The sequence below is a fragment of the Magnolia sinica genome, chromosome 9, assembly GCF_029962835.1.
Source record: "Magnolia sinica isolate HGM2019 chromosome 9, MsV1, whole genome shotgun sequence".
Classification (NCBI taxonomy): Eukaryota; Viridiplantae; Streptophyta; class Magnoliopsida; order Magnoliales; family Magnoliaceae; genus Magnolia; species Magnolia sinica.
Genome location: NC_080581.1, coordinates 64,155,446 through 64,227,534, shown reverse-complemented (window position 1 = coordinate 64,227,534; position 72,089 = coordinate 64,155,446). Strand labels below are relative to the sequence as shown.

The window sequence follows — 72,089 nt, the reverse complement described above, 5'->3', positions numbered from 1 at the left end:
AGGGAAACCCCAAGAAGAACCAGTTCAAAATTCCACACAAGAGCTGGCTCAGGTAGTACGAGAACTTACAAATTTTATGCAAAAGATGGATCCACGTATGACAGTTATAGAAAATGGGATGCTTCCTGCACAACCTCTCCCCATTCCTAAAACGTAGTATGAGATAAGTGATCCAAGCTCTTCAAATCAGATGGAGCACGCTAAATCCATCACTACTCTCAGGAGTGGGAAGATTATTGATAAAACCCTTCCAGTTAGGCCTGAAAAGCCTAAAGAACCAGAAGAGGGCAACAATGATGGATCTAGCGATGCCCCACAAGAATTAGAACTGGGACTTCGAGAGAAGCCAGTTGCTCCATTTCCCCAACGGTTGGTTGCACCAAAACTTTTCTCTAATTCTCACGATATTTTAAAAGTGTTGAAACAAATGAAAGTCAACATTCCTCTACTTGATGCCGTAAAAGAAATACCTTCATATGCCAAATTCTTGAAAGAACTATGCACGACCAAAAGATGGCAAAGTATTCAAAAGAAAATCCTCTTGACTAAGAAAATGAGTGCTATCCTAAAGCAAGATGTGTCGTAAAAAATTAAAGATCCTGATAGCCGAACCATATCATGTATAATCGGTAACTACCACATTGAGCACACACTTCTTGACTTAGGAGCGAGCGTAAATTTGATTCCCTACTCGGTGTACAAACAGTTAGGGTCAAGTGAATTAAAAGCCACCTTAACCACATTACAACTTGCTGATCGTTCTGTTTGTATACCAAGAGGGATAATTGAGGATGTGTTGGTCTAGGTTGATAGATTCTACTACCATGTAGATTTTATCGTCTTAGATACTAAACCCGTCAATCAAATAAGCACTCAGATTCTCGTCATTCTTGGTCGCCCATTCCTTGCCACTTCAAACGCAATTATCAATTGCAGGAATGGGGTCATGAGTATGTCTTTTAGGAATATGACATTGGAGTAAAACATCTTTTTCAATAACGGCAGAAAGTTTGAGAATGATGACGATTTTCATGACATTAACATGATTGATTCTTTCATGGAAAATAGAACACCTCTAACCTTATCCTCTGACCCTTTAGAGATGTGCCTGGCCCACTCCCATGACTTTGATGATGACATAATTAGGGAGACGTATGCCTTGCTTGATACTACGCTGGTACTTGAAGTTAACCGGTGGAGGCCGTAATTTGAAGAATTGCCCTAAACCGATATAGTGCCTTTACCGTCTAACCTCAAGCCACCGAAGCTTGACCTAAAACCTTTGCCCTCTGATTTGAAATATGTCTATTTAGGTCAAGATGAGATATATCCGGTGGTAACCTCCTCCCACTTGGAGAAAGAACAGGAGAGTATGCTCATATCTACTCTCATGGAGCATAAGGGAGCCCTTGGATGGAGGATAGCGGACCTCAAGGGAATCGACCCCTTGATTTGTACTCACCACATATATCTTGAGGATAATACAAATACCTCACGGCAATTATAACAAAGACTCAATCCAAACATGAAAGAAGTGGTTAAGGCCGAGGTTCTGAAACTATTGGATGTGGGTATCATATACCTTATATTCGATAGTCAATGGGTGAGTCCAACTCAGGCGGTTCCTAAGAAGTCCGAAATCACTATCGTAGCCAATGCCAATAATGAACTCCTGCCAACCAGAGTTACTACTATTTGAAGAATGTGCATTGACTACAGGAAGTTGAATATCGTCACAAGAAAGGACCACTTTCCTTTGCCCTTCATTGATAAAATTTTGGAAAGGTTAGCTGGTCATTCCTATTATTGTTTCCTTGACGGGTATTTGGGCTACAATTAAATAGAGATCGCCCCAGAAGATCAGGGAAAGACCACATTTACATGTTCCTAAGACACCTTTGTTTACCGAAGGATGCCATTCGGACTATATAATGCCCCTGCCACCTTTCAGCGATGTATGATGAGTATCTTTTCTGACATGGTGGAAAAATATCTAGAGGTCTTTATGAACGATTTCTTTATTTTCGGTCCATCTTTCAGCGAGTGCTTAGAGAGTTTTAAACGTGTACTGAAAAGATGTGAAGAGAAGAATTTGGTACTTAATTGGGAGAAGTGCCGCTTCATGGTTCAAAAGGGAATTATCCTTGGGCATATCATCTCGTCCAAGGGAATCGAGGTAGAGAAGGCAAAAATCGATCTTATCTCTAACCTACCTCCACTCAAGAACATCAGAGACATGCGATTCTTCTTAGGATACACAGAATTTTACAGGTGATTCATAAAGGACTTTAGTCTCCTCTCTCGTCCTTTATGTAATCTTCTACAAAAGGATGCACTATATGAGTAGACTGAGCAATGCAAGTAAGCTTTCATTAAGCTTAAGGGCATGTTGACCACTGCACCTATCATGCAGCCACTCAACTAAGGCCTTCCTTTTGAGCTTATGTACGACGCTTCTAATTATGCTCTTGGGGCAGTTTTAGGTCAGAGAAAAGATAAGATGCCCTATGTTATTCATTACATAAGTAGAACTCTAAATCCTGCCCAAGTGAACTACTCGACTATGGAAAAGGAACTCTTAGCCGTAGTGTTCTTTTTGGACAAATTTAGGTCCTACCTAATTGGATCCAAGATCATTCTTTGCACAGATCATGCGGCACTCAAGTATCTTCTTTATAAGAATGATTTTAAGCCCCACCTAATAAGATGGATCCTTCTACTCCAAGAATTTGATTTAGAAATTAAAGATAAAAAGGAAGTAGAGAACGTAGTGGTTAACCATCTTTCTCACCTTAATACCTCTGATTCTCTTAGGATGACACATATCAATGACATGTTTCCTGATGAACAACTTTTTAGAGTCTCCCATTCACCTTAGTTCGCTGACATTGCTAATTATCTTGCCACAGTTTTCATACCGACACATTGAACTGCGCAAGATAAGAAGAAATTTTTCACCGAGGTGCTCAAATTTTTCTGGTATGATCCATATTTATTTAAATATTGCCCAGACTAAATCTTAAGGAGATGTGTGCCTGACGATGAGCATCAGACTGTCATCTCCTTCTGTCACTCACAGGCTTGTGGTGGTCACTTTTCTGCTAAAAAGGTCACGGCCAAGATTCTGCAGTGTGGCTTTAATTGGCCCATTATATTCAGGGACATGCATGAGTTTTGCAAGGCCTATAAGCATTGTTAAGAATTGGGAGCATTATCCCATCGAAATATGATGCCCTTCAATTCCATCCTTATCATTGAAGCATTTGATTGCTGGGGCATCGATTTCATGGGACCAATGTCGAGGGTCAAATATTGCATATCAGACCCCAGTTACTTCCTAGATTTATATACATGGTACTGTTTAACGGCCCAATTTAATTATGTTTTTGTTGTTAGGTGTATTTAGGAGCTTGGACTAAAATAGGGTACTAAAAGCATGGATTTAATGCTAAGATTCACCAAGGTAAGGGATGGACCGCAAGGGATCAAGATCAATGGATTTACACGCTAGAGATCCGAGAAAATAGAGAAACTAAAGCTCAAGTGGCCTGAAAGTCAGCCAGAATGCAAGATCACAGGGTTTCCACCATCCGTTCAGCTTGAAACTCCATACGTGGTCTGAGGACCATAAATGAACCGTATACGTCAAATTTGAGCCATTAGATCCTTGCAGCAGTGGCCCAACGGACACATCAGCCCCTAAAACCCTGATTTGGGGCCCACCTGCTATCCGGATACGCTTCAACTTCGGTCCCCACGGTTAAAATGAGATGGGGAACAAGATGGATGGTGTGGATTTCATAAATACACCAAGTTGGGACTCACTTCATGAGAGAGGGAGTGCATAGAATTGGTGCACTACCATAAAGTCGGTCAGCGACTCAAATCCTTCCTGCGCGAAACGACCAGCGGACAGACAACGTCCGTCCAGTTTTTTATTGTGGGCCTCACCCACCATGTATGTTGATGATTTGGACCGTCCATCCACTCTAAAGGTGGGGCGTGACCCTCGCCTAGGTGGTCGTTTGGCCCGTTGTACACGTATACAGGTGGATCGTCGAAAAACGTAGGATGAACGGCGAGTTGGTTTGATACATTAGACTGCACCAAACCCGATAAAAATCACACCTTCATAACTGATTTTTTGCCAGGAATCCAATGTGAAAAGGCCAAGCTATATGTCCTAGAGGGGGGGTGAATAGGACAATGCCAAATAAAAACTTATAACAGCGGAATAATAAAGAAAATGATAGCCAACTTAAATAATAATGCAGGAAAGAAAAACAACCTCAAAATTCAGATCTTGAGAGGTTGATACAAACGTTATTCTAAGGACAACCTTACACCAAAAACAGAGTTTATGGTAGGACAACCTTATTTCTAGAAAGGTCTTTGTATCAAGTCTCAAATCGAAGAGGAATACAAAAACAAATATGAACTGAATTGAAATAACTTGTAATTAAAGATGTATTGTTCTAGGGACAGCCATACACCATAAAAATGGCAGGGCAACCTTGTTGGAACAACTTTCAAAATGAAATTGAAAAACAAGCTTATAAAGGAATAGCAGAAAGTAAATTCTAAGCTATTACAACATTCTCACAAAGCTTGAAATAATTACAACATTCACCACCATACATACATCCCACAAAAAGAATAAAAACAATTAAAAGAATAAATCAATCAACCACAACTCAAAGGATTTATAGTGGTTCGCCTGTGTGTTCACCAACTGTTATCCAACAGCCACACAAAAAGCTACTCCACTCCTAATATCCTCACACAGGGGATATTAGCGTTCACTAAAGATAGGTTTTCCCAGGTTCACCCAAAACCCTTACAATTGTGTCTTTGTATGTGGGCTTACACAATTAAAAAACCCCACTTCTGAGTTTTCCTGGCTTTCCTCAGATAACCAAAATAACAAGATTTTTTCGGCAAATCTTGAAAGAAACCAAAATAATAGAAAGGAATTTACAATATGTAAAATACCTGAATATCTTCTTCGTTGTAGCAGCCCGGTAGAACCAAATCAAAGTAGATGATTGAATGTCCAAGTTCAATGTCCAGTACTCGATTACAATGGTTCTAGATCTAATTGATTTTAAATTAAACCAAACAGGGCTTGCCTTAATTGATTTTGATTCCAAAGAAAGGGAATAACAATTCCTCTTTTCAAATCAGATTGGAATAGCAGAAACAAAATCAATTAAAATAAAGCTAAGGAAAGAAGATATTAAATAAGCACACTTAGCTTAAATGGAGCACAAAATTATCTCTCAGAAGTTCGACGAAGATTGGCGTGAATACTTTAATTAAATCGATGATTTCTTGAGATTCGTGCACTATTTATAAGTGAAAAGATCAGGTCTTCGACTGGTCTAGAGTGCTCTTCGACTAGTCGAAGCTCTAACAGATATTTGAAAAATTCAGCGGGATATGCTCAGACCGTTCGACTGGTCGTAGCTCTCCTACGACGGTCGTAGGTTTCCTTCGATCGGTCGAAGAATCAAAGTTGCTGGACTTTGAGTCGTAGATTCTACGACGGGTCGAAGATCAGTCGACACTGCTCCTACGACTCGAACAGATTTCTGGACTAGTCGAAGGCTAGCAGATTTTATCCTAATATGTAACAAACTTACGATTGGTCGAGGATTTTCTTAGACTGGTCGAAGCAAGTCTAGGACTAGTCGAAGAAGCCCTAGGACTAGTCGAAGAACAGACCAATCACATGTAAAATAACATTCGGTTTATGTATCCGAAATGACCTACTTCTAAGGTCATCCTATGGTCAAACAAACCTCAATCATGAAGTATGGACATTGAAACAAGAGACCATGAAGAATGAGCCTTGAAGTCTTGATGAAGATTAAACCTTGAAGTAGCTCAATCTTGAAAGTGGCTTGAGTTTCAGCTTGAGTCTTGAGTTCAGCTTGACTTTCAACTTGAGTCTTGAGTTCAGCTTGAGTCTTGCCTTGTACTTTCTTTTTCTTTTCAGCTTGAGTCTTGTGAGCAGTTCTTGCATTCAAGAGTCTTGTCTTGTGATCAGTTCTTTCATTCAAGATCCTGAGTCTTGTACTTGAGAGCTTTGCTTGATGTGAGCTTAGTTTGTTTATGAAGTCATGAATGTTGATCCTTGAGAGAGCTTCACTTAAGCAGGTTATATATAACATAACAGTGATTTTGGCACCACAAATTTGACAACAAACAGGGATATAAACTATAGCACTTACAATCTCCCCCTTTGTCAAATTAGTGACAAAACACATAACCAAGATAAACATAAAACAACTGGATAATACATGCAAATCAATAATCAACATACATTCTTCTTGACACCCCACTCCCCCTGAGTAACATAACCAATGCTACTCCTCTCACAATCACATTAACAACAAACCATTCTCCCCCTTTTTGTCACAAGATGACAAAGGAGAACTAAATAAAGGAATGAGAGTAAACATGAGGAGGAAATAGAGTATAGCAAAAGAGTCATAGAGATACTCAAGATAGCATCACAGATATCCAGCATAAATTTTACATGAAAAACAAATATCCAGCATAGAATCCAACTCAAACTCAATCAAACAAGAGCAAAGTAAGAAAGTTATTACATACCAAAAGTCTCATAGAAACTAGTCAGAATTAGAACTTGAAGATGGAGCAGGAATAGAAGGATCAAGTTGGTGCATGCCTTTGTTCAAGCGCCTAAGATATTTGCGCATATACTTGAATTGCAAATCATGAGCAACAGACATGTTCTCCAACTTAACATTAATATTCTCAACTTTATCTTCAAATGCACTCAGATGTGCATCAACATCAGATGGTACAAAATCTGGATCATTAGCTGAGTTAGAATCCAGTTCCTCAAAAATATCATCCATATTAATATCAACACCAGCTTCTTCAGGACCACCACCACCACCACCTTGTTCAGGAAGCAGATCCAACTTCATCTTATTAATATTTGTATTGTTGAAGATTAAATGATGGATTGGTGCTTCATCAACAGGCATATCGACTAATATATGAGTAGCCAATACAGTCATAAAGTATGCAAATGGAATGTCACTATGACCAGGATGGAGTCGAAACAGAAGAATGAAATGACAGATTAAGGATGGCAAACAAATTTGAGTACCATTTGAGATAGCATGAATTATCTTGCAATTTAAACAAAAATTGAAATACACTCTAGCAAATATATACAATATTATACAAGAAGGCATAAATTATCAATTTAAAATGCACATGCCAAGATCAAATTTCATCTTTTTGAACCTGCTTTTATCAAGAGGTTTTGTGAAAATATCAGCACGTTGATTTTCAGTAGGAATATATTCCAGAGATATAACTTTTTCTTCTACTAATTCCCTTATATAATGAAATCTAATGTCAATATGCTTAGTACGAGAATGCTGAATAGGATTTTTTGAAATATTTATCGCACTGGAATTATCACAATGTAATAACATAGAATCCTGTTTAATTCCATAATCACTTAGCATTCTTTGCATCCAAACAAGCTGTGTACATGCATTACCAGCTGCAATATACTCAGCTTCAGCTGTTGAAAGTGAAATAGAATTTTGTTTCTTACTAAACCAAGAAACTAGACAATTTCCAATAAAAAAACAACCACCACTGGTTGATTTTCTATCATCTAGATTACCAGCCCAGTCAGCGAGTACCCAACTAATTGAACATTGGTTTCATGAGGATACCAGAGACCGAGATTTACGATTTGCAACATATCTAATAATTCGCTTGACAGCAATCAAGTGAGATTCTTTTGGATCAGATTGATATCTTGCGCAAATACCAACACTTAGAGAAATATCAGGTCTACTAGCAGTTAGATATAACAAACTACCAATCATACTCCGATAAAGTTTTGAGTCAACATTTTTACCATTAGAGTCTTTTGATAGTTTCAGGGTAGTACTCATAGGAGTATCGAAATTCTTGCCATTCTCAAATCCAAATCTCTTGATTAGATTCAAGGCATACTTAGATTGAGAAATGAATATTCCTTCAGATTGTTGCTTTACTTGCAATCCAAGGAAATAAGTCAATTCCCCAACCATGCTCATTTCAAACTGTGATTTCATCAAATCTGCAAACTCAGTAGTCAAGTCAGTACAAGTTGATCCATAAATGATATCATCAACATAAATCTGTACTATTAAGATATGATCATTATGTTTTTTAACAAACAGAGTTTTATCAACAGATCCCATTTGAAATTTATGACATAAAAGAAATTTTGTTAGTTTCTCATACCATGCCCTAGGTGCTTGTTTTAATCCATAAAGTGCCTTTTTAAGCCGATATACATGATCAATATTTTTGGAATCTTCAAATCCCATTGGCTGTTCAACATAGACTTCTTCATGTAAATCGCCATTTAGAAAAGCACTTTTCACATCCATCTGATAGATCTTTATCTTTTTAAAACATGCAATGGATATAAATAGTCTGATAGATTCAAGACGTGCTACTGGCGCAAAGGTTTCATCGAAATCAATCCCTTCAATTTGAGTATAACCTTGTACCACCAGTCTAGCCTTGTTTCTAATTATATTTCCACATTCGTCAGACTTATTTTTGAAAATCCATTTTGTTCCGATGATGTGTTTATTTTTAGGTCTTGGTACGAGATACCAAACATCATTTCTTATGAATTGGTTGAGTTCATCTTGCATCGCAACAATCCAGTTCTCATCAGTAAGCGCTTCTTTTACGTTAGATGGTTCAATTTGGGATGTAAAACATACATAATTACATATATCCTCAAGTTGTCTACGGGTGCGAACACCAGTGAGAGGGTTTCCAAGAATTTGTGTGGTTGGATGATCTTTAACAGTCCTCAACTCAGAATCAGTTTGATTTGATGAAGTATCAGGTTTATCAATGATTAGTACTTCATCATTATCTGAATTAGAAGTTGGTGTGTTTAAATGATCATCAATGACAACATTAATGGATTCTTGAATCACACCAGTCCTTTTGTTCAGGACTCTATAAGCTCGACTGTTTAAAGAGTATCCTAGAAAAATACCTTCATCACTCTTTGTATCGAACTTTCCCAAATTTTCACGATCACGTAAAATATAGCACTTGCTGCCAAAAACTCGAAAGTATTTAACAGTAGGCTTTTTATTGAACCACAATTCGTAAGCCGTTTTATTATTATCTTTTTTAGTGTAGACTCGGTTAATAATATAGCAAGCTGTGTTGACTGCTTCAACCCAAAGATTTTTAGAGAGCTTCATGCTATTCAACATGACATTAGCCATTTCTTGAAGCACCCTATTCTTCCTTTCTACAATTCCATTTTGTTGTGGAGTTTTGGGAGCAGAGAATTCATGTAATATTCCTTGGTCGGCAGAACTTCTTAAAATTACTATTCTCAAATTCAGATCCATGATCACTACGAATTTTACTGATTTGAGAAGATTTTTCAGTTTGAATCCTTTTGAAAACTTTTCTTACTTCTTCAAGGGTTTCAGATTTATCCCTTAAGAAGACTATCCAAGTGAATCTGGTAAAGTCATCAACTATTACCAGGATATACTTTTTCCCACCATGACTTTTTGTTCTGGTAGGTCTTATCAGATCCATGTGGAGAAGTTCGAGTGGTGTTGATGTGGTATTTGAATTTACCTTTTTGTGTGAGTTCTTTGTTTGTTTGCCTATCTGGCATTCACCACATATTTTATCTAATTTCTGAAGTTTGGGTAAACCTCTTACAAGTTCTCGTTTGCTCAATCGATATAAATTTCGATAATGTACATGTCCAAGACGTTTGTGCCATAAATCAGTCTCGTCTGTATGGACCATGTAACATGTTTGATTAGATGAGCTGGATTCACTAATAATATAGCAATTTTCAGACGTTCTACGTCCAGTTAATATTACAGAACCCTTATTATTTAATATCTCACAGCTTTGATTAGAAAACCGAACATTATGGTTATTATCACATATTTGTGATATACTAAGCAAGTTGTGCTTTAGGCCTTCAACATATAAAACATTTTTAAACACAGGAAGATTAAAAAGTTGAACCGTACCTTGGCCTATTATCTTGCAGTTGCTACCATCACCAAATGTGACTGACCCATCAGTCATATCTTTCAGATCGGTGAATAAAGCTTTGTCACCTGTCATATGCCTGGAGCATCCACTGTCTAGGTACCGCTTTGAGTGACTTGTTGCTTTGAAAGCGGTGTGAGCAACCAAGCAGGTGACTTTAGGAATTCATTTCATAATTGTTTTGGGTTTAGGAACATAGTTGGTCTTCTTTTGTGTATACTTGTAGGAATGACCTATAGAGTTAGATTTTAATAGCTCCTTGAGTAAATCAACTATCTTTTCAGCTAGTGGATTTCGATTCTGATTAAAGTTGACATGGCTATTTCTAGGTTTTTGAAAAGTTTTTGAATTTTTAGAAAAATCTTGATAAGTACTTTTCCCTTTTGAGTTTGAGGACTCTCCTTTAACAAACATAGGAGGAGTATACTTTTGTTTAGGAGGTTGATTTTTATCATAGCCCAACCCTGATCGATCGCCACATTTTCTTGATCCGGATAACAATTTTTCTAACTTTGGATCACCTTGGGCATATTTCCATGTGTCCTTTAAACTCAGAAGAGAGGAAACTTCAGTTTTAAGTTTCTCAATTTCAGATTTTAAATCAACAATTTGAGAGTTTTTAAATTCCAAATCGCATTTTGATTTTTCAAAATTATCTGAAATTTGTGATTTTTCTAAGACAAGCGATTCAAAACAATTTTTGAGTTTAGAAAACTTTTCTTTTTGAAGTTTAAGTTTGTGAATTTTACAACTTTCCTTATATAGGGCATTGTAAGCGTCTTGAAGATCATCTTCAATTTCACATTCACTATTCAGATTTTCTTCACTTGTAGAGTCATTATCTGAAAATGTGAATTTGGTTAGAGTCATAAGAGCTTTGACCTCATTGCCCGACTCAGTTTCAGAATCTTCTGATTCAGAAGAACCTTCAGAATCAGATGATTCATCCCATGTAGCCAACATACCCTTCTTCTTGGGTTTGTCCCTTTTAGGACATCTATTTGCTAAGTGCCCATATTCTAGACGGTTGTAACATTGACTATCTTTCAAAGATTTTCGAGATTTGGGTCTAAACTTCTTTTGTCATTTGATTTTTGAAAATCAACTCTTTTCTTGCTTTTGAAAATTTTGTAAAATTTTTTAGCTAAAAGAGCCATGTCATCTTCTGAATCAAAATTTTTCTGAACTACATTTAGAAGATTTTAGAGCGATAGATTTATCTTTAGGAGCTTTAAAGTTTAACTCGTAGGTTTGTAGAGAACCAACTAGTTCTTCAACCTTCATATTATCCGTATCACGAAGTTCCTGGATTGCGGTTACTTTAGAATTGAACCGTTCAGGAAGTGAGCGTAATATTTTTGCACATACTTTACTTTCCGGGATTTTATCGCCAAGACCCCACATTGAGTTTACAATGTCATTCAATCTAGTGTAAAAGTCCATAAACATCTCATTTTCCTCCATATGAATTTCTTCAAATCTGGTTGTGAGGAGTTGGACTTTAGATTTTTGACAATTGTAGTACCCTCGTGTGTCATTTCTAATGTATCCCAAGCTTGCTTTGCGGTATCACAAGAAATGATTCTTTTGAACTCATCCGGTGATAGTGCGCAAGTAATTGCATTTAGTGCTTTAGCATTTGCACTACTCTCACTTTTCGAAGGGTGGTCCATTGGTAATATGGTGTGGTTTTCATAGACTTTGAACCATCAACCCCAGAACTTCCATGATAGGAGGATTCCATTCGGTTCACCGTGGCTTGCCACACATTTTCATACATTGATTTGAGGAAGATCCTCATTCGGCTTTCCAATAAGCATAGTTGGAGCCATCAAAGGGTGGAGGCCTAGTAATCGAAAGGCTATCAAAATTTGACATCCGAATAGCTTAAATCGTTAGCTCAGAATTAAATCCAAGAATTAAAAGGAGCTATTAAGCTCGATACCACTTGAAAAGGCCAAGCTATATGTCCTAGAGGGGGTGAATAGGACAATGCCAAATAAAAACTTATAACAGCGGAATAATAACGAAAATGATAGCCAAATTAAATAATAATGCAAGAAAGAAAAACAACCTCAAAATTCAGATCTTGAGAGGTTGATACAAACGTTATTCTAAGGACAACCTTACACCAAAACAGAGTTTATGGTAGGACAACCTTATTTCTAGAAAGGTCTTTGTATCAAGTCTCAAATCGAAGAGGAATACAAAAACAAATATGAACTGAATTGAAATAACTTGTAATTAAAGATGTATTGTTCTAGGGACAGCCATACACCATAAAAATGGCAGGGCAACCTTGCTGGAACAACTTTCAAAATGAAATTGAAAAACAAGCTTATAAAGGAATAGCAGAAAGTAAATTCTAAGCTATTACAACATTCTCACAAAGCTTGAAATAATTACAACATTCACCACCATACATACATCCCACAAAAAGAATAAAAACAATTAAAAGAATAAATCAATCAACCACAACTCAAAGGATTTATAGTGGTTCGCCTGTGTGTTCACCAACTGTTATCCAACAGCCACACAAAAAGCTACTCCACTCCTAATATCCTCACACGGGATATTAGCGTTCACTAAAGATAGGTTTTCCCAGGTTCACCCAAAACCCTTACAATTTTGTCTTTGTATGTGGGCTTACACAATTAAAAAACCCCCACTTCTGAGTTTTCCTGGCTTTCCTCAGATAACCAATATAACAAGATTTTTCTGGCAAATCTTGAAAGAAACCAAAATAATAGAAAGGAATTTACAATATGTAAAATACCTGAATATCTTCTTCGTTGTAGCAGCCCGGTAGAACCAAATCAAAGTAGATGATTGAATGTCCAAGTTCAATGTCCAGTACTCGATTACAATGGTTCTAGATCTAATTGATTTTAAATTAAACCAAACAGGGCTTGCCTTAATTGATTTTGATTCCAAAGAAAGGGAATAACAATTCCTCTTTTCAAATCAGATTGGAATAGCAGAAACAAAATCAATTAAAATAAAGCTAAGGAAAGAAGATATTAAATAAGCACACTTAGCTTAAATGGAGCACAAAATTATCTCTCAGAAGTTCGACGAAGATTGGCGTGAATACTTTAATTAAATCGATGATTTCTTCTGAGATTCGTGCACTATTTATAAGTGAAAAGATCAGGTCTTCGACTGGTCTAGAGTGCTCTTCGACTAGTCGAAGCTCTAACAGATATTTGAAAAATTCAGCGGGATATGCTCAGACCGTTCTACGACTGGTCGTAGCTCTCCTACGACCGGTCGTAGGTTTCCTTCGACTGGTCGTAGGTCCTGCAAAAGTTCGCTGGACTTCGAGTCGTAGATTCTACGACTGGTCGAAGATCGACTGGTCGACGACTGGTCGAACAGATTCCTGGACTAGTCGAAGGCTAACAGATTTTATCCGGAATATGTAACAAACTTACGACTGGTCGAGGATTTTCTTAGACTGGTCGAAGCAAGTCTAGGACTAGTCGAAGAAGCCCTAGGACTAGTCGAAGAACAGACCAATCACATGTAAAATAACATTCGGTTTATGTATCCGAAATGACCTACTTCTAAGGTCATCCTATGGTCAAACAAACCTCAATCATGAAGTATGGACATTGAAACAAGAGACCATGAAGAATGAGCCTTGAAGTCTTGATGAAGATTAAACCTTGAAGTAGCTCAATCTTGAAAGTGGCTTGAGTTTCAGCTTGAGTCTTGATTTCAGCTTGACTTTCAACTTGAGTCTTGAGTTCAGCTTGAGTCTTGCCTTGTACTTTCTTTTTCTTTTCAGCTTGAGTCTTGTGAGCAGTTCTTGCATTCAAGAGTCTTGTCTTGTGATCAGTTCTTTCATTCAAGATCCTGAGTCTTGTACTTGAGAGCTTTGCTTGATGTGAGCTTAGTTTGTTTATGAAGTCATGAATGTTGATCCTTGAGAGAGCTTCACTTAAGCAGGTTATATAAAACATAACAGAGATTTTGGCACCACAAATTTGACAACAAACAGAGATATAAACTATAGCACTTACACAATGAACAGGTCGGATTTCTCCAAAAACATCAATGTGGGGCCATCGAGCTTCTCAGCATACGAATTCGCCTATTTCGCACGTCCACACGATCCGGGATTTTCGTGTCATATTATAATCATGATCTTGGTCGGATCCACAATCTGGACCGTCCAAGAAGAGCTCAGGATAGCCACGACTGTCATAGAGAAGATTTTTCAGAAAAATTCCAAGTAAAGACCGCTCACCACCACTGCAAACGCAAGAAGTTTCTTACGCATGCCACCTTGCTACTTAAAAATGTCTGTATGAAGCGTTCCACGCACAGACCCTTGCTACATATAAAAAGGAGAGAAGCAACGACGTTGAGGGCATTCAAGTTGGGACATCTGGAATGAGAGAGAGAAGCGGGTGGAGACATTTTCAATTCTTCTTCTTCGTCTTTATTTCCTTTCTTTCTTTTCCTATTAATTTTTTTAGATATATTTTCTTGATCATGTCAAGCTAAACCTCTTAGCTAGGGCTAAGAGGTGAAGCTTGTAGTGAGATGGGAGATTTTTCTTTATGCCTTTGATTTAAGTTTAAGTTGAACTGATTTTATTTTAGTTTAATTATGGGGAATGTTTTTAGTTTTTAATGGTCTGTTGTGATTGAAATTACATTGGGTCTGCGATAGCTTTGACCATGTTCCTTTCCTTATTTGATTATGACGTCAGGAAGCCCTATTGTTCACCATCGTCTCCTGGGCATGGTCGGATGATGGAACCCTTCCTAGCCTTCATATATTTTGTTGATTGGTTACCAATTGGTTTAATTCTGTTGTTTACTTTGTCTCCTGGGCATGGTTTGGTGACGGAATCCATTCTAATTCTTATACCTTTCATCTTTTGAAAACTAGATCAAAGGAAGTTCATATTTGATATTCATGGTTGCTCCCTCCAACTGCATAAAGATGGGACTCTAAGTCCAGTTGAGTTCTTGAATCAAGCATAAAGATCTCCCTGATCTCTACAAGTGGATCCTCTGAATCCCTAGTTTCCTACATCTGATTTCTCTAAGTTTTAGATAAATATTTCACCATTATTCCCTTTGTCACGCCCCAAACCCAGAAATCGGATTCACAAAATTTTCGATTGCCGAATCCGGTGCCGACAGCCTCCGTAGTACCCCATTCTTAGCTCCCAGCGTCCATACGCCAGATTTCGATCCTGGGATCCTACAAGGAGGAATAATTTTTTTATATACATTTAACTCGTAATAAGCACAACCACAAGATTACCCAATTCACAAAAGCAACATCAACATCACATATCCACTAATATAATCAGTTGAGTACAATGCTATAAGGAAAGACATAAATCAAAAATCAAGCTCCAGAAGACCGCTGCACGCTCCAAGCTTAACAATACTGCAACCTAACATCTTCTGCATGCATCTATCATGCATAAGCTTATAGAAAGCTTAGAGGGTGGTGTAAGTGTGTGCACAAGATAAGTGTCAAGTATTCAACACAATGCCATCATCATACAAGACCGAAAATACTAGTGATCCATAAATCGTGCAATATCAGAATAAACGGATATACGAACAAGATCATGAATTATCAGAGTAAGCAGAAATACTGACAAGAGCAGGAATTATCAGAGTAAACAGAAATACTGACAAAGTCATAAATCACACGATAACAGAGTAAGCGAAAATATTGGTAAGTGCATAAATCATACAATATTAAAATACACAATACAAATCAGTATAAAAATGAAGAGTCGTAGAGAGCCAAATATCAGATGCAGAGGATGCAATGCAATATACATTCCTGATAAGTAAAATGAATAGCGTCAACCATACCATATGCTGCGGATGTAATGCAACATGCAGTGAAAATGGAATGACCATGCTGGAGTGTGAAGTCGATATGGTAGTACGTAGTATCACAGGCTATGGGGTCCATCACAATGGACTTATATCCAAACTAGTCCCATACCTAATTTGGATGGTCAGACCCAATGTGGTAAACTCCTGATCTCAGGTTAGTCGTGCGCCCCAACCGAAATCCTAGCCATTGTGAAGGTACATGTAATAAATAGTTGCGCACTACCAGCCCGAGTGGATAGTGAATGATGAATGAATGAATGAGTATGCAACTCCTACTCACTAAGTCCACATATCAGTACGGTTCATCTCTGGGATCATCACCGGGTTTAGTACACTCCAAATGGCACTGTCGCTCTCCCAGCCGCACAGTCCAAGTGAGCGTAAGAAACCTCACTATCCGCCTAGCCAATATTCTGCCAATACCTATCCAGCATGTCGATAGTGGACCCATTCATGAGCTGGTCAAACTCAGCCTAGTATTGCTCCCTACCCTCGGGCGGGTAAGGCCACACCCCCTCCCAACCGACCACGACACAGTGGGAGACGTGGCCTCCTGGTATTCGGCACTCGGGCGCTCATGTATCCACTTGGTCTCGACGTTGGGGCGTCTTCTGGCCACAGAGGTTTAGGGATTTTCACTCAGGGACATCTATGGCACCCGTATACTAGAACCAAACATTTCTGGTGTCCCATTTGGCCATCCACGATATGCCTGTAGAGGCTACGACCCTGATGTCACTAGGGCGTACAGTAATCATAATGCGAGATGCATGAGTCATACAATCCAGTCATGCATCAATCCTGCGCACACCACGTACTCATGTGAGATAACCTCTGCCTATCAGGGAGTCTCATAACAACATGCTCAATGGCATATGCAATGATCAACCACATCTCATAACAAACATGCAGATGATGCGTATGGGCATGTATCATGATGCTATGTTGTCACATACTCATAATCGGTATCAACAACCGGCATCGACAATCGACCTCGACAATGTGGACATTTAACCAACATTGCCCCCAAGGAATGGCCCTCATGGACCCTAACATATAGTGGACCCATGACCTCACACAAGGGCCAAATATAGAACACCATGGCCCTTACTCAAGAGCTTAATACATATCACGATAGGCCTCTCACATGGGCCTCATATACATCACAATGGACTCCATCGCCTGAACCTCAAATGCATCACAATGGACTTCAACTAAGGATTGCATATACATCTATAGGTCTCGACAATCGGCCTTGGCAATCAAAATCGGCCTCGACAATCGAAATCAGTAATCGCCCTTGATCGATAATCAGTCTCGATCGATATTCTGCAATCGGTCAAGATAGATCAAAATCGATAATCGACCTCGATCGATAATCAACAATCGGCCACGACAATCAGAATCGGTAATCGGCCTCGATCGGTAATCAGCCTCAATCGACAATCAACAATCAGTTGCGACAAATCAGAATCGGTAATCGGCCTCGATCAATAATCAGCCTCGATTGGCAATCAACAATCAGTTGTGACAAATTAGAATCGGTAATCGGCCTCGATCGGCAATTAACAATCAGTTGCGACAAATCAGAATCGGTAACCGGCCTCGATCGATAATCAGCCTCGATCGACATTAGGCAATCGGCCGATCAAGGCCTCAGGGAAGGTCACAGTGTGGACATCTAATCAATATTGCTCCAAACGAGTTGCCCACATAGGGCCAAACATATAGTAGGCCCATGACCTTACACAATAGTCTCATAAATCAAGTGGGTCGTATCACATGGGCCTAATGCATCGCTATGGGCCGTATCATATGAGCCAGAAATACATCTCGATGGGCCTCATCACATGAGCCGGAATATTTCACAATGGCCTCACTAAATGGGTCGGGAACACATCTCAATGGGCCACGACGTATGGGCCGAGTACATATCACAATGGGCCACGACCCATGGGCAGCAACTCGTGGGCCTCAAATACAAGTGGGCCACATTAATGGGGCCCATATATAAACCTCAGGTGGGCCCTGCTCATGGGCTTCAAATACATAATATGTGGGCCCTACCCATGGGTCTTATACGCATCAAATGGATCACGCGTCATGGGCCCAATACCTGTCACAATAGGTTTTGCATCAATGGGCCGCACCAATGGGCCTCATACTCATCAAGTGGGTTATATCAAATGGGCAGCACTAATGGGCCTCGAATACATCACAATGGGCCAGACAATTGGAATCGATTAAAAATCGGAATCGATAAATCGGTCACGACAATCGAAATCGGTAAATCGGTCACGACAATCGGGCTCGATCGCTAATCGACAATCGGCATCGATAATCAGTAGATAAACAAGGTGGGGTCCATAGGTGATCAACAGATCAACAATAGTATAAAGATCGGCACTCAGCCGTGGTTTTATTAATTAGATAGCATGGAGCCATCCGTCTACGGTGAATGGGGCCCACTTATTTGGGTTAACCCACTAAGGAAATGAAGAGAAAGGGCCTAACAAGGCCTAAGGGAAGGTCACAGTGTGGACATCCAACCATCATTGCCCATCAATGTGGACATCAAACCAACATTGCTCCCAAGGAGTGTCCTACATAAGGAATTCATACACAATGTAACGGCCACATATACATCACATTAGGCCTCGCTCATGGGCCTCACATATATTGCATCGGGTCAATTGAGTGGGCCGCTCAAATGGGCCGCTTTAAATGGACCGAGTCAAATGGGCTGGGTCAAATAGGCCAAATGTATTTCAAATCGGGCCCACCCTTATGTATTTTGAGATCCGACCTATTCATAATTAGCATAGAGATAGATGAAGTGAAAACCAATTATCCGCTTGGGTGGGGATCACTGTAGCTCAAAAAAAAGTTTTAAACGGTGGATGTCACTATACCTCATTATTATTGCAAATGGTGGGGTCCACTTGAATTTTGGATCTCACTCATTTATCCCATGCCATGATATGACATCTCAAATGGTTGGACGGTTTGGATACAACACATGTATCATGGTGGGCCCCACCGTCCAAATAGTGGACTGTGTAGATAAAGCACATACAACATTGGGGCCCACGCTATAGGGATGGATCTCATGCATCCAGAGTGGGTCCCACCATCAGAACAGTTGGGATGTACACGTACATCACGTGGGATCTGCAAAGCTTGGGATGTTTAAAGGAAGAGTAGCTACGTAGCTGCTAAATGTGCAGCATTTCTGCCGTTAAAGAGGGCAGCGGTGGGTCCCACATAGGGCCCACCCCAACAAATATAAAATATAATATATTAATGTTATATTAAGTACGAGCATACAGCCTTTTTGCTGCCTTTAAAAGAAACAGAGGTGGTCCCACGTAGGGCCCACCCTTAAGTATATATATAAAGTATATATTATATGCAATAAAGTAGCTGCAGTAGTGCAGCTGTACTGCATTAAAGAGGGGAGTAAAGGTGGTCCCAGGTAGGGCCCACCCTTCCTAGCTAACATATGATAATAGGTAATATTATAATATAATATATTAATATTATATTAATAAGATGCAACGTCCACCAGGCCCTGGATGGCCTGGACATGCATATACATCGAAGGAGGCCCCACACGAACGTGGGTCCCACGCCCAAGGATGATGGACGACTGGATAAAACACGTACACTAGTGGAGCCCACCGGAATAGATGGATGACGTGGGTGGGTCCCCTGGACCCCACCGTCAGCACACGCCCGTGCCAGTACACATGCTCCATGCTAGTCACCCTGCAGGGATCAATACCAAGACCTCAAGTGTTGAAACGAGGTATCTCCACTCAATCTGCCAGTTGAGCCATGGACCTGGGTGTGCACGCGCACCAAGGAGGGCCCCACACGGACGTGGTCCCACTGCCAGATATGGTGGATGGTTTGGATAGAACACATCCGCCATGGTGTGGCCCCACACGTGGGGTGGAGGGCAAGGATGGGTCCCATGGACCTCAATGTCCATGCACGCTCCCCTGTTAGCTACTCCCACTCCCAGCCACACTACACTGTCAGTACACCCCACGGCAATCTACACTTCACCGATAGCCAGCCTACTTACGCTGGACAGTGTGGATTGCACACAGGCATCACAGTGGGTCCCATATGGACATGGCCCACCTGATTTTGGATCCAACTAATATTTGTATTTCCTTTCATCCCGGCCTGTGTGACCGTCCGGTCGTGCAGGCCCCAAATAGGGATTAAGGTGGCCAAACAGTTGGATGGCATGAGTAAAATACGCTCATTTTAAGTGGGACATGATCATGGAAAGAGAGAGAGAGAGAGAGAGAGAGAGAGAGAGAGAGAGAAATCGAGGATAATGGAGAGGCCCCGCCACTACGGGCCCCTCTTGCATACAATCATACATTAAAGTGGGTCCACATATATGGACCCTTAACTCAAAAGAAATGAATGAAAGAAAAAATCTAAGATCACCCACCTTACTCTTCTTCTTCCCATATACTCCAATGCCTTTAGGAAGCTCTATCAATGGTGAAGATGACGATCTAGAAGTTGGATTGGTGGGGATATAAGGTGGGAGATGGTTGGACGTCCATGGTTTTTTTTTTGCCAAGGAGAATGAGGAAGAAGGAGTGAGGGAGAGGTGAAGGTTTCTAGGCAATTAATAATTTTGACTTTTGGGAAAAAGGGGAAGAGGTGGTTGCTTGTAAGGGGTTATGGCTAGGGTAAGGTAGGGTGATGTCACCCCTATGGTGACATCATAGTAATTATTATTTTTTCTAGGGAAGTACAACAACAAGGGTAGGTGGGTCTCACGATCAAGTGATCAATGACCTAGATAATGCACGGGCCGGATCTCATAATCTGAGCGTCGCATTGACGCACAAAACGCGTCGTCGGAACCGCGACGACGGCGCGGTCACAATGACATAGGTTTCGTTTTGAGTTGGCTCGGGTTTATAAGAAGTGACTCAAGAGCGTGCGCCAATGCTATCTACGCATCGCGGGTTGTCAAAATTCGACTGGGAGGGCCGCGGGAGTTATGGAATAATACGAGCTAGGAGACGGGTCTTACACCCTCAATTTTATTCCATTTAGATTTCATATTCTTAGTCTAGTTCTAGTTCTACTTAATTTCAGATTACGTACAGGTTTCAGTCCCTTGGGATTTGACCTCGGTCTCACCGAGTTTATTACTACATCATAACCCTATACTTGGGGAGTGAACAAGTTTTTGGCACCATTGCCAAGGAACTGACGGTTATGTTTTTATGAAATTAATTAGTCTTAGGATTAGTTTAAGATTAGGTTTTAACTTTAGGTTTAATTTTTTTATCTGATTGTAGAAACCAACTTGCTTCCTGTTTTGTAGGATTTTTGATAGGCTTTCTCAATTGGTAACTTCGTCCTAATTTCTTTACTTTCTCTATTCTCTAGATTAGGTCTCATATTCTAGAAACTAACTTAGTTTATTTTGTTTTGCAAGTTCTTAATTTAGGACTTCGAATTGGTAACTTCTTTCCATCATTCCTCTTTATTTCTAAATTGCCATTTCTATTCTTCCTCTTAGGTCTAGGTTTATAATCTGAATTGAAGGTTGTGAGTGTTTCATGCCCAAGTGGGTTTGTGATAACACTCGATGTCTCTTGACTGAATGAGGATTAGTTGAGGGGTTAACTGTCCATCGCAGGACTAGACACCGCTTGAAATCCTCAGAGTTAATTGAAGTAATGACTACAAATCAACCTGAGGCACTACCTCCACCTAGGGTGGATGACATTTAGGATGAGAATGAGGTGCATCAAGCACCCCCGCCTCGTACTTTATGAGATTATTTACAACCAGCGGGGTAAGTATGCCCTCATGCATGATTTTTCCTGAAAATACAAGACATATGGACATCAAGCCAAGGTTTATCCAACTCCTTCCTAAATTCCATGAGCTTGAATCAGAAAGTCGATACTTACATCTGAAAGAGTTCGACGAGATCGTAGCCACTTTATACTTTCCTAATGTATCTGAGGATATAGTCAGGCTGAAACTCTTTCCCTTTTCCTTGAAGGAGAAGGCTAAGATGTGGTTACATTCACTGCATCTTAGATCCATTGGCACATGGAATGATATGCAGAGGGAATTCATAAAGATATTTTTTCCACATTATAAAACGATTCTCCTTAGAAAAGCAATCATGAACTTCGCCCAAAAGGAGGATGAAACATTCTTCTAATGTTGGGAAAGGTTCAAGGATCTTGTCAGTTCATGCCCACAACACGACTTTGAAACGTGGTGCATTACAAACTTTTTCTATTGTGGACTGACATCTTCCATGCGCCAATTGGTCGAGACAATGTGTAATGGAGAACTCATGAATAAAGATGTTGATGAGTTATGAGATTACCTCGATAGACTTGTTGAAAACACACAATCATGGGACCATTACCCAAAATCGAACACCACGTCTAAGTCGACTCAATCTAAGGAGAATGGTGGATTGTATCTCCTGAAAGAAAAGCATGATCTCAATTATAAATTGACTAATCTCATAAGAAAATTCGAGGCCATGGAAGGAAAGAAGGATAAGGTTAATGAACTTGTTTGCGGTATCTGTGATTGCAACATTCACACAACTGAAAATTGTCTTACAATACCTGCTTTTCGAGGAGTGTTGAATGAACAAGCCAATGTCGTAAATAACTATTAAAGACCTTTTAATGGATCTACCTCTAATACATACAATCCTAGTTGGAAAAATCATCTAAATTTTAGTTGGAGGAATGGACAAGCCGTTACCCCTCAAGGTTTCTTTAATCAAACTTCACAACAACAACAAGAGAAACCTCAAGTGGATCCAATTTTAAAACATTTTGAAAAGTAAGATCTTTTTAATCAGGGTATGCTACAAGCCTAGTAAGACCTTAACAGAACACTACAAGGACTAAAGGCTGAAAACACATTTGGGATTAAGGGGAGCCTCCCAGCTCAACCTCTTCCCAATCGAAAGCTATAATATGAAGTTGGCAACCCAAGCTCTTCAAATCAGATGGAGCATGCTAAATCCATCACCACTCTTAGGAGTGGGAAGATTATTGATAAAACCCTTCCAGTTGGGCCTAAAAAGCATCAAGAATCAGAAGAGGACAACAATGATGGATCTAGTGATGGCCCACAAAAATTAGAACTGAAACTTCTAGAGAAGCCAGTTGCTCGATTTTCCCAACGGTTGGTTGCACCAAAACCTCTCTCTAACTCTCAGGATATTCTAGAGGTGTTGAAAGAAGTAAAAGTTAACATTCCTCTACTTAATGTCATGAAACAAATACCTTCATATGCCAAATTTCTAAAAGACCTAAGCATGACCAAAAGAGGACAGAGTATTCAAAAGAAGATCTTCTTGACTGAGAAAGTGAGTGTCATCCTAAAGTAAGACGTGTCGCAGAAATACAAGGATCCTAGTAACCCAACTATATCATGTATGATCGGTAACTTCCGCATTGAATACGCACTTCTTGACTTAGGAGCGAGCGTTAATCTGATTCCCCACTCAGTATATAAACAGCTAGGGTTGAGTGAATTGAAACTTGTGAGGCCCGTATCCAAGCCCGTACTGTTCCGTAGGCTTCCGCGGTCCTCCCGGTCGAATTTCGACAACTCGCTCGGTAGTTGCGCATGACCCTGCGTCATATCCCATATTCCAGAGTTGGCTTGACCCGAGACTTATAACCTAGTGACCGTGCCGTCGCCGCGGTTTTGACGCCATGTATTACGCACCGAGACGACACACAAGCCAGGAGATGTGGGCCCGCGTCCAGTTTAAGGAAAACGCCACGCGTCACAAATCCCAAGAGAATATCCCATCAATCACATCAAATGTCACATCAATCCATCAATCAAAGTCAAGTACAAGCAACCCATACCCTACCCTTACCTCTCTCTTACACAAGTACCCTAAAGTCAACAAGCACCTTACCTCTCATGTCACTCCACCATCCCTCTCTCCCATCACTCCTCTCCCATCACCTCTCTCTCTCTCATCCTCCCAAGCAACCCCACCATGAGAGAGCCAATGTCCATGGCTTCCAATGAGCAAAAGAGAGATATGGTGTGGCCCACTCTCCTACCCCAATCTCACATCTTAGCTGTCCAATCTTCATCATCCTCCATCAAGATCGAAGCTAAGGAGCTTAGGAGTCTAAGGAACCAAAGAAGGAAGCCAATAGGTGGGTGATTTTATTATTTAAATTGTGATTTGAGGGCTCACATATGTGGGACCCACTTGATGTATGCATTGTATGGAGGGGCCCATAGTGGCGGGGTCCCTCCACCATCTGATCTCTCTCTCTCTCTCTTGTTCTTTTTGTTCTTGATGATGATGATGATTGTATGGCCCACTTGATCCATGCCATCCACGAGATGGACCCCACCTTGAAAGCTAATTGGCCGGTGTACAGCAACACCAAGTTTTGGTGGGCCACGCATGAGGGACCCACCTGATATCGAATATGGGTTGGCTGGGTGCCTCACACCAGTTATATAGCTGGTGTATTAACACCACCGAGAGCTCAGTAGGTCCCACAGCTGACTAACGTTAGCAAGTTTTGTGGGACCAACATGATGTATGTGCTTTAAGCCTATGCCATACATCCCTGGACGTGGGGCCCACCTTGGCGATGTATCTGCTGCACCATCCAGTATGGGACAATGGGCCTACCATGATGTACATGTTTTATTGATGCAACCCACTTGTTGTATTTATGGCACATGTGCTGAGGCCCATTGTCATGTATTTGTGGCCCATTTGGTGAGGTCTATTGGTGCGGCCCGTGGATGCAGCCTGCTTAATGTAATGTGACCTATTATGATATATTTTTTCGGCCTATGTGATAAGGCCCATTAAGACATATTTTTCGGCTCATGGTTGTGGCCCATGTGATGTATTCAAGGCCCATGGTGATGTATATTAGGCCCGTATATTCGGCCCATCGTGATGTACATTAGGTCCTTGTGTGAGACCGTGGGCCCACTATACGTCTGGCCTTATTGGGCCACTCATTGGGAGTAATGTTGGTTAAATGTCCACATTGATAGGCAATTATGATTAGACGTCCTCATTATGACCTTCCCTTAGGCCTTGTTAGCCCCATTCTCATCATTCTCTTAGTGGTTTAACTTAAATAAGTGGGGCCCATTCGCATTAGACGGATGACTCCATACCATTGGATTGGATATAACCATGGCCAAGGGCCGATCTTTATATTATGGTTTGATTGGCCGTTCATATATGGATCCCGCCGTGTATATTAACCGATTAGCGATCGAGGCTGATTATCATGACCGATTGCCGATTTCGATTATTGAAGCCAATTATCAATCGATTCTGATTATCGTGACCGCTTGCCGATTCTGATTGTCGTGGCTGATTGACCGATTAGCAATCGAGGTTGATTATAATGACCGATTGTCGATTCCGATTATCGAAGCCAATTATCGATCGATTCCGATTGTCATGGCCGATTGCCAATTCTGATTGTCGTGACCGATTGATCGATTAGCGATCGAGGCCGATTATCAATACCGATTGTCGATTCCGATTATCGAAGTCGATTATCAATCGATTCCAATTGTCGTGGTCGATTGCCGATTCTGATTGTTGTGGCCGATTGACCGATTAGCGATTGAGGCCGATTATCATGACCGATTGCCGATTCCGATTATCGTGGCCGATTGCCGATTCTGATTGTCGTGGCTGATTGACCGATTAGCGATCAAGGCCGATTATCGTGACCGATTGCCGATTCCGATTATCGAGGCCAATTTCGATTTGTCGAGGCCGATTGTATAGGCCGAATCTGATTGTCAAGGCCAAGTATTGAGGCCGATTTTGATTGTCGAGACCGATTTCGATTGCTAAGGCCGATTATCGTGACCTATGTGATGTATATGAGGCTTATGTGATGAGGCCCATTGTGATACATTTGAGGGCCAAGCGATGGAGCCCATTGTGATGTATGTTAGGCCCATGAGAAAGGCCCATCATGATGTGTATTAAGTTCTTGAGTGAGGCCCATGTTGTTGTATATCAGGCCCTTTGTGAGGCCATGGGTCCACTATAGGTTAGGCTCTATGTGGGCCACCTCTTGGGGGCAATGTTAGTTAAATGTCCACATTATCGAGGCCGATTGTCGATGCCGATCATTGAGGGCGGTTATTGATACCGATTATGAGTATGTGACAGCATAGCATTATGATACATGCCCATATGCATCATCTGCATGTTTGTTATGAGATGTGATTGACCATTGCATATGCCATAGGGCAACTTGTTCATGGGGCTCCCTGATAGGCGGAGTTGCCCCATATGAGCGCATGGTATGCGCAGGATCGATGCATGATTGGACTGAGTGACTCATGCATCTCGCATTTGTGTGACATGACTACCGTACGCCCTAGCGACATCAAGGTTGTAGCCTCCACAGGTATTTCGTGGATGGCTAGATGGGACATCGAAAATCTGTTCTACATGGGGTACTATAGATATCTCTGGGTGAAAGTTCATAAATCCTATTGGTTCCAGAGGTTGCTCCAACATCTAGACTGAGTGGATGTATGAGCACATGAGGGCCATATACCATTAGGCTGCGTCTCCCACTGTGTCGTGGTCGATTGGAAGGGAGTACGGCCTTACCTGCCCGAGAGGAGGGGGCAATGCTAGGCTGAGTCTGACCAGCTCGAGGAATGAGTCCACTATCAATGAGCTGGGCCCGATATTGGCAAGCAAATAGTGAGGTCTCTTCCACTCACCTTGTTACGCGTGATGGGGTGGCAATCTGGTTTGGAGTGTAGTAGACTCCGGTGATTTTCCAGAGAGGAACCTTACTGATATGTGGACTTATAGAGTAGGAGTTGCATACTCATTCATTCACTATTCACTCGAGATGGTGGTGTGCAACTAATTGTTATGTACCTTCGTAATGACAAGGATTTCGGTTGGGCGCACGACTAACCTGAGATCATGAGTCTACTACATTAAGTCTAGCTATCCAAATTTAGGTATGGGACTGGTTTAGATAGAAGTCCTTTGTGATGGACCCCATAGCCTGTGATACTACGTGTTATCATCCCGACTTCACTCCACCTTGGTCATTCTATTCGCACCGCATATTGCATGTATCATCAGCATCTAATATTTGGCTTACTGTTTCCGCATTGCATAGTTGATCTACATTGCTTCATCAGTATATAATATTATTTTTATTATATTTTTGCATCACATAATCTGGATAAGGCTGATCCTCCTTATGGGTCTATCAGCATGTTTTCGCATTACTTAGATATCGTATGATTTGTGATCTTGCCAGTATTTCTAATATTGTATGGTTCATGGACTTATCTGTATCTCCGTTTACTCTGATATTACATTCTGAGCACGCATATACTGCTCACACACTAACACCACCATCTAAGCTTTCTATAAGCTTATGCACGATAGATGCGTGCAGGTGACATTATGATGCAGCCGAGCTGAGGTAGGAGCGTGCGGTTGAGCTTCTGGAGTTTTCTTTGATATTTCTATATTGTATTTCCCTTTCAGCATTGTACTCAAATGATTATATTAGTGGATATGTGATGATGATGTTGCCTTTGTGATTTGGGTAAACTTGTGGTTATGCTTATTACGAGTTAAATGTAAGTTGAAAAATTCTCCTTGTAGGATCCCAGGATTGGAATCTGGCGTATGGATGCTAAGAGCTGAGAATGGGGTACTACGGAGGCTGTCGGCACTGGATTTGGCGATCGAAAATTTTATGAGCCTGGTTTCTGAGTTTGAGGCTCAACAAAACCCACCTTAACCACATTACAACTCACTGATCGTTCTGTTCGTATACCAAGAGGAATAATTAAGGATGTATTGGTCTAGGTTGACAGATTCTACTATCCTGTAGATTTTATCGTCCTGGATACTGAACCCATCAATAACATAAGCACTTAGATTCCCATCATTCTTGGTCACCCATTCCTTGCCACTTCAAACACAATTATCAATTGTAGGAATAGAGTCATGAGTATGTCTTTCAGGAATATGACATTGGAGTCAAACATCCTTTTCAATAACGGCAAAAAGTTCGAGGATGTGACTATTTCCACGACATTAACATGATTGATGCTTTCGTGGAAGATAAAACGCCTCTGACCTTATGCTCTGACCCTCTAAAGACGTGCCTGACATACTCCCATAACTTGGATGATGATATGATTAGGGAGACATGTACCTTCTTTAATACTGTGTCGGTATTTAAGTTAACCGGTGGAGGCCATAATTTGAAGAATTGCCCCAAACTGATATCGTGCCTCTACCGTCTAACTGCAAGCCACCAAAGCTTGACCTAAAACCTTTGCCCTTTGATTTGAAATATGTCTATTTAAGTCAAGTGAGATATACCCGGTGGTGATCTTTATCCACCTGGAGAAAGAACAAGAGAGTATCTCATAGCTACTTTCATTGAGCATAAGGGAGCCCTGGGATGGACAATAGCGAACCTCAAGGGAATCGACCCCTCGATTTATACTCATCGCATATATCTTGAGGATAATGCGAAGACCTCTCGGCAATCACAACGTAGACTCAATCCTAACATAAAAGAAGTGGTTAAGGCCGAGGTTTTGAAACTATTGGATGTAAGTATCATATACCCTATATCTGATAGTCAATGGGTGAGTCCAACTCAGGTGGTTCCTAAGAAGTCCGGAATCACCATCGTAACCAATGCCAATAATGAACTCATACCAACCAGAGTTACTACTAGTTGGAGAATGTGCATTGACTACAGGAAGCTGAATACCGTCACGAGGAAGGATCACTTTTCTTTGCCCTTCATTGATCAAATCTTAGAAAGGTTAGCTAGTCATTCCTATTATTGTTTCCTTAACGGGTATTCGGGATACAATTAGATTGAAATTGCCCCTGAGGACCAGGAAAAGACCACATTTACATGTCCCTACGGCACCTTTGCCTACAGAAGGATGTCATTCGGGTTATATAATGCCCCTGCCACCTTTTAGCGATGTATGATGAATATCTTTTCTGACATGGTGGGGAAATATCTAGAGGTCTTCATGGAAGATTTCTTTGTTTACGATTCATCGTTCAGCGAGTGTTTAGAGAGTCTTAAATGTGTACTAAAAAGATGTAAAGAAAAGAATCTGGTACTTAATTGGGAGCAGTGTCATTTCATGGTTCAGAAGGGAATTATCCTTGGGTATATCATCTCGTCTAAGGGAATTGAGGTAGATAAGGAAAAAATCGATCTTATCTCTAACCCACCTCCACCCAAGAACATCAAAGACGTGCGATCCTTCTTAGGACACGTAGGGTTTTACAAACGATTCATAAAGGATTTTAGTCTCCTCTCTTATCCTTTATATAATCTTCTTCAAAAGGATGCACCATATGAGTGGACTGAGCAATGTTAGGAAGCTTTCACCAAGCTTAAGGGTGTGTTAACCACTGCACCTATCATCCAGCCACCCGACTGAAGCCTTCCTTTTGAGCTTATGTGTGACGCTTCTGATTATGTTCTTGGAGCAGTTCTAGGTCAGAGAAAAGATAAGAGGCCTTATGTCATTCATTACGCAAGTAGGACTTTAAATCCTGCCCAAGTGAACTACTTGACTACGGAAAAGGAACTCTTAGTCGTAGTGTTCGCCTTGGACAAATTTAGGTCCTACCTAATCGGCTCCAAGATCATTATCTACACAGATCATGCGGCACTCAAGTATCTTCTTTCTAAGAATGATTCTAAGCCCCGCCTGATAAGATGGATCCTTCTACTCTAAGAATTTGATTTGGAAATTAAAGATAAAAAGGGAGTAGAGAACATAGTAGCCGATCACCTTTCTCACCTTAATACCTCTGATTCCCTTGAGGTGACCCATATCAATGACATGTTCCTTGAAGAACAACTGTTCAGAGTCTCCCATTCACCTTGGTTCGCTGATATTGCTAATTATCTTGCCACAGGTTCCATACCAACACATTGGACTGCACAAGATAAGAAGAAATTCTTTACCGAGGTGCGCAACTTTTTCTAGGACGATCCATATTTATTTAAATATTGCCCAGACCAAATCCTAAGGAGATGTGTGCCAGACGATGAGCATCAAAGTGTCATCTCCTTCTGTCACTCACAGGCTTGTGGTGGTCACTTTTACACTAAAAAGACCTCAGCCAAGATTCTGCTTTTATTGGCCCACCATGTTCAGTGACACTCATGAGTTTTGCAAGGCTTGTGAGAGTTGTCAAAAATTGGGAGCATTGTCCCGTCGAAATATGATGCCTTTAAATCTGATCCTTATCATAGAAGCATTTGATTGCTGGGGTATTGATTTCATGGAACCATTCCCCCAATCCTTTGAAAATTTGTATATTTTGCTCACATTAGACTGTTACTAAATGGGTCGAAGCGATTTCGTGCCAAAACAATGACCATCACACAATCATTAAATTCTTAAAAGAGAACATCCTTTCTCGGTTCAGAATGCCTCGAACCATCATTAGTGATGGGGGCTCACACTCTTGTAATAGACCATTCGAGAGCTTAATGAAGAAATACGGTATCTCTCATAAGGTGAGCACCTCATACCATCCATAAACAAGTGGACAAGCTGAGATTTTCAATAGGGAGATCAAACATATCCTGAAGAAAATGATTAACCCTGATCACAAGGATTGGTCAACCCGATTGACCGATGCCTTATGGGCGTACCGTACTACTTTTAAAACCCCTATTGGAATGTCTCCCTTTAGACTTATCTATGAGAAGGCTTGTCACTTGCCTGTGGAGTTGGAACATAAAGCGTACTGAACGATTAAAAATCTGAATCTCAATCTGGACAACGCTGGCTCGCTACGCAAACTTCGGTTGAATGGACTTAAAGAAATCTAGAATGATGCATACGAGAACTCGAGAATTTACGAGGACAGAATGAAGGCGTTTCATGATCAACATATTCTACAAAAATCATTCACGCTAGGTCAGAAAGTCCTTTTGTATAACTCTCGACTACATCTCTTTCCGGGTAAGCTTCGATCTCGTTGGATTAGCCCTTACATTATTGTCACTACGTATCCTCATGGGGCCGTCAAGATAAGAGATCCCGACAATGGAAAGGAATTTAAAGTAAATGGACATCGATTAAAACCATTTGTCGAGAAATTTGATTCAGATGACATGTCCATGCCTCTGACTGATCCTGTTTACCAGGATTGATCTTCTCATCTAATGGAGGTATAGGTAGGTTTATTGCTTTCATAGGACTAGGATAGTTTGCTTTATGCTGTTTTAGGATAGATGGTTTTATGATGTTAGCTTAGTTTGCTTAATACGTTGCTATTAGGTTAGTTTACTTTTGTTTTTTCACTCTCGTACTGACCTGCTCTCACACTACGATCTCTTGAAAAATCTCTCTCGATTCCTTCATTCAGGTACTATCTTCCCATCATGTTTCATTTACTTTCGTTGTCCCATGTGCAATGCATGCTCATATATCTTTTACATTGAGGATAATGTAGATTTTAGGTTGGGGGTGGGAGATTAGGTTACCTAATCAGTGTTTTCTTGGTCTTGAGCAGAAATTTGAGAAAATTTTTCAAAATTTTTCTGGAATTTTTTTATAAATTCGATGTGATTTTGACGGCCATCTTTGATTTAGAATTATAAGATACGTAATATTAATAATTTATGACTCTTGGATTCAGTTATATATTAGATTTCACAATTCAGTTCGAATTGTTAATCCATGATTAGAAGTTTTAAACATTGAATGAGTCATGATTTCACAGGACACATCTCGCTTACACATTAAGATTTCAGTTCGATATTGAATTGTACCTTGGTGTTCATTAAGCATGGAAGGAACCAACCTGGGGAATTTGTCCATCATGTTCAATAAGAAGAATATAGAAAAAGAAAAAGAAGTTAAAAAAAAAAGAAGAAAAAGAATACCCAGCTAAAAATAGTTGTTATCAGGAAAGGGTTGGGTGTACGATCTTCACAACAGGTTTGCTCCCTATAGGTACGGATTTGATTCCCCTCCCCCTTGATGGAAAAATCAAAAGCTGGAAGAATGAAAAGAAGAACTATAAGGCAAGTTCTGGTTTAAGTTGTCCTGAATGCTCTTTTGATAGTCAATGTTATCATGGAAATTGACGATTGGATCTCTTAATGATGGTAAGCCAGGTTTACACTATACACCCATCACTACCAAAAAAATGAGCAAAGGCTACGAACTATAGAGGTGTATGGATACGGATTTAATTTGTAGCTAAATAGTTATGGATTTAATCCGTAGCTAAAACATACTTAATCTGTAGCTAAAACATACATCCCCATAGGACCTTATTAGAGACTGACGATGCTTAAGGGGCTCCATGGGGCCCATTACAATATATTTGTTTTATCTAATTGGTCCATCAATTTTGAAATATTATTTCAGTGCATGAGCCTAAAAATTAGAAAGATCAAAAGTGTAAGTGGACCACACCATGAGAAAGAATGAAAAATAAATTTATATCATTAATATGTGGTGTGGTCCGCCTAAATCTGAGATATGACTCATTTTTTGACTAAACCCTAAAAAGGAGCCGTTAAAATGAATTGACGGAGTGGATAGATAAAATACACTGCGGTGGGCCCCACAAGTTCGAAACTAAATCAAGATGGTGATGTCCGTCACCCCTAAAACCCAATCCTATCCGCGTTCCTCTCCCGCGCGCACCCAAATTCCCAAAACCAAAACCCTCTCTCTCTCTCTCTCTCTCTCTCTCTCTCTCTCTCTCTCGCACTGACCCTCTCCCTTTCCCTCTCCCTCTCGCGATCTCTCTCACTCCCTCATCCTCTCTCTGTCACTCAATCTCATTTCCCTCTCTCTGTTTCCCAACCTCTCTGTCTCTCTCGCTAGGGTTTTCAGAACCCCCTTTTGCCGCAAACTCACCATTGATCTGTGAGCACATTTCATGCTAGGGTTTTCAAAACCCCTTTCATCCAACCCTCGTCACTGCCCCGGCTCATCCACCAGCCACAGCCCTTGTGACCACAGCCTTCATTCGTAGCCACCGCCTCTGTTCGTGTTTGCTTGATCCTCCAAGGAGTCCCAGGTGGTTAGAAGTTCTAGGCATCCAACAATCATCTGATTGCAATTTCTTCTTTGCTTAGGTATGTGATGATGGATCTATTTTTGTATTGAATTTCTATGCAAGGATGAAGATCGATTGAGAGGGGCTCTCAAGTTTTTTTTGTATTGAATTTCTTCTTTGCTTCTAATTTTTCGTTGCTTCAGGATGAAGATCGATTGAGAGGGGCTCTCAAGTTTGCAAATGCATGTGGGGCATTGACTGTGATGGAGAGGGGAGCTATTCCTGCATTACCGACTAGAAAGGCCGTGCTTGATGCCTTGCTCACTATGCCAAAACAGCGAAAAAAGGACGGTTGAAAATCTTCTCAAATGACCAAAAAGGACAGTCATAGACCGTCATATTTTGAGGCGTCATATTACTTAAAGGACGGTCATGAACCATCATTCTTATTGACATTTAAAGGACGTCATGGACCGTCTGTAAAAAGGACGGTCATGGACCGTTTGTAAAAAGGACGGTCATGAACCGTCCTTAAAAAGGACGGTCATCGACCATCCTTTAAAAGGACTGCTGTGAACCATCTCTTATGAGACTTAAAAGGATGGTCATGGATCGTCCTTAAAAAGGACTGCTTTGAACCATCTCTTATAAGCCTTAAAAAGATGGTCATAGATCATCCTTTAAAAGAACGGTTATGGACCATCCTTAAAAAGGACTGCTATAAATCGTCTCTTATGACCCTTAAAAGGACGGTCTTTGACTGTCTCATATTTAAATATTTAGAAAAATATGAACGGCCTAGAGCCATCAGAAATTTTCAAATATGAGATGGTCAATATACACTTATTACAATATATTTCATCATATTCTTCCTGATATACACCTGTTATATAATATATTTCATCATATTCACATTCACATCCATCTAAACCCAAACTACGTAAATCCATCCAAACATAAACTACATTCATCCAAACATAAACTACATCCATCCAAACACAAACAATCTTATCCACATTACATTCATCCATATATAAATACATATAAGTTTAACATCATAAATAAAAAAAAAGGAAAAAAAAAAATTAGCAACAATTTTCTTTTTGTGTTTTTAATCTAATAAAAAAATATTCAACCAACAAAACATTATAATTCAGAATCATGAAGAATTGCAAAAACTTCTTCCAAAAAAGTGAGCACTTTTTAAAAATAAAACTGATCATTAAAATAAAACTAATGCAAGCAAATAATGCAAAAAAGTGTTTCAATTCAAGTTAATAGAAACAACAAAAAAAAAAAATTAAGGCTTTGTAAAAAGGGGCATGTGTTAAAAGGGATACATTCTTATTTGTTGCCACGTGATTGGGCTACATTATTATAGCAATCGGGTTTGGGTTCGGGATTGGGTTTAGGTGTGGGTTTTCAAGTTTAGGTTTAGGTTTAGGTTAGGGAGTTGAGATTAGGATTAGGTGTAGGTCTAGGTTTAGGGATTTGAGAATACATTTAGGTTTTAGGTTTAGGATTAGGTTTTAGGTTTTAGGTTTAGGTTTAGGTTTAGGTTAAGGTTAGGTTATAGGTTATATGTTTAAGTTATAGGTTATAGGCTAAGGTTTAGGTTATAGGTTTTGGTTAAGGTTTAGGTTAAGGTTTAGGTTTAGGTTATAGGTTTAGGTTAAGGTTTAGGTTTAGGTTATAAGTTATAGTATATAGGTTATAGCTTTAGGGAATTGAGAATAGGTTAAGGTTTAAGTTTAGGAAATTGGGTTCGGGATCGGGTTTAGGTTTGGGTTTTCAAGTTTAGTTTTAAGTTTAGGTTAGGGAGTTGAGATTAGGATTAGGTGTAGGTTTATGTTTAAGGATTTGAGAATACATTTCGGTTTTAGGTTTAGGTTTAGGTTATAGGTTTAGATTTAGGTTATAACTGCAGGTTATAGGTTTAGGTTTAGGTTAGGTTATAGGTTAAGGTTTAGGGAATTGAGAATAGGTTAAGGTTTAGGTTTAGGAAATCGGGTTCGGGTTCGGGATCGGGTTTAGGATTGGGTTTTCAAGTTTAGGTTTAGGTTTAGGTTAGGGAATTGATATTAGGATTAGGTGTAGGTTTAGGTTTAGGGATTTGAGAATACATTTATGTTTTAGGTTTAGGTTTAGGTTTTAGGTTATAGGTTAAGGTTTAGGTTAAGGTTAGGTTATAGGTTATAGGTTAAGGTTTTAGGTCATAGGTTTTGGTTTAGGTTAAGGTTATAAGTGTAGGTTATAGGTTTAGGTTTAGGTTTAGGTTATAAGCTATAGGTTTAGGGAATTGAGAATAGGTTAAGGTTTAGGTTTAGGAAATCGGGATCGGGTTTAAGTTTGGGTTTTCAAGTTTAGGTTTAGGTTTAGGTTAGGGAGTTGAGATTAGGATTAGGTGTAGGTTTAGGTTTAGGGATTTGAGAATACATTTAGGTTATAGGTTTAGGTTTAGGTTTAGGTTTAGGTTAAGGTTTAGATTTAGGTTATAAGCTATAGGTTTAGGGAATTGAGAATAGCTTAAGGTTTAGGTTTAGGAAATCGACTTCGGGTTCGAGATTGGGTTTAGGTTTAGGTTTTCAAGTTTAGGTTTAGGTTTAAGTTAGGGAGTTGAGATTAGGATTAGGTGTAGGTTTAAGTTTAGGGATTTGAGAATACATTTAGGTTTTAGGTTATAGGTTAAGGTTTAGGTTTTAGGTTTAGATTAAGGTTAGGTTATAGGTTATAAGTTTAGGTTATAGGTTATAGGTTAAGGTTTTAGGTCATAGGTTTTGGTTTAGGTTAAGGTTATAGGTTTAGGTTTAGGTTTAGGTTAAGGTTTAGGTTTAGGTTTAGGTTAAGGTTTAGGTTTAGGTTACAAGCTATAGGTTTAGGGAATTGAGAATAGGTTAAGGTTTAGGTTTAAGAAATCGGGTTCGGGTTCGGGATCGGGTTTAGGTTTGGATTTTCGAGTTTAGGTTTAGGTTTAGGTTAGGGAGTTGAGATTAGGATTAGGTGTAGGTTTAGGTTTAGAGATTTGAGAATACATTTAGGTTTTAGGTTTAGGTTTAGGTTTAGGTTTTAGGTTATAGGTTAAGGTTTAGGTTTTAGGTTTAGGTTAAGGTTAGGTTATAAGTTATAAGTTTAGGTTATAGGTTATAGGTTTAGGTTAAGGTTATAGGTTTAGGTTTAGGTTATAAGCTATAGGTTTAGGGAATTGAGAATAGGTTAAGGTTTAGGTTTAGGAAATCGGGTTCGGGTTTAGGTTTGGGTTTTCAAGTTTAGGTTTAAGTTTAGGTTTAGGTTAGGGAGTTGAGATTAGGATTAGGTGTAGGTTTAGGTTTAGGGATTTGAGAATACATTTAGGTTTTAGGTTTAGGTTTAGATTTAGATTTTTGGTTATAGGTTAAGGTTTAGGTTAAGGTTAGGTTATAGGTTATAAGTTTAGGTTATAGATTATAAGTTAAGGTTTTAGGTCATAGGTTTTGGTTTAGGTTAAGGTTATAGGTTTAGGTTTAGGTTTAGGTTAAGGTTTAGGTTTAAGTTTAGGTTAAGGTTAGGATTAGATTATAAGCTATAGGTTTAGGGAATTGAGAATAGGTTAAGGTTTAGGTTTAGGAAATCGGGTCCGGGTTTGGGATCAAGTTTAGGTTTGGGTTTTCAAGTTTAGGTTTAGGTTTAGGTTAGGGAGTTGAGATTAGGATTAGGTGTAGGTTTAGGTTTAGGGATTTGAGAATACATTTAGGTTTTAGGTTTAGGTTTAGGTTATAGGTTATAGGTTAAGGTTTAGGTTTTAGGTTTAGGTTAAGGTTAGGTTATAGGTTATAAGTTTAGGTTATAGGTTATAGGTTAAAGTTTTAGGTCATAGGTTTTGGTTTAGGTTAAGGTTATAAGTGTAGGTTATAGGTTTAGGTTTAGGTTATAGGTTATAGCTTTAGGGAATTGAGAATAGGTTAGGGTTTAGGTTTAGAAAATCGAGATCGGGTTTAGGTTTGGGTTTTCAAGTATAGGTTTAAGTTAAAGAGTTGGGATTAAGATTAGGTGTAGGTTTAGGTTTAAGGATTTGAGAATACATTTAGGTTTTGGGTTTAGGTTTAGGTTTTAGGTTATAGGTTTTGGTTATAGGTTTAGGTTTAAGTTATAAGTGTAGGTTATAGGTTTAGGTTTAGGTTAGGTTATAGGTTTAGGTTATAGGTTAAGGTTATATGTTTTGGGATTTGAGAATAGGTTTAAGTTGTAAGTATAGGTTTAGGTTAGGTTGTAGGTTAAAGTTTAGGGAATTGAGTTTAGGTTATAGGTTTAGGTTATAGGTTTAGGTTGTAGTTATAGGTTTTAGGATTTGAGAATAGGTTTCGGTTTAGGTTATAGGTTAAGGGTGTGGTCCCTGCAAATACAGATATAAACACGACTTGCTTCAATTGGCCAGGCCCTTCCAATGCTTTCCATAGGAAATGAACAGCTTCATCATGGTCATAACAGCGGTTCCCACCTTACAAGGACCCCCACTCCACATCCGGATAACTCCGACGCATATCCGGGTCTGCTCTATCAATTTCGAGTAAATACAAATATAAACACAGCCTGTCCAAATGGTCAGGCCCCTCCAATGCTGTCGATAGGAAATGAACAGCTTCATCATAGTCATAACAGCAATTCTCACCTTCCAGGGACCCCTACTCAACATCCGGATAGCTCCGACGCACATCCAGGTCTGCTCCATCAATTTCAAGTAAATACATAAACACGGCCTGTCCAAATGGCCAGGCCACTCCAATAATGTCCATAGGAAATGGATAGCTTCATCATGGTCATAACAGTGGTTCCCACCTTCTAGGGACCCCCGCTCAACATCCGGATAGCTCCGACGAACATTCGGGTCTACTCCATCAATTTCGAGATAATACATTTAAAAACAACATAAATATATCTAAAAGCATCTGGATACCTGGGGAAGGCCTCCCATATTCGTATTGTTGGTTACTCATCCCTTTGTCTACAAGCCACAATCGACCAACACTTTCTATCGCTACCTGTACTCTGAAACCAACACAAATATAACTGGGAAACAATATAACGAATAAGACAAAATGAATTTACATGTACACATCATTAAATATTTCCCTTTAAGGAGGTGATATTATATCTTTGATAGCCACAACCTGTATGACAGAGAAAAATGCAACCGATATAGTCTGTTACAATTCAAAGGAGAAAAAAGATTTGTGGCTGCACTGATATTCTAGTACATTACGAACGGCTGCCTACGTACCTAAAAAGTCAGATTGGGATCAAGCCACTGCATAGTTCTTTTTAATTAACCAAGTTATTAAATGTCATAAATTTCATATTTAACAAAGTATCATTGAACGTCATCTCAAATCGTTTCTAGTTGGTGCATTTAAAAAAATTCAAATACATAATCAATGTATATTCTTATTACATCTCGTACTGCAACAACAGACAACATTCTGTCAATACTTCAGTTACATTTGAAATTAAAATCCTTTAGTGACTTGGTTAATAAAAAACAAATGACAACAAGCCATAATTAATAAAAAGTATGCTAAAGATTAAATAAATAAAAAAGGCAACTTGATCAAAAAAGGATTTTAGTGAATAATCAAGTTTTCATCATACAAATTACCAAAGTATGTCCTTGAGTTCAAAAAGTTAAAAAAAAACTACTGAATATTCAAATTCTCATCAGGAATTTGGGCCAAACAACAATTTCACCCAATTAAATATCTTCAAAAGTCCTGTCATCATTAAACAACTTTGCTGTGCGAACATTGATATCATCTATTACAACTCTGATGCATTCTGGAGGGATGCCTGTATTATCTGACACCATCCACCCACTAACAATAGTCCGACCACAGATATCTCTCAATTGGAAAATTTATTCCATCGATGGAGTGTTGTAGAGTCTTCTCGAATACTTGAGGGCTCACCAGATCGACGGTGGGCCTATAAATAAAATAATTGGTTTATGTAAATAATAATGCTACTTTTATCTTTAAAAATAATAATTATATCATTTGATCGCGGCAAATGCAGTACCTGAGATGCAGCTGTATCAGGGCAGCGGTGAAGTAGTTAGCTTTGATGAGTAATTTGTTGCTTAAGTTCAGCAAATTGTTGCTTAACAATCGTACGAAATTCTTACATTTGAGCATTGATGCTTCAAATTTAGCCTCAATGGACTTACGTGCATTCCTCTCCGACCGAGCTTCTATGATGTAGGGGGTGGCAACCTTCATAGTAGTCTTAGAAATACCTAAACCCATGCCCCTAACTTGGCCTCTGTTATCATGACCACAAACCTAAATAATAATTTTTAAGATTAGTGATGTGTGTATATTATTATTAAAAAAAAACCAACGATAATGTATGTAAAGTGAGTAGAATTGATGGAAAACCTGTGAAACTAGGTCGTGGTCTAAATCCTTGTGCTTACTGGAAGGATCACTGCCAGCTATCGATAATATTCTTTCATATTAGAAGATAATTGTTACAATAAATCCTTCATTGTACTTAAATAAAAAAATGATTAAAAACTGAAAAATTATTCTCACCGTTGTTTCAAGATGTGTTTGTGTTGGGTAAGACCCATCAGGTCTACTATGAGTGGCAACAAACAAGTCGGTCCTAGTGATGATAGTATTTGGATTTTCTTTTCACTGTAATTATATAAGCAAATTAGTTAACAATAATTTAAATTCATCAATTAAATTGTCAAAAAATGTAGTACAAATTACCATTTTCTCTAATGTCCTATCAGCACCTCGTCTTCCAGTCGTGTGAGGGCATTTCACCTGTGCTCTGGAAGTCTTTCCTTTCTTACGAAGATTGATTAATAATTATGTGGATTGTAAATTAATGAAAATGTCTCAATCTTCTCGAATCAACCCCTCTCGAATTCCTTTTCGCAAAAAAATAAACGATTCAACACCTTTAATGTATTCATCACTCAATATATCTTTCGTCATCCAATTCTTGCTTGGGGGTGTCAAATCCATTTCTGATATCACGTGCATGCAGCATATAAAAAGTGAGATACAATAAAAAAGAGGCTTTTCATAAACTGTCAAAACATGCCACACATGTGGTCACCAATCACAAAAAAAATAAAGATCTATATATATCCGCAAATATATGCACATGATTAGGTGTAGGTTTTAGGTTTTAGGTTTTAGGTTATAGGTTATAACTTTAAGGAATTGAGAATAGGTTAAGGTTTAGGTTTAGGAAATCGGGTTCGGGTTCGAGATCGGCTTTAGGTTTGGGATCACGCATACATACATACATGCATACAAACATGCATGATGATACATCCATCCATCCATCCATGCATACATACATAAACACATGCATGATGATCCATCCATCCATGATCTAACAATCCATCCATCTATCCATGCATGCATACACACATACACACACATGCGTGATGATCCATCCATCCAGTCTTCCACCCATGCATGCATACATACATACACACACATAAATCCATCCATCCATGCATGTATGCATGCATACACACACATGCATAATCTGTCCATCCATGCATGCATGCATATGTTTCATCCATCCATGCGTGCATGCATACATATAAACACATACATACATGTGTTTTATCATAAAACCATGCATGATGCATCCATACAAAAAAAATCAAATGGATTTTTTTATATATAAACAGATTTTTTTAATATTATTATAAACAAAAATAGATTTTTTAAATATTATTATAAACAACTATAAATGATTTCCAGTTAACCCCAGTAAAGAGTTCTAATTTCATTTGCAAGCCTACTAAATATAAATGAAAAGATTGGCTCTCCATTTACAAGGCTTAAACAATTTGCGGGCTATACAAACATAGACAATCGTTTACCTATAAATCATTTACAACTTAAAGCCAAACAAGACAGGCTGTAAAGATGTAAATCATTTATAACTTAAACCATTAACATGCATCCAAAAGACTCCTTAATTGAGTTTGGATTATTTTATTGATTCAGGTTATTAATAGAAGTTATCTGTTGGTTGTGATTGGTGATTGTTCAAGTGTGGAGAAACCATGTGTCTATTTTTTTAAAAGAAAAAAATTAATATTTTTGGGTCTTATCAGTTAAAGTGAGAATTGGGTTTGTTGGCTTTTTAAATATTAAATTGGATTTGGATTTCATTTTTTGGTAAAGGATTCCAATTTGATTTTGATTTTGAATTTGTGGGTAATTATCAAATCGTTTGTTTTTGTAATTTTTTCATGGAAGATGATTGGAAGGTAGTTAGGAATAATGGGCCAATTTGAATTCAAGCTATTATTAAAAAATAAAATAAAATAATCTATGGTTCAACTCACAAATGGCATCTGCTTTCATTGAGAAGCTTTCGATCATGCATGGAGAGGGAAAAAGTAACTGGATACTTTTTTATATTTTAAATGGGTATTTTTTTTAGGATCTATTGGAATAAAATCAGTTCCTTTTTATATTTTGATTTTTTTTTTCTTTTTAGGATCTATAGGAATAAAATATGTTCCTTTTTATATTTTAAATGAGTTTTTTTATCAGGATCTTTTGGAATAAAATCAGTTATTTCTCTTTTTTTTTCTTAAATTGGAATATGATTCTTTTCTTAATTGAATAGCCACAGACATTACATTGGAAATTCTTTTTAATGCATTTTCTTTTTCTTTTTCATTTCCCTTGTATTCATGCAAATAAAGGACATAACAGTTGAAGTGCTACGCCACCATTCACAAGAAGAAAAGTCAAAAGGCGTTAAAGGGAAAATTGGGCCCGCTTTCTTGTCATTGAAAAATACCAAGGGCCCATTTTCTCATTTCAGAGCAGCCCTCTTTCCAGTTGGAAGAGAAGGTGTCAAAAGCATGTGGATGTTCTTCTCATGTACTCATGTTGGAAAGGGTGCTGCAATTAACTTTTGGCTTGCAAAAGTCATGTTTTAAACCAACAACCATAGAAAAAGTCCACTCATGATTTTCTTCCTATGCTTCCATTGAAATCCTAAAAAGGAAGTGAAGATAATAATAACAAAATAAAAAAGATATGAAAATGGTAGGCTGGATTGCTACATCAGTTTAATCATCAAACCGCAGTCAACACCTTCCATAATCATATTTATTTTCACAAGTTCAACGATAATGCAAGAACTGATTAGGGTTTCAACAATTCAAATATCGTTGGTATAGGAGTTCTTTAAATTGCAATCAGTTTCCACTAGCCATTGTGGTTCTGCCTAAAGAAGACAAGATTGGCTAGGAGTTCTAGCAAGAACTTATATATAGTGCTTACCTGTTTCAGTTCATAGGTGAGAAGAGTCTTGAGTTGGATATGGTTGTGATTGCTTTATAGTGGACATTACAGACCAGTAATCCTCATTTTATCCAAAGCTCAGCTGGACCACACACAGGAAAGAGTCGGGATTATGACATCCACCGTTGAGACTTTCATAGGGCCCACAGTGATGTTTATTTGTCACCCAACTTGTTCATAAGCTCACACAGACATAGGGAAAACACAAATATCAGCTTGATTTGAAACTTCTGCTGCCCTAAGAAGTTTTCAACAGTGGGTCTTCAATTCCCACTATTTCCTGTGGTGGGCCCACTTGAGCATTAGATATGCTTCCATTTGGGCTCATGCCATAAAATGAGTTGAAAAATAGATGGCCTGCATGGATAAGACACACACATTGCAGTGGCCCCATAGAGTTTACTCGCATGCTGAGTTACAAAGTATGCAATTCACCTTCTCCAGCAGAGACATTTCATCAAACACATGTTGTGCACACCTTAAACATTCACAACAAATGATGAATGGCAAGACTATTCTATGTCTGCATCCATTATATACATGGTATACATCTATAGCAACCCAAGCCATCTAGATCATTGGTCCCATTGTTTACCAGACATGGACAACAAACGAACCCCCACTGCGGATTTACATATCTAAAAATTAAAAACCTAAATAGAGAAATGAGTACCTGGCCGGGGAAGAGATGAAGGGCAGGGGCTACTGGCCGCACCATAGTTAGAGATGATGTGAGGAAGAGAGAGAGAGAGAGAGAGAGAGAGAGAGAGAGAGAGCGTAGAGGGAGGGCGGCGAGAGAGCGTGTTGAAATGGGGGGAGACATTGGGCGCGGCTCTGTTTTGAGCGCGCACCCAATTTTGGGCGGGACCGTGGCTGGTGGTCGGTGCTTTGTGGGCCCCACCATGATGTACATGTTTCATCCATTCCGTTCATCCATTTTTACAGATCATTTTAGTGCTTGATACAAAAAATGATAGGGATATAAATCCTAGGTGGGCCACTCCACAGGACAAAAATAATGAATGGATATTCACAATTAAAATCCTCCTAAGGCCCATTGTAATGTTTATTTGACATCCAATCTGTTGATTTGGTCATAAAGACCCGGATGAAGGGAAAAAATAAATATCAGCTTGATCCAAAACTTTTATGGCCCCCAAAATGTTCTTAATGGTCAAAATTCATTCAACACTATTTCCTGTAATGTGGTCCACTTGAGATTGAGATATAATTCATTTTTTTATCATATCATAAAATGATATATAAAAATAGATGGATGGCATGGATGATACACATACATCATGGTGGGCCCCACAGAGCACCGACCACCAGCTAATGGCTGGTGTTAGGGGGAGTAGCCAATCCATTCCTCATCATAGCAAACACATGTGATTTAATCTCCATTTTTCCTACTGTATGGTCTACTTTAGCCTTCGATCTAGATGATTTTTGGTTTCATGCCCTATAATAATATTTAAAAATATATAGATGGCTTAGATAAGACACATTTTTTTAGGCCCTATAGGGCTCCTTATACCCTAAGCGTACTGAGTAAATCTTGTGGGGCCCGCCATGATTTATTCATTTTATCCACTCCATCCATCCATTTTAACATATAATTTTATTACATAAGCTCAAAATTGAAGCTTATAAAAATCTGAAGTGGACCACATCATAGGAAACAGTATAAATTGAACGTCTACCATTGAAAAATTTTGGGAGGCCACTAAAGTTTTGGATCAAGTTGATATTTTAGTTTTCCCTTCATCCATGTATTTGTGATCTATTGAATAGGTTGGATGACAAATAAAATCACTGTAGGCCATAGGAAGATTTCAGCGGTGGAAATCATTATTCCCACTGTTTCCTATGGTATGGTCCACTTGAGCTTTAGATATGCTTTAATTGTGGACTCAACCACTAAAATGATCTGGAAAAATGGATTAACAGTGTGGATAAACCATGACTTTGGGCCACGAGCTTAAAAATAAAGTCAATCCATGACTTGGGTGGGCCACACCACATAGTATAGTTGAGAGGGTTACCCTCCCATTAAAACATTCATAATCATTTATTGGGTCCACCTAGATGTGGTTCATAGATCCAGCCCATTCATTATGTGTGTCCCACTTGGATGAGGAGTCAGCCCAAGTTTCACACACATCCAAAACTCATGTGGGCCCCACCAATTAAATGTTTTTATATGTTTTAGGGATGTCTTCACATAGTTTTAGATATTATGGCCCACCTAAGTTTCATATACGACTGATTTTTGGACTTAAAGGGGACACATCAAATGCATGGTGTTGATGTTCTACATACATCATGGTGGGGCGCACACAGATTAACCTCATGGGAAGTTCCCATGAGGTGACCTTATAGTACCATTTCACTATTTAGGTAACTCCTTCATGGGTGTTACTCTAACCGTGTAGGGCCCACCTTGATATATTTTATGTATATCGACACCGTCCATATATTTTTCCATCATATTTTAGGATGTGATTTCTAATCATAAGAACTCAATAATCTCAGGTGGGTTATACCAATCAAAACAATGATGAATAACTATTAAAAACTTTTTGAAGGCCACAAAAGTTTTGGATCAATTTGATCTTTATAGTTTACCTTCATCAAGATCTTCTTTACATTATCAACAAGTTGGATTGCAAATAAACATTACTAAAACCTTATGATATGGGCTCTTTATAATTTTTAATGACGAGGTATTATATTATCATTCTTTCTAGTGGTGTGGTCCACTTAAGATTTAAATCTACACAATTTTTTATACCCGGCCCAAAAATGGGTTGGAGAAACATAGGGGCGACAAGGATAAACAACACATCATCAAAATCTCACTTTTGTTATCTAACTTTTCAATTTTTCTTCTCAAAATACAAAATCTAGTTTTCTTTTTTAAAATATATATTTTTTTACCATTTGTTAAATTTTTTCACAATTTTGTTTAATTTCTTAAATTTTCTTTTTCAAAATATCATTTTTTTAAAATCTCACTTTTGTTATATAACTTTTCAATTTTTGTTGTCAAAATACAAAATCTAGTTTTCTTTTTTAAAAAATATATTTTTTTACAATTTGTCAATTTTTTCACAATTTTGTTTAATTTTTTAAATTTTCTTTTTCAAAATATCATTTTTTTTATCGAAATCTTGTTATATAACTTTTTAATTTTTCTTGTCAAAATACAAAATCTAGTTTTCTTTTTTAAAATATATTTTTTTTTTACAATTTGTCAATTTTTTCACAATTTTGTTTAATTTTTTATATTTTCTTTTTCAAAATATCATTTTTTTTATCGAAATCTTTTTTTTTTCAAAATTATTAACATTATTCAAAGTCTTAATTTTTTTTTCAATGTCTAGATTTTTATAAAATCACAGTTTTTTTTTTAAAATCTAAATTTTTCTTAAACATTGTTAATTATTTTTTCTAAGCTTCTCAGTTATTTTTTTTTTCGAAATTCATAATTTTTTTGTTGTCAAGTTTTGACCTGGGCATTAGAGACGGTTTAGGACCGTCTCTAATGCAAACAGTCTTTGACGGTCTCATATGACTGCTATAAGATGGCTAAAGACCGTCTCTAATTAGGACGGTCTTTGACAGTCTCAAATTAAGATGGCTAATGACCATCTCTAATACAGACGATCATTAACAAGCTCAGATTCCAGTAAAAGACGGCCAATGACCATCTCTAATGCAGACGGTCGTTGACAGTCTCAGATTACTAGTAAAAGACGGCCAATGACCGTCTCTAATGCGGACGGTCTTTGACTGTCTCAGATGACCGAATATAAGACGGTCAAAGACCGTCTTTTATTACAAACGGTCTATAGTCATCTTTTATCCGTAGTTAATGATGGATTTTGATTGTCTTAAATGATTTGTAGACGTTTAAATTTTTAAGACAATATTAATGACGGTCAGGGGCTGTCTAAAATTTTAAAGACGGTTTACGACCATCTCTAAAGCGTCTTTAAACCAAGCAATTTTAGAGACGGTCCAGAACCATCTCAAAATCCGTCCCTTTTTTTTTTCATTTTTCACATAGTGGCTTCAGCTTACTGCATATAGCTCTCAGTTGCTAGGCAGGTGGTGCTTGATAACTTGCTTCAGCTTGCTGCATAGATCTGAAGACAGTCTCCCTTCACAAGGTAGTAGTTGAAATGTTCCTAATGTTTGATGATGCAAGCCAATCCAATTTGGGTATTGCAAGCATGCAGAATGCAGGCCATCTCAATTGTTGATAAATTCCCCATCTAAGCTTTATTTTGGGATTTTTAGATTTTGGTAGGATCCTATAGATTGATGTAGCAATAAGAATAAGATCACTTGATGATTCATATCGTGTTGTCAATTGTCATTTGATCTTAGATACGATCCTTGTCAGCCATCCATTGCATGTAGTCATGAGTAAGAATGAGGATCATCATAGTAGTTAGTAGTAGTGATGAGTCAACATATGTGAGCCACCATTTAAGATGTTGGAATATAGCTAGATGTGGGCATGAATTTGTATTTGCTGGAGATGAGATTGGATAAGCTATTTTTTAGGCATGAATTTTATTTGAATAATGTTGTATGTTGAAGTGTTATTATTATAAAAGGATTATGAATGATAAAAATCTTTTCTAAAGGTGTTGTTTCAAAAAAAAAAAACGCAAGGAAAAAAATGTTGACTGATTGAGGATATGATATTGAACTATGGTAGGTGGCTAAAGGCACCCGTTCTGATCTGATCCACTATTGTAAATGTTGTGTGTATTACTCATTGATATGGAACTAGTCCACAGAAGAGAATATCTTTGTATAATTGTGTTAGTTATATACATATCTCCAAGATACCATCTGTCACATCTTGTAAATCTGCTACCTGCTCTATGATGAGTCTAATGCTGGGATCAGCTGCGGGATGTGGGTGATGCTTGATCTAGCAGCAAGTCCTATCGGAACTGAGATGATCCAGTAGGGCTAACACAGATAGTTGAGGGGGAGCTTGCCACAGTAAAGCCTGGTGCCATTAATGAGCTTCGTTATAGAGTTCCTGAGATCTCAATGCTTCTATATTTGTTCTTCATTTCCTCACCGAATTAGAGTAGCTAATGGATCCTATTCCAAAGTGGTAAAGGATCTTAACATCTTAGTTCTAACTTTTTGTTGCCCTATGTTCTTCATGTCCCAACCTTCCTATCAAATTTATTTAATTTTCTTAGTACTTTAATAAAACAATTAAATTGTTCTATCACCTCTTTTTTCATTCTATGGTTCAGGATTTGAAAATCAAGAAGAGAATTGGGGATGGACATGAGGCTAGAGGATTATATCTGTTGGATGTAGACCGGTTATTTTCTCCTCATGTGGCAGAGTATGGGTTGAACAATCCGAATTATATGCATCATTTGCATGCCCGATTAGGATACATTTCAGTTCGTACGTTCTCTTGCTTCTTCTTTTTTTCTTTTAATAATAATTTTAGCACCATTGTTTCCTTTGATCATGAAGCTTGCCTTGCCTATTATCTAAACATGCTTGTTCTGCTTATCTCGTTGCTAAAAATAAATCAATTCCTCCATTTGCATTGATCCATTCTTATGTGTGGGGAGGGTCTGCTACCGGATTTTTCTCTATTCATATTTGTATACAACCACCACCATATTCACCATGGCCACCTCTACCAGAACCTTTATAATTTACATGGCCATGATTGCATTTGAAATGGGTCCCACCTGCTTCAACGGTTCTTGGTAATTGATGCATTTGCTTTATGTTTTGCAGTGGTTTGTTTATCGGAACCTCGTATTTACATCGGAAAGGTATGTAGTTGTAAGCATACTAGCTACTGACAAATCTCATTCTCCAAAATTTCTTAAATTTACAAATTTCTCGTGAGATTTTTAGGTTTCATTTAAGGGCCTATTTTAATTTGTGAAAAGCATGGGAGAGAAATAGTCTTTCTCGGAAAACTTCATTTCCAAGACACTTGAGGAAAAGAAAGCATAGTTTTCTTCTTTTTTTTTCTTTTTTTTTTCTTTTCTTTTTAACACACTCACTCACACCTCACACACACACTCATGCACTCACACCATCGATGCTTCTTCAATGCTTTTGAATTGTGTTCAAAATTCTTTTCCAGTAGCCTTATTGCTATATTTACATTGAACGGAAGTAAATTGACTGGATAATCATTTAGGGGTGGGTATGGGCCAGGTTGTGTTCAAAATTCTTTTCCAGTAGCCTTATGATTCGCCTTGACAGATTTTTATGTCTTTTGGAAAGCCAGAAAGTGTTCCTGCTACTGGAAAATTCTCAAACATGCTAAAGTTCATTGTTAATGAGGTAATTGTGCTCCACTTTTCTACTTGTTGGTTGATTATCAACAGCATGAACAAAAACTGGTAGTGTACTTGCATTGATGATAATTGATTTCTATCTTAATGGTTATATTTCTTCAATTTAAGGATCCATGTTGGTTTTGAGGTTTTTTTTTGGGTGATTCTTGTCATATTGTCGATTTCTAGAGATTTTTGTTTATGATAGAACCTTTTTAGGCTTTCAAGTGTTTCATTTCAAATTTTCTGGTTCTTTTGATTCATACCTTTTTAGGATTTTGATTTTTCTTTATTTTGTAATGTTTGGTGAATTGGGTTCTTTTTCCATGTATTAAATCATGTCATTGTTCTGATTTTGGTAGATTACACAGTGGGTTGTTAGTCATGTTCGTGATATTATTATTATTTTAAAATATCTTATACAAGGGGGATTTTGATTTTGGTTTAATTTTCTAGTGTTTGTTGGATTGGTGTATTCTGATTTGGTATGCCCTTTTTTTTTTTTTTTGGGTTTCTAATAGTCTGATGAGTAATTAGTTTTTTTTTCTCTTTCACGTAACGGCATGTTTTGATTAGATCTTTGATGTTGAAATGACTTTACTATGAAATTTCTGTAGAAACTGAGTTTTCATGTTTCTGATCTTTGAATTCTCATGGTTTCGATAGATCTCGCTGATTAATTCTTTTCTTTTTTGTGAAAAGAGACAGTTGTTTGGATTATGAGATGTTTTTCTACTTGTGCAAGAGTTCCCATGGCTGGAAGGAATTTGCGATGGGGAGGTTATATTCAAATCATTCCCCCTGAACTTATATTTGCTTGCATTAGATCTTTGAAAATTTAGATTTGGCTTAGACCCAAAGTTGATTTTGATGGATTGCAGAATCTATGTTTTGAATCTGTTGCTTTCCAAAGTTGATTTTGATGGATTGCAGAATCTATGTTTTGAATCTGTTGCTTTTCAAAGTTGATTTTGATGGATTGCAGAATCTATGTTTTGATTATGTTGCTTTCCAAAGTTGATTTTGATGGATTGCAGTCTGTTCTTTGCAACATGGTTCACATGGAGTTGCTGCCCTGTTTATGGTGCTGGCCTAGAGGTTTTATTTGAAAAAAAATTGTTTCATTCATAGCCCATCCATGGTGGTACCTACCGTCTCAACTTTTTGGGTTGGATCCATGCAGCTTCTTTGGCTTTGTCCATCTTCTTTCCTGCGGTGGCTCTAGTTTGTATCCAATGTTTCAGGTAGTGGCCAGTGTCTTTGGCTAGTCTGGGCTGGGTCTTTTGTGCTACCATTTTGTTGTCAGGTGGTCTATGAGGAAGATGGAGTTTAGTTGTTGAAGCTTCTGTTAGCAACCAAGGTTTTGTTGGACTATCTTTTGTTTGTTGGGACTGTTGTGCTATGTTTGAGAGTGTAGCTGTGGATTGTTGTGCTGCCATCTTGCTGTCATTTATTTGGGTTTGTTGGTTGCTGCAATGGTGGAGGTCTTGTTGAGGGAAACTCTCGGTGTTGTTGGTTGTCCAATGTTGTTGGATTTCCTCTTTTTCGTATATAGCTGCAGGGGCATCTCTTTGTGGTTGGAGATTATTGTATTTTCTATTTTACTGGTTTTACTTTTTATTGCATAGGCTAGTGCTGTGAGTTGTAGGTTTCATAGGTCAAGGATGACCCCTTTTTTGTTTTGGAGCCTACTTGAGTGTTTGTACACCTTTTTTTTTCAACAAAGTTACAGGTGGTATGCTCCCACCTTTCTGCAAAAAATAAAAAATAAAAATAAAAATGAAAGATTTAAGTTATGGAAAGAGTGGAAGAACTTAGGGAAATTGAAGTGTAAGGTAAGAAGTGAGGTTTGTAATGAAAACATGATTGCATTTACAGGTACAAGTGCCAATATAGTTGGGAGATTTTCAGTAGGTGGGCCACATTGTTTAGAACTTTTGGCCTAAAAATCAGGTTGTTTAACTCCTAGGTAGGCCATAATATGCCAAAAAAAAAGAATTGGCATAAAAAAGAAGTCATCTGTGGATAAAGTGTAAGGAGTACCTTGTTTCTTGTGCCACAAAAATCCTGTGGATAAAGTGTAATGAGTATTTTGTGATTAGGTTCCTTCCACAGTTGTCTTTCTGCTCTGTTATTTAGTGTTTATTAATGAGATTGTCATCTTAAAAGAAAAAAGAAAAAAAGTGTGTGGCTAGGTCCCTGGTCAACAAGACTCAGTTAAGTCAGCTAATTGATGTGGTCTGCTCATTGCAACTCTTGGTTGCTCACAAGTGTGACCTTTTTTAACTCATTGTTTGAAGTTGAGATTTTGATCATGCTTTATGTTTATGTTCTTGGTTTGTGTAGAGGTCAATTCAAAGTATGTTAGCAGAGCTGGAAATGATCTAAGTGGTTCAAGCAGCAAGGTTTCAGCAATAAAATCCGGCACTAGCGTGGTTATCGCTGTGAAGAGCGATTTGTAAAAAGAATCTTGGCTACAAGGACAGTGAAGGTATCCATCACCACTTATTCAATGGTTAGCCGTTTTCATTTCCTCGTTGCACCCCAATGCAGGTGCTTCTGGCAAGTATGCTGGACTGATGGTTATTCGAGCATACCATATGGTAGGTGATCCAGACTCATTTGAAATTGAACTGTGCACTGAATCTGAGAATTGGATATGTAGTCTGCATTCTATCTGCTCTCATGGTACAAACTCTCCATTCTAAGAATTAGATGTGGATTCTGCACTGAATCTGAGACTGGAAACCCTTTAAACAGAGTGTGTGTGTGTGTGTGTGTGTGTGTGTGTGTGTGTGTGTGTGTGTATTAACATTTGTGTGATGAGTATTTACTAGTGATTGGGAATCTTGTCTGATGACTCTGTTTTGCATTTTTTGCTTGGTGATTCTACATAACGAGAAATGCTCACACAAAATTAGTTGTACATCCAACTATTTGGTCTACCGGCCCACTATGGTGTTTGTGTAACAGCCAAACCATCTAGTGAGGTCGTCCCACCATGAAAAAGATGCCCAAAAAATCAGGTCAATCAAACTATCAGGTGGACCTCACCGTAGATTGTGGGGCCTTGTCGAGTCCCAGCAGATTAGATTCTCTGGAGTTTCAACATGAGGTCATGGGTTCGAGCATAAGAGCAGAATTTATCATGGGATTCCACTAAGAAATATGCTTGTGGCACAGCAATGGTGATCTGAGCTGCCACCATGGGTCACAGAACCCTGAAAATGAAAAAAAGAAATCTAACCTGTTTGAAATTTCAACCATCCAAACTATTTCTTGCATATGGATGCAACGGTCCATATCTAAGGAGAAAAAGTAGTCCACCAATGTGGAAAATAGGATTTCATAATCCAAACCACCTTGGATCATGCCCATCCAAAATAGGTTTCATCTGACCCTTGAAAAAAAAAAGTTTCATCTGGACCATTGTGCAATGACCCTATTATAATATTAAATTGCATCGTGAATTATGGGGAAGTAAATTTATTGGCAATGATAGGTTTGAGCTGATTGTTGTACTGAAGAAATGTGAAATTCTTAGGCTTCTGGCTACCTGTGTTGTCACTAAAACTGTCCATTTTACATGGAATTGTGGACTGTTCATCTGTTGGCCTCCTGCATGCTTGAACTACAAGCCAAGCATCTCATCAGTTGGACAATCTTACCCATCTTTCTTTGATCTGAAAATGGACACCTAAAAATAATATCAATAATTCATGTTCTGTAAAAAAAAAAAAAAAGTAAATAAAATAAAATTGATCGCAGGAACTACCAATTTCTCTAATTTAGGCAGTTTTTGAAGCATAGCCATTCCACAGCAGATTTGAAAAAACAAACACTGTCAATACCACCACACTGTTATGCCATATGACCAATTTTGAAGGAGCTCATGCTTTGTAGTACATGATGCAAGTAAAATAAAATAACAAAATTTCAGGGTGAATGCAGTTACATTGATGCAAGGTGTTTCAAAACGGTAATGGTGGCCGTAATGTCCACCACTGTTGCCATTATGATACAGGTCGTAACGGCCATTACGGCCCCTGTATTGGCTGTTATGGCCCTTTTTTTTTATTATTTGAAAAAACTGTTACGGGATCGTTACGTCATATTTTTTCTATAACGGCCGTTTCAACCTTGTAACGCGTAACAGTTATGACCGTTACCATTACATAACGGCTGTTCGATCGTTACGTAACCGATTTCGAATACCTAGCATTGATGGGTAATAATCAAAAGTCTAGTTTGTGTTTTAATGTTTATAATTATTATATTACTCAAATGGTATTGTAGGTGACATATATGTCGAAGGTAACATGAATTTGTTCATTTTGAAATCTAGGTTGGAAAGTGGCAGTGGCAGCTTAACACATTTTGCGGCCCCGCATTTTATCATTTAACTTAAATGAAGTTCGAAGAACAACTCTCCAAGCTCAACACCTGTTATCCATCCATCCATCTGTATTCCAATGAACTCGGATCAACTTCTCTCAGTCAACACATATAATCTCCATTATTGGAACCCCTGATCCTTCTATTTTTCATTGATTTGCTCAGATGTCTCATTTTCTATACAAAAGGCTACTACATTTCCATTTCCTGCAAAACCCGTCTCTCAAATCCTTCACAACAGCCTCCACAACCCCACTACCATCTTTCACAGTCCAATACCTCATAAACTCATGCAGACTCCCATTAGAAGCAGCTCTCTGTATATCCAAAAGGCTCTACCTTGAGGAAAAGAACCTGCAAAAACCTGACTCTGTCCTCACCTTCATCAAATTCCATGGATTCTCGAAGACGCACATCACAAAACTAATCACAAACAGAGGTGTGAGTGCGCGAGAGTGTGGGGTGGGTGTGTGAGTCATGGTCTATGCCTCTTGTATGCATGCATGGTGGTGGGCCCTACATGCCATCAAAGCCAATTCTCTACCAGCATCACTCATATTTTCTAGTTAACAAAACCATGCTGCCAGTTTCAACATGCATTCTTCCAAGATCATCTGCATTTCTGCTCTATTACATGAATATAGAGCTGATGTTCTGTTGTGGTTTTGGCATCTGTAGGTTATGGACTATGCCTCCCTCCCTCATTGTGACAAATCGGAATGCAAGTTTTTCTTTGTTTTGCTGACTTGATGAACATGCCTGAGGAGCCTTCATTTGGGATTTTTTTCCTTTTCATTTTCTGTGTTGCAGAAACATTCAACAATTATGGAGTGAGTATCCAACATAAGAACACATCATTCATTCCTAATGTTGGATTACAGGTAACTTAATGATGGTTTCTCTCTCATTCATCTTATTTCAACAACATTGTTGCATTAGAACCCAATGCAGGAATAAATGGTAACAACCTTATATAGTCAGTGTTATTTATGGTCTACCATGTCGAGTCCCAGCAAATAAGTGGATGTGTTAGAAAACTTCAGACAGGTCTTTCATAGCTATAGATTCGTTCAGTTGATTGTGGCCCGACTAAAGGACTGACCTGATTCTTGGGATATGGAATCTATAGTTTACCCTTCTGATGGATGGCTTGGATATTACACTGTCTGCCATGCCGGCATGTGGTAGTGTGTGCATTAGCTCACTTATACATACAAGTGAGCTTAGCAAACCTCTTTCCCTTCCTCAGGTAGGCTCTACCAAGAAGGTGCACATTTCTAGCAGGCGGTGAACCTGCTTCTGAACATCATTAGATTATTTTTTTATGATGATCTTTTCTCTATACAACGTGATGCACTGTATACCCTAGAAACTATCTAGAACTCGAGGCATTGCTACTAATCACTGGCATGTCCTACTAGTAATTGACAAGCAAATGGAGATTTTCTTTTTATGATGGTCAGCTCTGCTTGCACATTTTTCAGGTTATAAATACTCGTGGTCAGTATCTGTTCCACTTGGGAAGTGGGTATTTGTGGCTACCGATGGTCCTCTTTGTGGAAATTGTCCAGATGTTTATTTTGGCCCTACAAACTATATGGTGAAACTGTTCCTTTTGTGTCAATTTCATTCCTCTTTGAGTTTTTATTAATTCATTAAGAAAAAATAAAAATAAGAATGGCTATACATGATGCACTTCTTTCACTTTGTCTTTCTTTCATCCAATGGTCATTCCAATTTATGAATGTCATGACTATTTGTAGGATGATGGAATATACGAAGCTGTTGCAGGAAGTGACTTTGTCATTACTAGAGTTGCATTTCGAGACTACTCTTCAAAGTACTACATAAATGACCGTAGAAGTAATTTACAGAGGTCACTAAGAAATTGAAAGGAAAAGGAGTGGACTTGGACAACAATCGGTTTTTGATTCTTCACGTGGGTGATGGGCTGATGGCTGAAAAAGGCTTATTTACTTGTGAAAAAAATATCATACTGTCAAAATATATCTTCTCTTTCAATTCTTTATCATTGAAATTTCAGAGTGAAGTCGAGCAAATTTCTCTAATGAAGCCAAAGATTTGTATTTTCAGTATTATTGTAATTGTAATTGATTGAATGAAGGATTGTGATTGATTATAATTGTAATTGATTGAATGAAGGATTGTAATTGAATGAATGAATGCTTGTAATTGAATGAATGAATGATTATGCAGGTGGTAATTGAATGAACAAATGATTATATATATATTTTTTTAATGTACGAAATATCTACGAATATTGACTGTAGCCGATAATCTGACAGCTGTAGCCATTATTAAATTTGGCATATTGCTACAGACTTTTAGCTACAAATAATATCCGTAGCTGTTTGTGCTTTTCGCTACAGATATAATTGCTACAGATTAGATCTGTAGCTATTGGAATCTATAGCTACAGATTAAATCCGTAGCCATAGGTTCAAGACCTATTGTTATGGCACCTACGACTACGGTCGTGCTACGGACTAAATCCGTAGCCATAGGTCTATGGCTACGACTTTTATCTGTAGCCTCTGCCCAGTTTTCTGGTAGTGTATGGAACTCAATGTTTAGAATTTTTCTAATTGATGGGTTAATATATTGAACTTGATTATGAAGTTTATCGTGCGCTTGAGTCCCAGAGAAAGTAATGCCCAACATTCATGAACCTTAGAATTCCGGGATCTGGATAGTTTTTTCAAAAATCACTCGAGAATTTCTCCTATAATTCTCAACTTATTTTTCGTATACTTTACTCGGGACTAGCAAGATGTTGGTTAAGGGTTGTGTTGAGGGTCAAATATTGCATATCAGACCCCAGTTACTACCTGGATTTATGAACATGGTACTGTTTAATGGCCCAATTTAACCATGTTTTTGCTGCAAGGTGTATTTAGGAGCTTGGACTGAAACAGGGTACTAAAAGCATGGGTTTAATACTCAGAATTCACCAAGGCAAGGGATGGACCCCGGGGGATCAAGATCGATGGATTTACATGTCAGAGATCCAAGAAAATCGAGAAACTGAAGCTCAAGTGGCCTGAAAGTCAGCCAGAATGCAAGATAACAAGGTTTTCACCATCCGCTCAGCTCAAAACTCCATACATGGCCTGAGGACTATAAATGAACCGTACAAGTTAAATTTGAGCCATTAGATCCTTGTGGAAGTAGCCCAGCGGACACATCAGCCCCTAAAACCCTGATTTGGGGCCCACCTGATATCTGGATATGCTTCAACTTCGGTCCCCACTGTTAAAATGAGATGTGGAACAAGATGGACGGTGTGGATTTTGTATATACATCAAGTTAGGGCTCACTTCATGAGAGAGGGAGTGCACATAAGTGGTGCACGGCCATAAAGTCGGTCAGCCTTCCTGTGCGAAACGACTAGCGGACGGACGTCCAGTTTTTTATTGTGGGCCTCACCCATCATGTATGTTGATGATCTGGACCGTCCATCCGCTCTAGAGGTGGGACGTGACCCTCACCTAGGTGGCCTTTTGGCCCGTTGTCTTTGTATACAGGAGGATCGTCAAAAAATGCAAGATGAACGGCGAGTTGGTTTGATACATTGGACTGCATAACACCCGATAAAAACTACTCCTTCCTGACTGGTATTTTGCTAGGAATCCAATGAACGGGTCGGATTTCTCCAAAAACATCAATGTGCGGCCCACCGAGGATCTCAGCGTACGAATTCCCCCGTTTCGCACGTCCGCAAGATCTGGGATTTCTGGTTAGTTTTATGATCATGATCTTGGTCGGATCCACGATCTGGACCGTCCAAGAAGAGCTCAGGATAGCCACGACTGTCACAGAGAAGATTTTTTGAAAAAATTCCAAGTAAAAACCGCTCACTGCCACTGCAAACGCAAGAAGTTTCTTACGCATGCCACCTTGTTGCGTAAAAACGTCCATATGAAGTATTCTATGCACAGACCCTTGCTGTATATAAAAAGAAGAGAAGCAACGACGTTGAGGGCATTCAAGTTGGGACATGTGGAACGAGAGAGAGAAGCAGGTGGAGATTGTTTTCAATTCTTCTTCTTTATTTCCTTTCTTTTTTTTCCTATTAATTTGTTTAGAGATATTTGCTTGATCATGTCAAGCTAAACCTCTTAGCTAGGGATAAGAGGTGAAGCTTGTAGTGAGATTGAAGATTTTTCTTTATGCCTTTGATTTAAGTTTAAGTTGAACTGACTTTTATTTTAGTTTAATTATAGGGAATGTTTTCAGTTTTTAATGGTCTGTTGTAACTGAAATTATAATGGGTCTGCGATAGCTTTGACCATGTTCCTTTCCTTATTTGATTATGAAGTCAAGAAGCCCTGTTGTTCATCATCGTCTCCTAGACATGGTCAGATGATTGAACCCTTCCTAACCTTCATATATCTTGTTAATTGGTTACCAATTGGTTTAATTCTGTTGTTTACTTTGTCTCCTGGGCATGGTTTGGTGACAGAATCCATTCTAATTCTTATACCTTTCATCTTTTGAAAACTAGATAAAAGGAAGTTCAGATTTGTTATTCATGGTTACACCCTCCAACTGGATGAAGATAGGACTCTAAGTCTAGTTGAGTTATTGAATCTATCATAAAGATCTCCTTGATGTCTACAAATGGATCCTCTGAATCCCTAGTTTTCTACCTTTGATTTCTCCAAGTTTTAGATAAATATTTCACCATTATTCCCTCAATTTCATTCTATTTAGATTTCATCTTAGTCTAGTTCTAATTTCACTTAATTTCAGATTACGTACAGGTTTCAGTCCCTTGGGATTCGACCTCGGTCTCACCGAGTTTATTGCTACATCACAACCCTATGGAGTGAACAACCATTCCTCCAATCCTTTGAAAATTTATATATTTTACTTACCGTATACTATGTCACTAAATGGGTTGAAGCGATTCCATGCCGGAACAATGAACATCGCACAGTCATCAAATTCTTAAAAGAGAACATCCTTTCACTACCAAAAAATTGGGCAAAGCCAACAAACTTGGGGTAGTTTTGGATACGGGTAGAATCTATTGGTATCACCGACAACTAAAAGCCATCAATGAAACCCAATAATCCATTGGCCTCTCATGGTGGACGTCCAACCGTCCAGCATATTCTCATTTTGTGGTCGTCTTGAGACTTAATTAGGGCTCAATTTTAGGAATCGATCCCAAAATGATGTGGAGAAATGGATGGACGGCATTGATGAAAGATATCCATCATAGTAGAGCCCATAGGGCCCTCCCATTTCCAAAGCTATGTTTACCGTTTTTTCTTCTATAAAAAAAACTGTGATTCTGTATAGAATGTAAAATGGTGGTGACTCGTTCATGAAAATAGTGGCAATGATATAGAGTTATCCAGACCATTCAAATAATCCATCTAGTTATAAATTTTTAATAATTATAATTTTATTATGTAATACATCTTAACTATCCAGAAAATGGTCCCTCTTGCATGTACGGTTGTTATCAAGTTTTTTGTTATAAACAATGGTAAACTCACACTTGTTCCAATTTGAAATGTTTATGTGATTTAAAAGAGGAATTCCAAAATGTTGAGCACCGTTTGCTGGTCTTCAACCTTCCATCGAGCGCGTCTTCAACCTTCCATTGGCAGCGGCCTCTTCCATAGAGCAGCGTCTTCAACCTTCCATCGAGCGGGTCATCTTCCATTGGCAGCGTCTTCAGCCTTCCATCGAGCAATGTCTTCAAATAGGTAAGCTTCTCTTTTCCCATTCCCTCTTAGTCCTGCTTTCGTATGTTGAAGATGAAGAAGAACTTGCCCGGGCAGTCCGTCCGCTACGGATGCAGAGTTTCAATTGGATTTTATGCCATGTAGCTAATTTCGTAGTAATTTAAACTGCCTGCGTATCATCCATAGCAGTCTGCCAGAGTATCAAAGTATTTCTCTGGATGAAAATACGAGTCCCAGTTTCATTATCAGTGTCTTCCCGCAAGCACGTGGAATGCTGCTGGAAATGACTGCCACTATCATTTTTAAGGAAATGCTTCTTAACAGTTGGCAATGCCTCTAAACCTGCATGTTGTAAATTATAAATAAAGCCTAGAGATGGAAAAATTACTGAGTGCTGTAAGTTGTAAATGTCATACTCTATTTCAGTAGGGAAAAAAAGTAAAATTACAAAAAACAGACTACCCCACTCGAGCCTATTCATAGATGTCATCTGACACTGTTGCTACACCACACATGTATTGAAATGTAGTGGAGATGGGGAGCAAATGCACCATAAAAATCCAAAGAGAAAAATTTTGATACTCTTGTAGAGTGTGATGGATGATACACAGGCACTTAGAAATTACAAAGAAATTGCAAACATGGCATACAAATAGTCAAATTAAACCATCCAAATTATGGTAACCAGTGTAGATATATCATGAAAAAAAAAAATTAAAGATTATTTTATCATGTAACTAGTGGATTGGTGGACATCTATTGGATGGTTAAAAACGAAAAGAAAAAGGGAAAAAGAAAAAAACAATGGTCCTGTTTCCTTAAACAAGTGTCCATGAATCAGAGATTAGGATTACTCAACTAATCTAATCCAAAGAGATTAGGAACATCTCTCTCTGGTTTTTTTTTTTTTTTTTTTTTTAATAAAGAATAAGAGATGTTAGAATTATTATGGTAGAGAAATAGGGTTTTCAGAGTTATAATGCTACGTGTAGAGTCCAATCGATCGATCTGAACGGTCCATTACGTACAGAACAAATACCATAGGCTATTATGCAAAAAATCACACTGATCAAAAGGCCAGATCTATTATTTATTTGGCATTATTTTTGCAGCCATCCATTTTCCAAGCCATGGATGGGATGATTACAATTATCTAACCAAAGCGATTCTTCAAAATTATAAGCATTCCATGATGGGTGCTAACAAGTAGATGGATCAAATTGGTTATTAGACCCAATTTGTGTGAATGATCTTGACCGTCTATAGTAAAGGCTATTTGATCAAATGGTTATATTTGTCATATCAGTATGAATTTTGCATGGTAACCCATAAGATGTGCGCTGGACCTAATGAACAGTCTGGATCAATGGATTCAACTGCCTTGATTTAATAAGAGCACTGGACCACTTCCTTTAATTGAATTGATGGCTAGAAGGTAGAATAGAATAATGGAGTTGATATTGACACCCAGCAAATATGGTAAATGGTCAACAATCAAGGTATGCATGTGGACCACCTGATGATAGCTAGACCTGCCTGATTTTTGGGCTGGGGTATTATGCGGTAAGGCCGCCTAATGAGAAGCCTCAATCACATGTTCGATATGGAATGCTTTTCATACCTTAATCGTGCCCTTGAAAGCTCACTATTACCAATAGTAATTTTTGCTTCTACCAGAGGAATATGCAATGTTAGGTAATGAGAAATTCTAGGCTTTCATGAAATGTGAAGGGTGTGAAACGGCCTAAACTTGATTCCATGAATAGTCATTCGTTTTCCATGCTTGGTTTTGCTGAATGGATGAGTAAGTTGTCAATCATATGAAAAGTGCCCAAGTCCATCAAGTGGGCCTATTTTGAATAATCAAGGGTTTGTTCAAACTTCAAACCAAGTCTGCGGTTTTGTTCTACCAGCTAGTTCATTCTCAAACATTGCTTTCACATATATCAGCTGCATTGTTATGCTTCGAAGATAGAAGTTTGAGAAATAAATACCAACTAGTCAAATTCCAGCTTGTTGCTTTCTGGTATTTCAATTCACTAGTGGGCATGTTTATGGCTTCACATGGTGTGTCTGGATACTTCGTCCAAATTAAATGGTATTTACTATGTTTTGTAATTTCAGTTTCCAAGATAGAAGGTATGAATACAAAGGTCTTAATAAGGTCTGGAAGGGGAAATTAGCAGAGGCAAAGGCTAGTGGGGATTTTATAAGGATTCATGAAGCACGTGTATGGGTGATACAGTTCCTTGATCAATCTTTTACAGTTCTTATGTTGATTGTTTTATCTTATTAAATGTCCAGCAGGTGCATTACACTCTCTAGTCCGTACGTAATTGTACACATTTCCTTTATGTGTGTCATTGCACTTATTTTGATGTCATGTATTGGTTTTACATTCGGGTTTTTCATGTCAATTTGCTGATGTGCATGTAATGTTGCCATGATATGACTGTATGGCATGCCATCTTCTTTCTCGGGATTGTTGCTAAGGTAAGTTTTAAGAGCGAGAAATGTTGAACAATATTCTCATGAATAGGATTGAGTGTTTTTTCAGTGGTTCACACAGATGGCAATGTGGCATAGGTATGTGGTCCAGGTCATTCATCAGGTAATGCCCTTCAAAATGTTTGCTTGGAATTTCATGTTATACCAGTAATGGGTACATTTGTCTCATTAACTTCTCTAACAGTTGTGCATGTTAGTTTGGACTGATTAGCATTTTCATATTACAGAATTGCTTCGTGCCCTCTGCTTTTTATGGACGCCAGTGGCTTGTCTTCTTTGGTGAGATCTTTTCTTTCATTAAACTGCTAGGTTTTCTTTGTCATATTGTTATAGAGAAATGCTTGTGCAACGGGTGTTTTCATACAGTTCCATGAAGTGTGCACCATAAGTGTACAACTTCAGTTGGGTCAACTTGAACCCGATTGGCCCAACCTGAACTCTGGGTCGTGTTCGGTTGGGTTGCCGACCCTCAACCTCACCTAGGTTGGGTTGAAAATCCTTAACGCAATCCAACCTGAACTTTACCTTGTATGCAGAACATCTCTTCATAGTGAACAATCCCTGCCCCAACCTGCGTGCTCAATGTAGGTTTGGCTTATCTGGAGCTAGGAGTGGTAGTTTTGACCACTATACATAAAGCAGTTGTTCCATTGCAGCATCCAAGTGCAATGTCCAAGCTATTCATTAGGTGGTTTTGACCATGTCATGAAAGTAAATCTGGTTCATTCAGCAGGTGGGCTATAATCTTAGAAGCAGTTGGATGGGTAAAGACACTTCAACCAAGTTTGTTCAGCCGTATTTTTGTTTCATAAACTGTGGCCCACCTGATGAGTGGACCAACCTGATTCTTGGGGAATAGCATCTAGGTAGAGGCTCCACTCTAATGAATAAATTGGATCTCATAGAAGATTTGCCATGCTGGCAGATGTCTGCCATGTACATGAGCTGCCTTGTACATGCCTGTGCTGACCAAAACCCATAGTACCGAAAGGCAAGAAAGAAAAAAGATAAGGATCTTTAGCTTGCTTGCATTTGTCCTTGCTTTGGCAGCGTTTGTTCTTGGGCTATTGAAAGGTGACGAGGGCTATAGTCGCAGTTATTTCATTTGTTTGATCATGCGCTATTCTTTCATGTGAAAGTTCACTTTCCAGCTGAAAATTACTACTCAGCCCATGAAGCTAAACACTTTTTTGTTTTGTTTTTTTGTTTTTGGTGTGTGCAGATAAGCCCTTTGTTGGTGCATCTGTTACTTCTCATTCCTTTGACTGTAAGTCATATCTTATTTCCTAAACTGCATTTTGAATCTCCTATTAGGTTCTGTTTAGTGTTAAATTCTCACTATTGGGTCATGTCAACTTCTAGATGTTTTTCTTCAACTTCGTTTTATGACATGACAAATTACTCCTTTTCTTAGGTGCTTCTTTCACCTCCCATTGTCATCTATTCTCCAAGAGTTCTACTGGTGTATTGTTATGATGCTCATGCTGATTGTGCCAAAAATGTTAGGTATGTCAAGATTGGTATTCTACATGTGATTGTGTATGCTTGCTTGCGAGGAATTTCAGGTTTAATTTGTAACAATTGTCTGCATCTCATTTTATCATTTGCAATCCCGTTCCACTGATTTGGTATTGGAGCAGATAGCAACAACCATTTCAATGGACATGCATCTATTCCTCAGAATTTTAGAACTCCACTATTGTTACAAGTGGTTTCATCCTATTCCTCAGAATTTTAGAAAGAAACAAAACAATGTATAGAATTTGCATCTCACGTATGGTTTATGAACTTTCAACATGCCTAATTTCTTTTGAAGGTCAAGTGGTGTACATGGGACTAACAACTACATCCTTACTGAATTCTGAGAAGTTTCCTGTCATAGTCCCGAATTCATTATTTTCCAGTCAGGTATGTACTTTATTTCTTCTAAATTTGTATTCTTTGGCCCTTTCTGTAACCATTAGATAGATGATAATCTATGAAGAACAGTATGTCAGGCACTGGCACTCTTAACAATTACATACTGCTGCACTTTACACACTGCATGGAGATAGATTGATGGCAAATACATGTATTGGTAACTAACATGTAAGTAGTATTCCTCTGTTCAAAGATGGCACATGTGGGCATTCATGTCTTGTGGCTGCAAGTAGTATTCCTCTGTTCTGTAACTTTTGTGTAACAGTAACATGTATTGGTAACTAACAACCAACTCCACCTAGCTAGTTGCTTGTCTAGTTGCCTACAAACAGAGAGTGTAGCATGTGTGAGTGATCCAGGTTTACTAGTGTACCAAAAAAAGGAAAGCTGTAGAAGCTTCACACATTCATATTGGGTCTATGCTCTTGAAAATGAGAGAACAACATTAACTATAGATTATGAAGAGCTTTTGATAGCCATGAATGTTATAAAAATCTAAGAAACAACCCATACAGATTGACCATCACATTCGCCTAAAACAGCCCCTTACCTCGTATGAAGAGCAGTGTAGCTTTTGACGAGTGATGAGTCGCAAATGTCACATCATTGGTGGCATGAGTAGCCCTGCAAATGATATTAACAAACCATTAAAAAAACAAGGCAGCTCCTACCTAATTACAACCATATGGATAGATAATAAAGAGAGGTATTTGCCAAAAAAGGTTTACATTTCTCTTTATTATAATATGGGTAAATAGCATTTAAAAAAAAAAAAAAGATCTGCATGATTATCAAATAGCCATTAATTCAGGGTATTTTAGGTCCAAAAGATTTGTTGAGTATGTCTTGTATTTTGATTTTCTATCTTATAATATTGCAAGAATTTTTTACATACACACGTCTTTGCATATATAGCTGTTTTCACCTTTTCAGGTTACCAACTCTATAAAACCCGACATTTCTATGCGTTTCTGTTTCTTTTACCAAGCTTTTAACTGTTTTTTCAAGGATCCAAATGGTATAGTCACACAATAGGCGGTACAGGGCCTCTTTTTGTCTGCCTGTGTGCGCCCGAATCCTTTTTCTGTAATTTTTGTTGATGATATGATTGAATTCACAGTTTTTTTAAATTTTTTTTTTTTAAGGATCTAAATGGTATAAAGTTCAAACCTTCTCTAAATCCCAACTTTCCTAATACCATTTTTTCAAGACCAGATCCTCTCTTTGTAACTCAAAGAAGCCCAACTCGAGACACTTTCCATAGGTTGCTGCACCATGACTTGTCATGCAGGTCACTCATTCCTACCAACATGCTGCAAATGAGTAATCCTCATCTTGAAAATCAGTCTGATCCACTCAGTAGTGGACCACAACTGATGCTTACACGAGATGACCGTCGAAAGCTTTATTCGAGTTTTGGTTCATTGTAAGCTTTTCAATTGACCTTTTTCCTGCATTTTTTGGCTTGGAATTACTCAACTAAGTTCCTGCTATAGCTGATAGATGGTGTGTTCATAGCTGTAGCTAATAGATGGTGTGGGTATCCATTTGGTCATGACGAATTTGTTGTTTGTGAGGACATTGATCAGGTAAGTTTCTGTGGAAATTGCATGTAAACATTGTGAGAAAGTACCATTGATTTTCTCATGTGTGGTTTTAGGTCGCAGACATAAACAGAGAACAATGGAATCACTCTACATGGAACCTGCTTATCTGGATTCTCCTCATCTAAATCATTAGAGGTAATTCATTGCAATTATGCTACAATATTAGATGGTTGTTTTTTTTTTCCCGGTAACTGCTTCAGGCATTTTCACAGTTTACACTACTTGATGAATGGTCAGATCTTTGACATGTGTGCTATCTGATGGTGGGAATCATTTTTGCATTTTTGCTATCTGATGAATGGTCAAATTAGAACACAAATTGCATTTTTGCAGGCAATCGAGATTGCTTTCAAAGTTGAAATCATCCAATTTTTAGGTTTTTCATAGTTTTTTTATTTTTTATTTTATTTTTATTATAGTTCAGAAATGGTGATTTTGGACTCCAGATTTTGCCTTTCATAGAAATTGTGGGTTTGGATACAAATTAGAGCACAGATTGCAGTTTTGCAGGTAATTGGGATTGCTTTCAAAGATGAGTGCATTTTTCATGTATTTGGGACTGTTTTTGAGATCTGAGCTTTCATCAGGTCGGCTTCTCTGTTTAGATCTTCTGGCCTAAAATTCAGGCCATTCAATGCCTCAGGTGGCCATTAAATGATAAACACCCTTCAATAATGAGGTTGATCTACATACATCTTTTCTTCAAAAGTATGGAGCTGTTAATTTTGTTATTCTTCAGGCATTCGATCAAGCACTTTAGGTTGGCTTTTGTCATTGTTTTGGTTGATCTGGTAATTTTGTTATTCTTCAGGCATTCAATCAAGCACTTTAGGTTGGCTTTTGTCATTGTTTTGGTTGATCCGGTAATTTTGTTATTCTTCAGTCAATTTGGTCAAAGACTTCTGATTTTCGTCATTTTCCAAAAAGCAGTTCCTTTCTTCTTCTTTTTAAAAGATGGTTATCCTAGGAGTTTGTTTTCTTTCAGTCAACCTTTATTTAGAACCTTCTATTTTATTTCTATACATGAATATCATTTATTTAGGAGAGCAAGTATAGTACTTCTCAGTTATGCTAAAAGATAATCTAGTTGCCAGTCCTAGGCAGCCTGATCCTCAAGTTATTAGAAGGTCAAGCTTTCTGACATCAAGAAAGTCACAGTTCTTGTAACTTCTACAAGCAGATTATGCACCCCACTGGACCACGAGCTTTCTGACATCAAGAAAGTCACAGTTCTTGCAACTTCTACAAGGAGATTATGCATCCACTGGACCACGATTGAGTGGCCCGAGGATTTTGTTCTAAGTTTCATAGGCAAAAAAGTACCCACGGTGTCAAAGATTTCTCATTTTCTTCACCTACCTGTCTTTGTAATATGATGTTTTCTTCATGGAAAAAATCTTGGAAAAATGGGCCATTTTGTTTTGAAAGAATAAGAGGAGAAATCGAGTAAGAATTGTAATGCAGAAGTGAACTTGGTTTTTGACTAGGATGTTCAATCGAAAACGAACTGTTACGAGGGGGAACTCTTGGATTATTTATTTTTGGTTCTGCATGGAAAATATGAATAATATCTAGGTGCTAAAATTGCATTTTTGGGAGCTCAAGAGACTATTAGTTGGTGTTTTAGAAAACTTTTAATATTGCGATTACATTCCTCGTGTCCTCATCTTCTGCCCTTTTTTGTCCAAGCTTGAAATTCTGTGTGCATACATGTGTTTTCTTATGCATTAATTGTTTTAATGAAGCATGGTGAGAAGTAGCTGAAAATTAGTTGTCCATAGGAGCATGTTGTTGTCCATTGTGTTAATGAAATATGTTGAAAAGTACCTGAAAATTGGTAATATTATTAGGATTTGTTATTTGGGAATTTTCTTGCAGAGTTCCCTTGTATATTTGTTGTGCCTTACTATTCAGGGTTGAACCAAGGTGTCAGTGGTCTTCCATTAAAGGGTTGGCCTTTAACTGTAAGTCATATACTAAATTCATCTGCAGTATGGGTTTTTGGTGTTGGTATTTAGTTTGGATATGCACATCTTTCCTGACATTGAATTATTTCTATTTTCCTAGGGCATTGACCAACTATGACAAAATTTAGGCCCACAAGTATAGAAGCCTTTTCTACAGTCATCAAATCAGTTTCAGATTTTGACACCACAGCAGCAGCAGCAGCTCCTGGCACAGGCTCAGGCGCAGGGAAGTATTGGGAGCTCACCTAATTATGGAGATTTGGATCCTTGAAGATTTAGGCTTTTACCTAGGGGTAGCTTGAATGGGAAAGATGGTCAGCCCACGGGAAATGATGGTTCTGTAGGCTCCCCAATTCAATCAAGTTCACCAAAGGTCAGATTAGGTCCACAGGATCAAGCAGAATTTCTCGTGAAGGTTAGTTTTACTAAGCCATATATGATTGTAGCCATTGCTTAGTCAAATTAAAAAAAGATAAATACAAGTGAGAATCTAGTTGCCTTGTATCAACGTGTCATAATCAACCAAAATATACTGGAAACTAAGAGATAAATTAATTGAAAGAAAAATCAGTTTCTCGTCCTCCATACAACTGTTGGTAGAACCGAACCCGCAGCATATACTTCATGGTTTATCTGCAAATCTACCTACTTCCATATGTATGTATCATTGTGGCTATTTTTTAATTGCATGAGTTTCTATCAATGTGGCCATGCATAAACATACTCATGTCCTTATGTGCATTCTTGAACAGTGTATGCTCATCTTAGATTCTCAGCCTTGTCAATCAATAGTATTAATTTAGCATGAAAATTCTGGAACCTGCTTTAATATTTTTCATCAATTTTTTCTAACATTTATCAATTTAGCCATGACCCTATTTTTCTTTCTCGCCCTTTGGGTTGTGCATGTAATGGTTGGAATGGCGTTCAGATCAGGGTGGGAACCCATGGGAGTGGTGTCAATGTGAACCTCTGCCATAGCTGGTTCCAAGAGCCTAGGTGAAAGAGGAAGGTGGATGTCTGGTGGGGAGCTGATGGTAAAACTTTCACCAGTATACAATTTTAATGCCAACCCCAAATTGCTGGGAGAAAGTTAAGATGATGATGATGATGTTGATGTTTGCTAGCTTCATCATCAATAGGGTGTCTGCTGTTTGGCTTGACATTTTTCTGACCTGCTGATGATTCTTTTTAGATGAAGATCTCCCAGATGAATCAGTCCTCCGCTCAGCAACAACAGGACCAGCTACAGCAGCAGCAACAATTACAACAGGTTGTGGACTTATATCCTAAAAAATTTTCAACGGTAAGAGTTTAATTCTCATTGTGTAGTTTGCATCTATCTTGGATCTGCCCAAGTTTTGGACTTATATCCTAAAATGATACAAAAGAATGAATGGACGGTGTGGATAAGACCCATAAATCACGGTGGCCACTCAAAGCTTCTGCCCGTTTGTGTAGGACGCAATCCGTGTCCCTCAGAGGAGGATGCAGATTAGGTAGCAAGGCCTGCACCACCCTCAGCTGTTATATAGTCACGTGGTGAGATGTTATTAATGGGTTGTACCTTATGAGAGATGACCATCAACCTTAGATAGGTATGCAGCTATCCTCGATAGAGTATGGCCCACCAATCACGTGTGTAGTTGGAGATGATGGAGAACCTTATAAAAAAAAAAAAAAAAAGAGAGCAGCTATTCACCTTATATCCCAAAAATCAGCAAGATGCAAGACAGGTGGGTCACACCACAGGAACAGTTGTCACACAAACAACCATTAAAACTTTCAAATTGTGTATGGAGCCCACTGAGTCTTTTATATGACATCCAATCCATTCAGAAGATGAGATCCACTGGTAAGAATGGACATCCAAAAATTTGGGCCATTGTAAGATTCAGGTGGACCACAACATGTGATTTAAGAGGATGTGTTAGGATTTGTGCATAGACAGAAAATGCTTGCAATGAATGTTTATGAGTACGAGGTGGCCTATTAATGAAAACTATGTCTCCATCCGTAATACGCCTGTTTATGATTTGACCAACTTTCAAATATGTATGTCCCTTTGAGCCTTCCCTAATTGAATAAGTGGCTGAACCATCTCTGTATGTTACCCATAATTTGTCATCCACTAGTTTCTGTAAATGATCCATGTTGTATGCCGTGACCTTCTCTTCAAATGTGATCTTTTGAGCAATTTCTAATGGTAAACCGATTTCTTGAAACCCTTTATGGTGATCTTTTGAACCATCTCTGTAGTGATTTTCAATTTCAGGAGAGGGATGGCACCACGCAACTTCCTGTATCTCTTTCTGGGCGAAGTGACGAAAAGCCGTATGATTACTCAAACAACTCTAACTGTCATAGCTGCTGAGTAATGCTTGGTTTATTGGTTTAATTGGTGCAAACCACATGATAACATATGTTAAATATGAAACAGAGTAATTAAGTTAATTCCTTTTGAATGCCTAATCAAGGAAAACACTATACAACCTTGCATATCACTTGGTTTATTGAGGATCAACCTCTGCTTGCTTGAGCCTGTTGCCTTTAAAAGAGTTCTTTGATTTTCATGGTGTAACTGGACTTTGCTAATATGTTGAATAAAATGAGAGCAATAGAAAATTTAGATGAACACAGTCATTGGCTTTCTTGTTTGGCGACAGACCTTATATAAATGTCTTTGGTCGTGAAGTTCCCTCTTGCAACAAGGGAGTGTTTCATAGAATGTCAAGGGACACAAAAACTAAAAGACCCCCATATCAAGCAAGTTCGTTATGAAGCAGCTCACAGAATAAAATATTCAGTGCAACTTGAGCCATTAACTATAGACTGGATTCTCAAATTGTTCTTGGTTTTGTATGTAGGTGGACTAGCTGGGTCTGTTCAATTGTAGACCATACAATTCAACCGCATTCTATGCTGAGCTGTTTCTTGTCCATGTATTCAACTTGCCTACTAAATTAGTTTGGCATGTACATCGTAGTTTCCATATAGCAGCTACATTCTAATTCATCCTCCTCTTCCAATGGTTGATTATTGGACACAAAACCCCTTTCATATCATGGGAGTTGGTAGATTACTTGGCGTTGCTCTTTTATATGCTTTGGTTATTTTTCTCAAAAATGGTATCGAGTGTCTCTGAAATGCAGATGGGAACATTGTCTTGATATTGGTAGTAAGAGAACAAAGACCCAAATGTGTCAATAAAAAGGAAAAATGTTTGGTAATACCTGGCATGACTGCTCATATTCGGATTGAAGTTTTTTCAATTTGTGAAAGATACCATATCATGTCCTGATTCTTGGAACCCAAAAGTTGCAGACAACATTTGTTTGTATGCTAGAAAGCTTTTGACTTTATGATATTTACTTTTGCAGGCAAAGGTCTCTGCTTCCTGCTTTTGAATCTGCAGAAATGCGCACCTTAGCAGAGAGTTTAAGTAGGTAAATTCAGTGCCACTTAGATGGAAACCATAGCTAAGCAGTCCCTAATTCTGGGTTTTACAAAATGCCCTGTTATCCATGGATCAGAATCCATCAGTCGGCATATCTTTACTACTGAGTTGGTACGAGTGTTAATTTATATTCGGTCTTTGTTGCTTGCAGGAATATTATTCATGGGAATCCAGATGTGAAGTGGGAAAGCATCAAGGGGTTAGAGAATGCAAAGCGCCTTCTCAAGGAAGCAGTTGTGATGTCAATAAAGTATCCCAAGTAGGTCTTATTAAGTCTGGCAATGCCTCATGGATAGTTCTATTAAAATTGTTGAGAATTATTTGAGAAATTTTCTTTTAAATGAATAATTGTTAGCTTTTGAAGCCCATTACGTTAGGTAAGCTTTGTATTGCATACTGCGCCACTTTTTATCCATTCATTTCTTATGTCCATTTGGTGAACTCTAATTACACCAATCTACTTCTCAGTGCTACACATTGCGTAATTCCATGAAAGAGAAACTGAAGCTGAAAAGTCTCATTGTTAGATGGATATTAGAGTACTGAGCTTGATCAGAAGTTAGATGGAGATTAGAGTTTTGAGCTTGATCAAACAAAGTTGGGAGATTGATTCAGTTCATCAGATTATTCCATTTGGGCTGCATTAGGAGTTTTGGCCATGTTTGGTTGTAGCACTGATATTTGGTGGAAAGTCCAAAGGGACTAAAATAAAGTAATTTTGTTAAACTTCTCTTGTCATATATCCAATCCAAATATTTGGAATTTGGATGATATATTTGATTTTGATTTCTTCCTTTTCTATTGTGTAGACTTACCTTCTCAAATAGGTTGGTTCGTTCAAAGCTTTAGAGAAATGGATATATCTAGTTTTGGATGTGCGCGTTGATTAATACACATCTATAACTAGATGTACCAATTTCTCCAAAGCCCTAACGAACCAACTTATTTGAGAAGGTGAAAGTGTACGTAATAGAAAAGGAAGAAATCAAAATCAAATATATCAACCAAATTCCTAAATTTTGTTATTATTATTATTTTTAATTAATAAGAATTGCCGACGGATTTAGCTGTTGAAAACGCCGACGGTTTTAATCTGTCGGCGAGCAATGCACCCTTTAGCGACGAACCTTGCGACGGCTAAAAGCCGTCGGGGAAGGTCATTGCCGATGGTTTTTAACCATTGACGTTGCCCTATTTTTTGACAGTGTTTCATGATTCGAAACGCCTCGAACCATCATTAGCGATGGGGACTCACACTTTTGTAATAGACCATTCAAGAGCTTAATGAAAAAATATGATCTCTCATAAGGTGAGCACCCCATACCATCTACCGACAAGTGAACAAGCTGAGATTTCAAATAAAGAGATCAAACACATCTTGGAGAAAACGGTTAACCCTGACCATAAGGATTAGTCAATCCGATTGACAGACGCCTTATTGGCTTACCGTATTGCTTTTAAAACCCCTATTGAAATGTCTCCCTTTAGACTTGTCTATGGGAAGGCTTGTCACTTGCCTGTGGAATTGGAACATAGAGTCTACTAGGCGATCAGAACCCTGAATTTCAATTTAGACAACGCTGGCTCCCTGTGTAAACTCCAGTTGAATGAACTTGAAGAAATCCAGAATGATGCGTATGAGAACTCGAGAATTTACAAGGACAGGATGAAGGCGTTTCATGACCAACATGTTTTGCGAAAATCATTCACGCTAGGTCAGAAAGTCTTTTTGTATAA

At 38.4% G+C, this 72,089-nt stretch overlaps 1 protein-coding gene across 7 annotated transcripts; it reads left to right on the top strand.

The window, feature by feature from the left end:
* The first annotated feature begins 58,775 nt into the window (after positions 1-58,775).
* On the top strand, positions 58,776-71,049 carry LOC131255550 (uncharacterized). 7 transcript variants are annotated; one of them, XM_058256286.1, is made up of 12 exons: positions 58,776-58,902; positions 61,018-61,680; positions 61,990-62,668; positions 62,816-62,907; positions 63,218-63,309; positions 66,996-67,310; positions 67,827-67,932; positions 68,091-68,201; positions 69,171-69,229; positions 70,276-70,341; positions 70,504-70,611; positions 70,821-71,049. In XM_058256286.1, the coding sequence occupies exons 7-12, from the start codon at positions 67,912-67,914 to the stop codon at positions 70,843-70,845; spliced, it is 390 nt and encodes a 129-aa protein (XP_058112269.1). In that variant the 5' UTR covers positions 58,776-58,902; positions 61,018-61,680; positions 61,990-62,668; positions 62,816-62,907; positions 63,218-63,309; positions 66,996-67,310; positions 67,827-67,911; the 3' UTR covers positions 70,846-71,049. The 7 variants fall into 7 exon arrangements, with proteins under 7 accessions (XP_058112269.1, XP_058112272.1, XP_058112270.1 ...); XM_058256289.1 differs by lacking the exons at positions 66,996-67,310; positions 67,827-67,932; positions 68,091-68,201; positions 69,171-69,229; positions 70,821-71,049 and having other exon boundaries at positions 61,018-61,123; positions 61,629-61,680; positions 62,624-62,715; positions 70,276-70,337; positions 70,504-70,615; XM_058256287.1 differs by lacking the exons at positions 66,996-67,310; positions 67,827-67,932; positions 68,091-68,201; ... (1 more) ...; positions 70,504-70,611; positions 70,821-71,049 and having other exon boundaries at positions 61,018-61,123; positions 61,629-61,680; positions 62,624-62,715; positions 70,276-70,497.
* Positions 71,050-72,089: the final 1,040 nt, after the last annotated feature.

What these genes read in the sequence shown, in the direction of transcription:
- LOC131255550 (XM_058256284.1), top strand. An exon ending in CATTTTGAATCTCCTATTAG is followed by an intron (nt 62,716 to 62,815) that starts GTTCTGTTTAGT and finishes TCCTTTTCTTAG; the next exon opens with GTGCTTCTTTCACCTCCCAT. An exon ending in GATTGTGCCAAAAATGTTAG is followed by an intron (nt 62,908 to 63,217) that starts GTATGTCAAGAT and finishes TTTCTTTTGAAG; the next exon opens with GTCAAGTGGTGTACATGGGA.